The sequence below is a fragment of the Thalia democratica genome, chromosome 8 (genome assembly GCF_965202585.1).
Source record: "Thalia democratica chromosome 8, ktThaDemo2.hap1.1, whole genome shotgun sequence".
Taxonomy (NCBI): domain Eukaryota; kingdom Metazoa; phylum Chordata; class Thaliacea; order Salpida; family Salpidae; genus Thalia; species Thalia democratica.
The window spans coordinates 27,935,266-28,007,354 of record NC_139172.1 but is presented as its reverse complement, the minus strand read 5'-3'; the positions used below and the strand labels follow the sequence as shown (position 1 = coordinate 28,007,354).

The window sequence follows — 72,089 nt, the reverse complement described above, 5'->3', positions numbered from 1 at the left end:
CCCCATAAAAAAACAACCAGTAGAAAGAAATTCCAATTTGAAAACCCCGGGTGAAACTTTCATTATTGAATACATTTAGAATTTATATATAAAAAACAATTAGTGTAAAACTTTCCAAATGAAAAAACTCTGGGTAAAACTCTCCTTAGAAAACCTTTAGAACTTCCCCATAAAAACAACCAGTGTAAAACTTTCCAAATTGAAAACCCCCTTAAAAACCTCCTATTTCCTTAGAACCTTTATAATTTCCCCATAACGAACAAACAGTGTTAAACTTTCCAAACTGAAATCTCAGGGTAAAACTTTCATAGAATGGAAAAATATTGCAGGTTTTATATTTTGTTAAAACATTTGAAGGTATTGACAGTTTTATGTTATTTAAAGTAGAAACTACGTTGTTTTGAAGTGTTTTTATTAGTAGGTACAGTTATTTCATGATTAAACATTAAATACGTAAGGTACTTGGTTACTTTTTGAGCTGTGTGATAGTTGTATTATATTGCATGGTATACAAATCTATACAACAAAAGAGATAAGCATTTAATTTATGTTAACTAAAACCTTATCAATATTAGTTAAAATTAACAACACAGGTACTAAAGTATCTTAAAGTTATCTTGCCATAGATAATTGCAAAAAAAAAACGTTTTTTTTAAGTATGTTTTAAAATTACTAATACAATAATTACTTTTTTGTTTTACACCATCATCTAAATAAATGATTATGTAGCATAACTAAAAAAAAATATTTAGTTATTAACAGCTATTTTAAATTTGAGTTGATATTTAGAAAAAAACATAAGTACATTTTGTAATTATTTTTGCTCAGAAAAGTTTGACTAACAATAAATTTTGTAACAATCTACTTTACATAGCTTTAATGATTTTGAGTTATCAAATTAGTGCAACTTTAAATAAGCATGTGGTAATGTGTTTTCAAAGTTTAGTCTTTTATCGGTGTCAAAAGTTTTTCGACTTTAATAACTTTTCTAACAAAAAAGTTACTATTAAGTTTTAAGATAATAAAAGACCGTATTTAAAGCATTATTTACCTGACTTTTAATAAATATGATAATAGAAACCGTTTTATTAAACTTGAATATTTTAAAGGAGATGAGATCGCCCATAGCTGTTATTTTTTAAATCATGCCGGTTTAAATAAACGATATAAAATGACGTGATTATCAAAATTAGACATTAAAAAAGTCCCACTTTTTATTTAGTGTATGCATTATTGAAAAGTAATATCATTACCTATTTTTTACGTTGCTTAAATTAAAACAACAACAAAATTATTAAGCAGCAAAAGAAACTTTCTGTTAAAAACATGAAACAAAAATCAAATTTTGCTTTACGACTTTTTTTACAACTTATAGTTTTTGTGGTTTTGTAGTAATTTGTTCACAGCTTATAATTATTACTTCCATTTGAAGTTTATTTCTCTTTTGTTTATGAATTGTGCTTAATTTTGCGATTAGTTTATTACTAATAAATATGTAGCGAAACTTGTTATTTTCTTCTTAAAGTAAATTTCTATAGATTTTTTTTTTAATTGATTAGAATTAAAAAACTAATATTTGTCATTTTTAGTATATACTTTTATTTAAACTAGCTAGTAAAACCAGGAAATACATGAACAAACATTTCAAAAACTAATTATACTAAAACTTATTGAAAAACAGTTGTGCATATATACAAGTACAAATATTCAATCTGTTAAAAGTAATTTATTGAAGAATGAAATTATTTCACTTTTCAAATCAAAACGCATCAAAAATTACAACGCCTTTTAAAAAGTTGCATGCAGTATTATTTTGGTTATTTGAGAGAGAATGAAAAAAATTAAACTTTTTATAGTTTATCAATATAACTTTGTAATTGTATTATACAAGTTCAAATGTTTTTGGCGAACCAAACAAAAACGTCTTCAGTCAGATTTTAAAGGCAACTAGTATTACAAAGCTTGTTGATTTGTTTTTATACAGTTATTTTTTTATTGATAGTTGTATTATATTGTACGGTATTGTCGAACAATTAAGTGTTTAAAATGATTAAATTTGAAAACTTAAAGTTTCTAATGATCAAGTTTAAAATTATTGAGTTTGAATATATCGCAGTTAAAACAATCGAGTTTAAACTGATCACGAATTGAAACGATTGGCTTCCAATTTTTACAACTACTTCACAAAAATTCTAAAGCTCTAATCAGAATTTCCTAAATTTATTTTCATAATCACTTATTACGCAGAAAAAAAAACCGTCCCTGATATTAAATTATGTCGCTTTACTAGTTTATACACCCGTTTATACTTTTAGAGTACCTGTCAAATTTGCACGAGGGGAAAAAATTGCACGAAGGCACAAAACTACACAAAGATAATTATGCACGAGCAGACAATTTTGACGTAGACATTTTTTCACGGGTTTAATTTTTATTTTGTTTTTCATTTGAAATTTTTATTTTATTTTAGTTTTTCTTATTTATATGTTTATTGTTTTTAATTTTCAAAATTTTAATTTTTTTAAATATTATTTTAATAACTTTTTTTATTTTTTTTTTACTATCACTGCTACCTCTAACCCTTACCCTCAATCAGTAACTACTTTTTTAACCAATTATTGATTTTTTTTGTTTTTTTACTATTGCTGTTACCCTTAACCTTTACCCTCGATCGGTAGCTTTTTTTTTTTATTAATTTAATATTCTTATATTTTTATTTTTTTCAATAATTTTTATTAGTTATTTCTTTATTTCTATTTTTACTATCACTGTTACCCCTGACCCTTACCTTCGGTCAGTAACCTTTTTTTCTTTCTGTTCTTTTATTAATTTATATTTTACATTTTTGTATCTATTTATATTTCTGTTTTTTAATCTCGTGCAAAATTGTAACTTGTACAAAGTTGACCCTTGGTTCAAAATTGTCTTCGTGCCATCTTTCCCCCTCGTGCAATTTTGTCTTCGTGCTATTTAGTCCCCTCGCGCAATTTTGACCCGTTCCCATACTTTCACTAGCTACTTGTTATTGAAAGCCTAAATAGCTTCAAATTGTCAAAAGGGGCGATATCACCCACTTTAAGAAGCCCTGGCTTAGTTGATTACTGATTTGAAAAAAAAGTTAACCAAAAGCTTCTAGTTGTAAACTTAGTTTAAAATTTAACTACTATAGTTGTTGTTTTTACTTATTATGATACAGTTTACTTCAACACTGTTTTGACAGCAATAATTTTTAAGCATACACTTACAATGAGCCAAAACGCCCGAGCCGAAGCGAAAACCATCATCAGCTACAGATCTCGGGTCGACGAGTTCTTTTACGACAAAGAGGCCTTCGAGTCCATAATACGAGAGAACGGAGCGCAAGATTTACCCGCGGTCGTCATCTCGGTGTGCGGTCCTTTCCGCCTGGGCAAGTCCTTTCTGCTCAGTTGCTTCGTCAGGTGGCTCAGCGGCCAGTGCTCCGAAGACTGGCTGGGAGAGGAGGGCGACGATTTCAACTTGGAAGGGTTCCGCTGGAGGGGCGGGTGCAACAAGGAGACCTCCGGGGTGCTCGTGTGGAACAAGGTGTTCAGGATCAAGGTGTCGAAGGAGAAAGAAGTCGCCGTCCTGCTGATGGACTGCCAGGGGGTGTTCGACTCGGAATCGACGAACAAGGAGAGCATCACCTTCTTTTCCCTCTGCACGCTTCTCAGCAGCATGCAGATCTACAACCTGAGCAAGCAGATACAAAAAAACGACCTGGAACACCTGGACATGTTCACCTCTTTCGCCATGCTCCACTTGGAAGCGTTCGAGGATAAGCCGTTTCAGGACATCACGTACTTGGTGCGCGACTGGCCGTGGCCGGAAGCTTACAAGCACGGGTACGACGGAGGAAACAAGTACTTAAACGACAAATTGCTCGGAGAAACGAGCAGAACGAATGATAGCGAGCTAAGAGAGCTGAGAGAGACGCTGAAGTCTTGCTTTGAAAAACTCAGCTGTTTTCTGCTACTTCACCCCGGAAGCTCTCTTAGCAGGAGCACCGACTATCGTGGATCATTGGGGAACATAGATGCTTCTTTCAGGGAGAAGCTTAAAGAGCTGATTTCGTCCATGCTCACTCCGGCAAACATCAAAATCAAATCTGCGGGTGGCGCTGAAATAAACTGTGAAAGTTTTGTCAGTTTAGTTGGTTTGTACGTTAATGCATACAATGATAAAGATATCCCAGACTCGAAAAGGCCCGCTCAGGCCTTTGCTGAGTTTTATTACCGTAATAATGTTGACAAGAGCTTTGAAATTTACAAAAATATGTTGAGCAGCCAGTGTAAAAAATTTATAGATTCTACAGACAAGCTGCTAAAAGTTCATAATGACGCTAAAAAACTTGCATGTGACGAATTTAAGAAGACAAAAAACCTGAACGAAAAATACAAAATAAGAATAAAAAAAACTTTAAACAGTTTGATAGATAAAAAAATTAAATCGTTGCAAGAAAAGTTAAAGGCGGAGAAAATTGATCAAGATATTAAGAAATATGAAGCTGAAAAAAAGTATTATGCTCAAGAAAAAACGATTATGTCTGAGTACAAAAATGATTTAGAAGAAAAGTGTAAACTTTACGTAGATAACATAACTTTATTAACAGATTTTCAACTGGTTCTCAAAGCAAAGGCATTAGCCACGCTGAACAGCTTTTTACAAGAAATACTGCTTGATGAAAGCGTCTATACATTCAAAGTCAGGGATGGCTATATTGATGAAACGAAAAGAAATTGCATTAACAAGCTAACAACAAAAATAGTAGACAATGAAAAACATTTTCTGTATACGTTCATAGTAGAAGAAGCTCAGAGGGAAGTTATCAAAACAAAAGCAGAAAAACGATGTAGAGAAAGAGCGGAGCTGTTTTTATCTAAGTACAAGTCGAAAATCTATGAAATAGTGGATGATAAAGCAGAAAACGATAAACAAATTGACGACAAAGTACTAAACGAGTTCAAAAAACAGATTGTATCTGAGTTTCAAGAGGAAACAAAAAATGATTTGATTGAAGTTCCAAACTTTGTATTTAAAGTTTCAAAGATAAACATAAAAAGTACAATAGCAAAAGTAGAGATAAAACTAAACAGTGACATCGATCAACACTGTGCTTATTTTAAAAACAAGACAAACAAAAATAAGCAAAAGTACAGACAAATATTCCAAGTACAGTCAGCGTATGACAACAATGTCGAAATGTCAGTCAAAGAGTACCAGCAAAAAATGACCGGACGGTTTAAATCTATAAGCACTAAAGAAGAGCTCGAAGAAGCTAGTAAGTTTGAAAAAGGTGAAGTTCTTGAATACTTTGCAAAGCTGAACCAAAAGTTTTATTCGAATTTGAAAGTTTTTGGTGATTGTTCAGAGAATTTAATAGAGGAATACAAAAAGTACGAAACAGAGCGAAAATCTCGATTGTTTGTAATAATTGAAAATAAACATTTAGCTTATGAAATACAAATAAACCTTGAGTTGGTTGAATGCGAAAAAGTTGAATGCGAAATCAGACTGTTCTACTCAGATCAGTTAGGTGGTTTACACACACATTACGAAAGTGCAATGAACAAAAAAATTAAAAGTTTTGAACACAAAAAGGTTAAACGATTTTTCTCTTTAGGCTGGTCCAGCGAAAGAGAAAATCAAAGAGCTAGTATGACTAAATACCACAACGACCAAATGAAGGAAGCCATAGGCAAGTTGCTTTCAAAAAGTTATGGAATTTCAGAAAAAACAAAGCATTTTCGGTTTGGTGTCCGATCGTCCATCATAAGCTTCGAGAATGAAGTCAGGAAAAAAGAAAGTTCGAACCTCGAGGAAAGAATTACAAATACTTGGGAAACAGAGCTGTACAAAAAGTGGGAACATGAAAACAATATTTTTTGAAACTTATTTCAAAAATCGTTAGCATATCTGAAAGCTTAGAGCTTAAAAGCTAAATTTTTTTTATTAAATGTTACTAAACAATGTTTTCAAAATAAAAAGTATAAATTTTTTTGTTGTTTTTTTAAAGAACATTTTCAATTTGAAACATATTGTTATTTTATCTACAACCTATCTAAAAACAAAAAAAAAACATAAATGTGTATAGTATTAAACTGCTTTAATTTATTTGATAATTTTTAAAGCTTAAATCCAATAAATGAAACTAAACGTAAACGCTTTATTATTATTATTATTACAGTACTTAATAGTATCTTGCCTTTCGTGTTGATTTCTGGTTTATATAATGCTTTAACTATACAAACAAATGTACAATAATTATAAAAATGTTAAGCTATCTATCACAGCTATGATTGTAAGTACATTGAATATATTTGACTTATAGCATTTATTCCAAATAATGACTTAAAATTTCGTTAGAATTTTATGTCATAGCTTATTATTTAATTTAACTTAATGTGCAATTAAAAACATAAAGTTTTTGATGAGATTTTGTATCGTTATTTTAATATAGAATAATAATTTAAATAGCTTTGAAGTTTAGTATTATTGTTTCATCGTAAAAAAACCTGAAATAAAATATTTTAATTTGTATTAAATGTTTTTATATAAGAGCTAAATATCTTGACGTAAATACTAGATATTTTTTTGAAAGATTAGTAACCAGTAAATATTTAAAATTAGTACTTTCTTGATTTCATGTAAGTAGTTTATATTATGATTTGTTATTTTATTTTGAATTTTTACTTTAATTTATTTAATAATTACAAGTATTGTATAGTTTTATAACAGTCGGATTTAACATAACGTATTTTATCTGTTATTAACAATTACTCTATTAAAACCTACAGCAATTAGTTTATTTTTAATGGACACATGTATATATCTACTTTATTGAGCTTCTATTCTTTCCTTACAATATTTATTTCTTTACAGAGCTCCGTTGAAGTGTGTTAATCCGTTAACACACAGAAACATGTTTTCTTGTAATAAAGAAAGGATACTGTATAATTTGTTATTATTATATATTCCAATGAACTTGTTTCGATAGGATCTTTTGTTAACAAACGCTTAAATTTATATTTTTGAATATTTTTTTTAATTTGTCTATAGTTTTTGGTAAATAAAATTTCTGTAAAAACACACCATTTTTACGAAAATTTTTCTATTTTTTAATTTTAATAATTTTTGTTAAAACTGTCTAAATATATGTATTCATCTGACTTACTTTAAGTTTATCTTCAAAAACACAGTAAAAATTTAACTATAAAAAGAAACATAGTAGATTCATATATATTTTTTTCAGTTATAGTTTAAAATGGTAATAAAACGTGCTACAAAAAAAGAAAATTAATAACATTTATAAAAAGTAAAAGCTAATTTTAAGTATAGCAACATAAAAGCAAAAAAATAATAATTAAAAGTCTACTTATAACTAAATTAACTTATTTTAAAGTTATACTAACAGTTAATAAAAGAACAGTTTAAACAAGACAATTCGCAAAAACTTTTCAATAGTTTAACGTATTTTGATCATAACTCATTTAAATATTACGTTACGAAATATATATATATGTATATATAAACCCTAGTATTTCTAGCAATAGGCTGCTAGAAGCACTAGCATTAGCTAAAAACTGTCGCGCTATTAGTAAGGACGAAGTCGAAACACTGTAGTTAACTGCTGTGAATCAGTATTTATTTACAACAAGCGTGGTGGAAGAAGGATATGGGTGATGGTTTTGATATACCGCAGGGAAGTTTTCATGCTGCAGAAGTATACTAATTAGTAAGGTTGCTTATACTTTATGATTTTGAGAACGAAAATATCTTTGAGCAGAACAAGTTCGTAATTTATAGAGACGATGGCTAAGCGATCGTAGAAAGTAAGTCAGGCCCAATAATTAAGCAATTTGAAAGTTAATCAGTAAGGTGTTCAAAAGATTCGACTTAAAAGTAAATACAGATTTCAATCGTGTAAGAATCGGTTTTTTGGGTGTAGAGCTAGACATTTGCAATGACACTTATGCACCATACAGAAAACTAAAGTTCCAAGCGACATATGTAAATGTCCAATCAAACCACCTTTGATATGTTGTCAACCAAGTACCTACATCCATCAACAAAAGGTTGACAACTAAATCTAAGAATGAAAGCCCTTTAATAGAGCGAAACAGTACTACCAGGAAGCGTTAGTTAAAGGAGGTCAAGAGCACGATTTGATATATAACGCTGGTATCGATAAAATGACCAAAAGGAAAATATCCTGTATTTCACGCAACTATTTTCTTTGTCGGTAGAGAAAAAAATCGGTAAACGGTTCCTGGAAATTGTTAGCCGAAACCAACGCACCCGTACCATAAAATTTTCTGTTAAAAATTTTGTACTCTTGCATGTTAAACATGAAGAGCCAGATAATGTCTTATAATCGCAAAATTTTATAAAATAAGGCAGAGGAACGAAAGCAATGCAACTGCAGAGATAAATGCAAAGTTGATGGCAATTTATAATTAACAAATGTTATCTATAGAGCGACAATAATAACATCAGAGAAAATAAGCAGTATGTTGGCTCATCAGGTTTATCGTTTAAAAATAGGTACACACGACATAAATGTTCTTTTAACAACAGTAAATACAGACTAAAAACTACGCTTTCGAAATATATTTTTGAGGTTTGAAAAATAACAATTTTAGCATTAACTGGGAAATTTTAGCACGAACAAAAAACAAATTCAATTTAAAATATGGCTGCACTCTTTGCAGTATGGAAAAACACGATATCTCAAAATTAAACTCAAATCTAGCTTTAAATAAACGAAATGAACTTTTTAAGAACTGTAAACATTTTTCAAGCTTTTATTTTACAAACTTAGTTAGTCTTATATATTTTAATGAATTACTTAGTGACATAACGACCCTTTTAGTTTTTTGCCTAATTTCTAGTACACTTTGTTTTATGTTTCAAAATATTAGTTAAATAAACAAACTGAAAAGCTTTTCTGTCTTACAGTACAGTGAAACAATTGTATTTGTAAAACGTAGTGTTTTATTATATTTATATATATATATAGAATAAAAATTAATAAGTATCACATCTACAAGTAGACAGCTATATTTGCTTTCATTTTAAAGCATGAACTTTGAAAAATAATAAACTTACTCTACTACATTATTTCTAGCTTAAAACCGCTTGTTAACTTCGCTAGCTTTGACTTTTCAAACACTAACACTGATCAAAACTCCATTAATCATTACAAAAGTACTAAATTGTGTCTAAAACTTGTAGCTACTATTTTAAACATATAAAAACATCACAATTATTTGTTGATTTTGAGTATTTTACTACGTTAATTAAAAAACATATATGCTTTATCTTTTAAACTCTTAATCTTTTGTAAACGAGTTAAAATATCTTATTAATAGAGATTTCTCCATTATAAAACCTTTTATGTAAATATTTTTTTTTTTTATACACTTCTAAAAACTGGTTAAAATAAAAGACAATAAATTTATAATAACAAAGAGAAAAATAACAAAGACCATTTCTTTCGTACAATAGTTGTTCTAAAAGACTAAAGTAGACACTCTTATAATAGTAAAACAAATACAAATAAAAAAACAAAAAATGAAAAAAGGAGTTTTTAAGTCTTTTATCAAACATCTTTAATAAGTAGAAGGTACTTGAATTTTTGTTATAAAATATTTTTTAAATAACTAATACTTTTATGGTTTTTATACTTTTATAGTTGTCTTAACTAATATTTGTTATACTATCTCATCAAAGGGAAAATTGCCTCTTATGAATTTCAACAAAGGGTAATTCCCTCACATGAATTTGAACAAGGGAAGTTCCCTCACATGAATATAGCACCAGGATATGTTGGATCGTCGGAGAAGTGAAAGCACTACGTGCTGAGCGTAGAAAAATACTTTCCTGAAAAAAAAACTTAAACTTAGCTGTTAAACTAACAAAATTAACTATTTCAATTATTTAAACGGGTATCTTTTTTTCAACACATTTAAGTGCTAGATTAATTCTATAACTAAAATTGATATAAAAGCAGCAACTTATATATATTTAACTTTTTCAGCAACTATCAGACAAAGTTAGAGCTTGATTAAAAACTTGTGAAAAAAAGTTTATAGCAACTAAGTCAAAACAAAATTTAAGAATTTAATGACTAATAAAAAATAATATTTCGCTTATGATTAAAGTTAAGAAACGTTTGATGTTATATATTAGAAATTATTACTTATTACTATAACTTAACAAACATTCTATAATGAAAATTCAGATAAAATTAAAAATAAAACAAAAAACGAAGTTTTTATGCACCTCAAAAAAGCTTGATTAATTAAAAAAAATCTGTTTATTCTATATTTAAAACAACGGCGACACCAAGTTATCTCAAACATTGTACACTATTAAATACCTACTACATCAAAGCTTTTTTCAGATTTTTGTTTGCTTAATAGAACTCAAATTAATGCTGGAATATCGAAAGAAAAACGCTAAAAATTTTTTACCTAGCATATATACACAAAAACTTTGTATAATTAACCTGTTTTTAAAGATTAAACAACTATAAGTTTAAAATTTTCTTCAGAATATTTTTCGTTCTAAACAGATTTAAATTTAACGCTGGAATACCGAAACATCAAAGTTAAGTAAATGTGTGCAAGTTTATTCCGAAAACAATTAATAAACAAACTTGTTTCTGAAATTTTTTCAATTTTGCTCATTGTTGTTGTTTGGAGGCTATTGAGAGTACTGTTGCTAATCGTTTGTATTCAATAATTAAATTATCATTAGCAAAAATAAGTGAAAACCAACATGGAGTTTTCTAAACTTTAATAAACAGCAATCTTAAAACAATAAAAATCAACTTACTAGTTGTACAAGCACTTAAAAAGTTATTACAAAACAAACTATCAAACCAACATTTGAGCAGGTATTTGACGGGAACTATCTCCATGGCAACCGGAACCTGGGTGATTTCAAAAAAGAGCTTTTACAACACCTTTGAAAAATTGAAGATGGACCTTCCCTCTCACTTTTGATACATATCTACGTGATTATTGATAACTTGTTTAAAATATTTGTCGGTTAGAATATTTATTTATAGATTTTTGATCAGTTGGTACCTTTTTGAATTTTTTTATGAAACTATAAATTAAAATGTTTATCTTATAATAGTTTAGTTTGATAGACTGACATCATAATTTGAAAGTGACCCTTCGTGCTAAAGTGAGCCACTGTGCTAAAGTTATAGATGGATATTTTTAATTTAGTTTGAAGCACTAAATGTGCTAGAACCTTGGCTTTTCTACTCACAGACTTTCTTAGAAAATTTTTTATTTTTTTTTTTGCTATTTCCTTTTGCTGGCCTATTGTGGGATATAATTTAAAAACATTTAAATTTATAACAGCAAAAAATACTCTAGGTAACTTATTTTGTTATCTTTTTTAGGTGCTTTTTAGTACAAATTGCATAATTAGTAAGGCAAAACATACGTATGACGTGTATGACATACAATATACATCAATTTAAATATACAACATTATTTAATCAAATTTTATTTGTAAAACTAAGTTTCACCCTTTAAAGGATCTTCAGCTACAATTTAAATCTGAAAAATAAAAGTTAAACAAAACATGGAAGAATTTATTAAAGGAAATTAAACGCCACAAAATTGTTTTAATATAGGCATATTTTTGGTAAGTTTATTTTTTCTACAAAATTTAAGTAATGTTAAGTTTACTATGACGTAGTAAAAATTTTCAAGAAATGGGTATATAAACTCTGTTCAAACTTAAACCTTAATTTTTATTGAAGCAAAAAGCCGCTTCAAAATTTATCGAAGCCGTTATAGTTGTTGAAGCAAAACAATGAGTTGGTCCGAGGTGGTATCGAGGAAGAAAAGAAATCGGCAACGTAAGAAATCGGCAAGGAAAAGTCCGCTTAAGCAACCAAGAAAAAGTTCCAACAAGCGCACAGGGAGAAAGAGCCCCAGAAAAAGTAATCCGATCAGGCACGAGTTGAAAAAGTTCGCTCCGCTCAGGACCACCAACGTGCAACCAGCAAGAATGGAAAAATGGTTGAGAGTTGCAAACGAGGGAAAGTTCGAGGTTGAAAGGAGGTTTGAGGGAGGGCCGGGCAGCATTTATGCTCCTTACTACAAATCCAACCCGCACAGGCACCACGTTTGGACGGACCACCTCGTGGTCAGAAGAGGCACTCAGTTGGACAACACGAACCGTGACGCGAACAACTGTATCACCTTGAAAGAGTTGAAGAAGTACAATCTGAGCTGTCTCGACGATCCTGAAAATCATTTTTATTTGCAGCCACTCGGCGAAAAAATGGGTTACGGACTGTTTGCCAGGCATGCAATACCAGCTAGTTAGTTTGAATGTTTTAATTATTTTTTCCAATTTACAACCTTTTTTATGTTATAGTTCAAATTTTGTTTTTTAAATTTACAGTGACTAAAAAAACCGGTTATTTTCAGACACAGTAATCGGAGAGTACACTGGAGAGCTCATCACGGAAGAAGAGTGCGACGAACGGTCGATACAAATGAAAAAGAAAGGACTCCTCAACTACAACTTTTGCACCTACTCGACCATGAAGATAGACGCGGGCGCGATGGGCAACCACACCAGGTTCATCAACCACGATTGCGGGGATAAACTGAACTGCAGGACCCTGTACGTGGAGGTGGGAATATGCCCGCGGAACTTTGTCGTCAGCAAGCAAGCCATTAAAACGGACGAGCAGCTCTTCATATGGTACGGAAAAGGGTATTTCACAAACATGGACTGTCTGTGCAATTCGAAAAAGATAAAATGTATCACGAAAAATCGGTAGAGGAAAGTCAGAAAGAAAAAGTAAAGCGTGTAGCTGAAAAAATAAAAACAACACCGCGTTTATATTTGTGTATTTTTTTACAAATAGTTTATCAAATAAATATACTTTTACTTGTTTAAATTGCTTAAACAAGTTATTTTCTGAAAAAAAATTAAAATATAGTAATTTTTACTAGCTTACTGTATGCTCGGATGTCTTTTAAGTAATCAAGTAAGTTACAAGTTTGATACAAGAACTAAGAGCTAAAGCAGGGGTCGGCAGCCTTATGTGACTCGCGGGCCATTTTTCTTAGAAAAATTTGCTCGCGGGCCGCACTATTTAGAAAAAAAACCTTTGAGGGCCGCATTTATCTTAAAAAATTCTAGTAATCAGTAGAGAATATTATTTAAGATCAAAAATATAACAAACTAAGTAATATTAGACCATTAATAATGAGTATTTGTTGAATTAAGAGCCTAAATGTAAGTTTTTATCACAAAAATATTGTTTTTTTTTTGTTTTTAAAATGTATATTTTTTGCTGAAAAGGAGCTCGCGGGCCGCAGGTTTTGGCTTAAAGGGCCGCATTTGGCCCGCGGGCCGCAGTTTGCCGACCCCTGAGCTAAAGAGTTTAGAATTGAAATAACCAAAAGAACGTTAAATTTGCATACTTATAGTTTTGAAGTCATCGTTATGATTATACAATCTTTTTTAAAACTCAACTTGTTAACTCAAATATTCTTATTAGTCGTTTGCCGAGCTAATTGTTACTTTACATTTGACGTTTTAGACCTAGCATTTGTTATTGAGGTGGCATTTGTTTATTCGACAGTCACAAAGTATTTTGCTTTCTCTATCGCTTTTGATATTAAAACATTTACAGCTGTGTCCTTAAAATAGTTTTTTCAATAAATTTCATTCACTTTTCTTATTCTTAGAAAACGTTTTCTTTTACCCTTGTGTTTAACTTTCGATCCTGTGTAGATAAGCGTTTATGAGTTCTTAAATACCTTATACCGATATTGGTATTAACTGACTGGCAGCAAGGTGGACTAAAACAAGCTATTATTCTTAATCGTTTTTGTTGCTTTTTTACCTTAATTGTCTTGGTCATTTGGACTGTTAAGTTTGAGTTAAAAATTATAGTTGTTTAATGCTGGTTGTACTTTGCTGCTGAGCCTTTAAGGCTTTCTTTAATATTTGATGGTGTATTATATATTTTAAGGGAACCGCTCAGTTCCAACCCGCGCACAATTCCCACTCCATCAATTCCGAAAACCGCTAACCGACCAAGGGTAAAGGTTGGAGTGTAACACTGATAGTAAAAAATTAAATAAAAAATAAATGAACCAAAAAATTAAAATAAATAAAAATGAATAAGTAAAAAGATAAATAATTACTTTGGGTGGGAATTGTACGCAGGTGGAAATTTTTAGTATACCCTTTTTGGGCCGTTCGAGTAATTATTAATGTGTTTAATGCATGAATTTATTTTGTTGATAGAAAAAAAACAATAAAGAACTAAAGTAATAAAGTAATAAACGGAAATTTTAAATTAAACAAAAATTGATACAGGCGCGAAAAAAACTCAATTCTTTATAATTGTAACAACATCAGTTAATATGTTAATTTACCAATGTATTGTACTACTTATTTACAGTACTACTTATTTACTTATTATAGTTAAAGTTGGACATCAAGCATGACTATTAATGATTTAAACATGTAAAAAATATAGGGATTATTTAAAACTATATGAAGTATAGTGCTCTGAGTAACTCAGGACAGCTCGTACAGTTAAATGTCATTCGACAACAAGTCACGAATTTGAGAGTGTCTCATTTAATGAGAGTACATCAGAATTTATAAGTGACAATAGAAAAATAACAATAACAGATAAATAACATTTTAAGAATAAGCACTTTTAAAATTATTAAGTAGTGAAACTTATGTTTACTCGGTGCGGAACATTCTTGAGATCTTTTTTTTTCGAATTAGAAACTTAGCTTTCACAAACGTTGTTAACACAAAAATTTTTTTTGTTTCACTAAGCATAAAATGCATTTTTTAAGCGCCTAAATAACCAAAATTAACTAAATTTAAATTTTCTCGGTAAAACAGTTTCTAAATTTTTTCATAGACTAGTGGTATACTGGTATAAAAGTAGTAGTAATGCAGCTAAAATTGGTTATAAGTATTGTGAAATTCCAAATCAAAGTTTTAAACGGCAAAAACACAATATAGGCTGAATATATTCTGGTAAAACTTTTTATAAAACAGAACTAGTTACAGCTTTAAGCACCAAAAAGCGTACGATCAATTGTTGTACTTAAATAGTACAAATAAAACATATAATCACAAAAAATAATAATTTAAGTTTTTTTTTATAACTACTGTCTAATTTAATTAACTTAACATTTAAAAACAAAGCGTTGTTTTAAAAACAAAGATTGAAATTAAGGTCTATAGTGTTTGCTCACTATAATCATCTAATCCTTTGTGTTGAATTTAATACAAAACTTTAGCTGCCATGTTTGGGCTTTAAAAAAAATTTTTTTTAATGAAGATAAAACTTATCTAAAATATATGTACGCTAAAAAACTGTCAGATTGCATCTGATCGAACTAAATTGGATTTGTACTTAAATTAAACGGGCGAGTAATAGTTTAGATGAAAGTTAATTTAAACTATGGTTTATCAGCTTAAGAACCGCTTAGATCGCTCCACTTTTGGGAGCCATTACAGAAATTTAGAGGGTCATGAGCAGTAAAGAAGCCACAGGGTGGGCACGAGGTCATAAATTGAAACGTACTTTAGTTATTCTGGAGTTGATGATGAAAAGCAAAAAAAAGGTTATAGGAGTTTTTAATGGTGGTTTTGAAACTTTCCTTGACAAGACGATAAAAGGTATCCGTAGTGTACGACTTGATAATTGAAAGCTTCTTTGTGCTTCAGGTCTTAAAACCAAGTATTTTGACCGTTTTTTTTTCGTTTAATAAACTATTGTTTTAATAGATATTCAAAATGTTTTAGGAAGTTTAGGGGGCCAAAAGCCGTAAAAGTGGAAGTCAAAAGGCCACAATTTGAAACTTAAACTAGATATTCTGGAGTTGATGAGAAAAAGCAAAAAATTTCTTAGGCAGTTTTGGTTACATGACAGTTCAAATTTTTACAACTCAAATTTTTAAAAATATTTAAAAGACTCATCTAAATAAGTATTGTAATTTTGATCTTATTAACATCTACTAACTACTTTTTTCTTTTTACGCAAAATCTTAAATATTTCAAAGACATTTAAAAATTACTAAAAATAATCATGTTTTTTACTTTATTTAAGCCATATTTCAAAAAATATTTAAAGTTCTGCAATAAGAAAAAAATTGCTTTTAGATACTTACATGACCTACACATGTATTTTTTATATTTGACAAATATACTTTACTTTTTTAGTTTTGGCCCTTTCAGTTTTTTTAAGAATTTGAATTGTCGTGCACCCGGCAGTTTTAATGGCAGATTTTTGAGAAATCTTGTTGTAGGGAGCCTTTTGAAAAAAATTTTGGGAAACCCTGGCTTAGATGATAACTTATTTGGTTGTGATTAATAGTATACTAGTTTAAAAATATACCAAGTTTTAATTTGTATAGAGCAGTGGCTTTAAACTATCAAAACCTGTGCACCCTAAATAAAAAATATTTTTAATTTATATGCTCTTTTCTGGTAGTGAACAAATTGTGCTGCCTAGTTAAGTTATATTTTATTTCATACTTGTTGTTACATGCAAATTTATTTAATAAAGTAAAACTTCCAAAAATTTTATGGCCCTTAAAGAAATTTTTCCTGTTAATATGGCCAGCCGAAAAAAAACACAGTTACTTAAATTCACTTTTTTTCATTTAAAACCAATCATATTGTTAAAGCATACTATAAACTTTTCATGTATATGGAATTTAGTTAATATAACAGCAGTGATTTAGTATCTAATATATAAAATAGAACATGAAAATAGGACAATAAAACTAAGCAAGTAAGAATAAGTAATTGAAAATTTGTTTATTAAAACAAAGTTTTATTTACAGCTATTTTTTAATTCTAAAAAAGTTGTTTCAAAAACTTCATAGTCTTCAGAGTATCATAAACAATCTTCTAAAAATCTATTCATCTTTTTTGTTTGGTTCATGTGCTTTTGTTCCTGGAAAATTATTGCTTGTTTAAATATTTGTGATAAGTTATTTTTTACATTATTAAGAGAAACACTTAGTCTCATTTTTAATCTGTAGTATACTGAATACTTTCAAGTTAAACTTATTATTAAAATTCATGTTTATAACTTCATGTTCTCACCCTTTTTAGCTTATTTTCTAAGTTCATTTGAAACTTATATATAGTAACTTAATAATGTGATTAGTTTACAAATCTATACTCAAACTCTTATACCTTGCATCGACAATAATGCTTTTAAAAGAATTATTTAACATTAGAAAAAAAAGTCAATGCTTTTTATAAAAGTATCTTAATAAAGTTTACAAGTTAGTATACTAAACAATGGCAAGCCTTAATTTTCTTTTTGTTGACTATAAAATTAAATTGAAAGGCATACATTTTCAATATAACATGGTCTCCTCCTTTTAAAACTTATTATTCTTCTTTCTGCTTAGGTTTTTTTAAAGAGTGTGTAATGTTTTATGCTGCTAGCTTTTGTTAAATTTATGCAAAAATATAACATTTACTTTACAACAAAACTAAAAGTTGCCACAACTATACCTAATGTACTTTTTTTTTTAACATTTTTTATTTATTATGTTATAGTTCTCATTCGAAATAGTATTAATTATTCAAAAGTTTTAAACTATTGGTATCATTTTTGTTCTAAAATGTGCTTTTTTTTAACTCATTAGTGTTAAAAGGCATAAAAACCGAAAATGAAGGTCATATAAATCAAGAAACTTTAAGGAGATTTAACTTAATTTTTCTCTTTTGATGGGGTATATATAATGGAAAAGCTACAAAAAAAATTTTTAGAAGTTTTGAGTTTTAGGCTTTAAGCTTTTATTGTAACTCAATTTTTTAATGGATCTTATGTTTTTTAGAAGGTGTCTGAAATTAAAAAATAATTTTTTTTTATAAAGTCTTCATGCTTTTTATAAACACTATGTCATTACAAAGAAAAATTGAAAAAAAAAAGCAAGTTGTAAGAAATTTAGTTTCTTTTTGTAGTGCTTGCAAGTAATTTTATGAAAATACTTAAGAAATTTTTTAGTTCATATTGAGCTAAAAATTGAAATGCTGACGGTTTTTAACCTTAAATAACTTTTAACTTACTTAAAAAAATATTTTTATAAACAACTTATCTCAGCTTTACACAGCTTTGTATAAATGTGACTCAAAATTCTACTTTTATTTTTATTATTATCTGATAAATAAAATATTTAGTTACGACTTAACCCCCATCGTGTAGTATTGACTAAGTTTGCACAAACTTTTTATAATAAAACTCGGTTACAAATAACGTTTCTAATGAACTTTAAAACTTAAACTACGTTCTTAAACAAATATTTTGTAATTTTCAACTTAAGTTTAAAATGAAAAGCCAAAGGGGGGGGTAGAAGCCATTTTTTGACCAAAAATAACATATAGACTTATATTATAGTAAATTTCATAATCTTTTAGATGCTTTTTTTAGATTTTAAAAATATTAAGTAACTTTTTTTTTATGACCGGCTATATAAAGGGTTGTCTTTATAAAGGGTATATAAGGGGTAACTTTAAAGCCGTTTTTTTCGAGTTTTAAAAAACGGGCTTTAAAATCTATCTTCTCCTTCATTTTACAAGCAATCTTCTTCAAATTTTTAGGAAATGTTCCTTACATTATGAGAAAAAAACGCTATTTGTGAATTTTAATAATTTCAAAAAATAAAAATTTTATGACAAAAAAAAAAAAAAAAAGTGATTTTTTATCAAAATTTTTTTTTTTTTCAAAAAAAAGGTATTTTTACTTGAAATTTTTTAAAGTCACAAATAATGTTTTTTTTTTTATTGTATAAAAAATAGACTGTAAAAGTTTGAAGAAGATTGCTTAAAAAATGAAGGAGGAGATAGATTTTGAATGCATTAGTCTTTTTTCGCCGTTTTAGTTTTTCCTTCCCCATAAGGAACCTGTTATGCGGCCCGACTTTGGCCGGTCATATCTCAAAAACTAATTCGAATTTTTAAAAACGGTAAAAAGCAACTTGAAGCTTAGTAAAAACTCTATAAAATAAGATCAACTTGTAAAAAACATGGCCTACCCCCCCTATGGCCTTGCTATTTATTTAAATTATAAAACATTTTTTTTTAATTTCACTTACAAAGGTATTATTCACTCATAAAACTATTTAATAAATAATGTTTACTTATTATGTTTCATATAGTAACATTTGTCATCTTGTTTCTAAATGATACTATAAAAAAGCATCGCCTAAAAGCTATTGTAATTCAGTACACAAATAATGAACAAAACAATCTGAACCTTTTGTTTTTTTCACCATCTTTTCTACCAGATTCCAAACCTTGCAAAAGATGTACAGATGTAAAAGGGTCCAAAAGATAATCATGATTAAGTCCCACCAAACTCTGTCTTCATCTTTAAACAACCCTATAAAAATATTATTGTAAAATAGTTGCCCAAACATTAAAATGTTATGCAATACTTTTTAATTATTTCAACATTAAACAAAACATATAAAGTTAATAAACATTAAGAAATTGAAGTTTTTAAAACTTCTTGCTCTTTTGTTTTGATTTCAATTTAGCATAACTCAAATAAAGGTATTTGAATCAAGGTTTTGTATTCAAGAAGGTAAACAAAATCCTTAAAATTCAAACAACAAAAAATAAGATGTAGATCAGGGTTTTCCAAAATGGGCTAATTGTCCCTTGTAAGGGCCCTTAAAGAAATTTAAAGGGCTATAAGCTGCAACGGGGCCAAAGGGTGCAATGAGGTCATAGTTTAAAATTTAAGACGTAGATATTCTGTAGTTGATGAGGAAGAGCAAAATTAAAATTAATAAAAAGTCTTTAAGCATTTTTAACCGTAGTTTTTTGAGAAACTTTGTTGGAGGAGGTCATAATTTTTTTTGTTTAAAAGCGGACATTTGAAAAAAAAAAGTTTAAGAAAAACCTGATCTACATGTCGATGTTATATTTTTATTATAGCAGTTTAAAATCAAAGTTAAGGTCAGATTTTTTTAGCTTATAATTTTTTTATATAAATAATATAAAATAAAGCTGTTATATGCAACACCCTATGGTGAAAACAAAACAATTAACCTTTGAAAAGTTTTTAGTTCAAAAGGCGTTACAAGTTAAAAACATGAAAAAGAGCGCTTCAAAACTTTACATGTTACTTATTTTAAACACTGATCATTTCTATGTTTTGACATGATCTTATATTTTTCATCTATTTACAAAAATATATTTTTATAAAATTACTAAGTGAAAAAGTACAAGTATTTTTTCAATATTTAAAAAGTTATTTGTGTTATTTATGATTTATGTTTATTATTTTTATGATTTTATATTATTATGATTAAAAATTAGTAAAAGCATTATAGCTTAATTATTTTTTCAAATTATTTTATACATCTTCTTATTTTATAACCAACCACGGAAATGTGAACTTAGATAACCTAGTTATTTTTGTGAAGTGTCATGCATTTAAAAACCATAAAATTTATGAGCTATAAAACTACTTTGAATTTAAAAATTAATGAAATAAAGCTCAGAAAATATATTTACCAATAAATAATAGTTATTTTTATATTAAGAGCTAAACTAAAATATGCATTAACTTAGTACGATATTTTACTCACAATACATATGATAAACTAAAAAATTTTTAAACTACCATGAATTAAGTTACATGGATAACCAATCTTTGTTACACACATCTTTTCAAAGCTTACTAACATAAATACCCAGACTGGACTGAATAATTCAAAGTATTCGGTATTCAAAATGAAACATGTCTTAAAATAAAACCACAGTTTTATCCTCTAAATAACTTGAGGGTTACTTTGGCTCGATTAGCATTATCTGCACTGCAGTTTTGAAAAAATTTCAAAAACTACTTTAGATCCAATTATTTTCCTTGTCTTTATAGCTAAATTAGATTTTTTTAGAGAACGCTCTTTTGCCTTTAATTTAAAAAATCCATTGGATTGAAATTTGAATTTAGTAGTGGGGCCCCTTTAAAAATTTAACGTTTTTTTTTGTCTATTTTAGTTTTTCTTAAAAATTAAAATACGATTTTTTTAAAATTACTTTTTAAACTAACTTTATAATGATGGAATTTTTTTTTTCCTTTAAAGTTTTCTTTGAATATCCCCAAATAAAATTTTCCAAAGTATTCAAATTTATCATGGTTTTACTGCAACAATATAACATATTTCAAATTATTTTGATTACCAATATTCTTATTTAACTGAGTTTTATGTTAGCTCCGACTTTTATGTTTTTATGAGTTAGCTCCGACTTATCAAATGTTTGAAGGTCGAATAAAGTTGTAAAAAAACAATTAAAAAAAAAAAAAATGAAATAAGTAGAAAACTGAAGTGGTTCATAAATTTTCCTTATCCTTCTTTTTGACTAGGTGGAACAGCAGCTCTAGCATTCCAACCACTTGGAGAGCTGTAGTTCCACTTCGCCCGTAAATCTCCGGATTGCAGTCTGTTTATGCAGTTGGTTTCGCGCGCTTTTATTCGTCAAAAAACCTGCTGCCTTGTAATATCACATCTTGATTGAATTATTTAAATTTGTTGCAAACTGATAATTAAACCTAAGTTTGTTCTTCAAGATATTGAAGGAAATTATGCTTAAATTTTTATTCGCTAAGCACTTAAGTGTTCTGAAAGGTAAACTAAGAGTACATTTCAAGGTTCTTGTTTTAAAAAGCTTAACAAGCTTAAATGATAGCTTGTAAACGCATATTCTAAAACTACCTCAAATAAAATATTAATTGGTGAGGCAAAATATGGTTTTGATTCTTTTTAAATAAGTTTCTAAAATATAAAATAAGTATATTCTTAATTGTAATTTATTTTTAAATCCAGATTATTATAATTTACAGAACTTAAATGTGTACCTATTTTTTTGCTAGTACAGTAATAGATTTATCTAAAACAAAAATTACTAAAATATAATTTAAAAAAACTGATTTGAATTTAATTAACTTATTAAAAGCGTCTACAAAAAAATTATATCCCACAAAACAAGAAAAAAAAAGGAAAGTATGCTTAAAAATTGTTTGAATTTAAATATTACAGTTATTAGTATAAATAAATAAGTTTTCTTAAATTAAAACTTTGTATTTGAACTTGTGTTTACTAAAAATATTTTTTTTTACATTTCAATTTTTCTACAGCTTTAAGATAACTAAAAAAATCTTAAGTACAAACTATTTATGTGAAAAAATAGAAATAAATTTATCTATTTACAATTCTTAAACTTTAAGCTTTTTAAGTTGAACATTAAAACATTTTTCCAACTAACAAAAGTTGAAATAAAACCATAAAAATCAAGCATAATTTTGTTTGAAATAAGCAAGTGCTTTAGAATGATCTTAATTTAGTGTAACTATACTTAATAGCTTCTAAAACTAATAATAGACAAAATGAAGCTTAAACAACTTAATGTCAAGTCAACTACTTTTAACTTTTAGTGTAAAAATTGTTTTAAATATAAAAGTTAAAGCATATTACACCAAGCTCTTGCGGAAAGACTGCTTTTTAGTAGAAAATATCAAAATTATATGAACACTGCGCGGAGAAAAGAATTAAAAAAAAAAACAAGTTTTTGCTATTATTGCACTTTAGTACATCGCACAACAATTTTCAAAAAAGTCGTCAACAGAAATTATAAAAAAAAAATCAAAGAGAGTGATTCGGGCAGCAGCATCACACGATTTTCAACAAAGGGTAATTCCCTCACATGAATTTGAACAAGAGAAGTTTCCTCACGTGAATTTCAACAAAGGGAAAAATCTCTTACATGAATTTTAACAAAGGGAAGTTCCCTCACATGAATATAGCACCAGGATATGTTGGATCGGGGGAGAATTGAAAGCACTACGTGCTGAGCGTAGAAAAATACTTTCCTGAAAAAAAAAACTTAAAATTAGATGTGAAACTAACAAAATAAAATTTTTCAGGTTTTAAAAAAGTAAATTTAAATCTTAACTAAATATATAAATTACTTTTACAATGTTTAAAACAACTTCGACAGCAAGATTTCTCAAACATTTCACACTATTTTACACCCATCACATTAAAAATTTCTTCACATTTTGATTCTCTAAACAGAAATCAAACTAATGCTGGAACACCGAAACAGAAACATAAAAAAAATAATTAGCACTGCATACACGGAAACTTTGTATAAACAAACGCATGTGAACAAAGTTATCTAAAAACAATTAAGACAAACGGAAAAATTGTATCTATCATCATAAACAAAAACACTTTGTATTAAGAAATGAATGTGTGCAAATAAATTTAAAAAAAAACCTGTTTTGAAGGATTTCTTGACGACGGTGGCCTTGTACCCCGGGCAGTTCACCCGGAACCCCACCCCGCTCACCACTTCGTTCGGCGACGCGAAAATGGCGGCAATCTGATTTCCGCTAGATGGCGACTGGCACGCCTCGCAAGTCACCACTTCGCCCTCCGTAACCACGCTTCTGCCGCTCGGTGGCGCGAAAGAGCCGCCACTCTTCCAGCAGAGACGCTTTTCAAACGGTTTCCTGTGAAAGTGTGAATAATGAAAAGTAAAGTATGAATAACAAAGTGGTTTGGAAGGTAAATAAATGTATTTATTATTTTGTTTTGTATAGGAAAATAAAAATTCTTTGTATGTGTCTTTGCTTAATATTGAAGCCAATCAACTTAAGACAGTACTTACAGCAGGGCTTGCCATTATTTGAGTTAAAAAAAAATTATAGGTAAAAAATACTTATCCATTACTCTTTTTTATAAAGGATAATAAATAATTGATACCCCACTGTTTTCAATCATCGTCCGTTATTTATTGTAACGTTTATACTTTAAAACAAAATAGTGTACAAGAATCCTTCCCAATAAACATTGATCAAGTTTTTAAAGATCTAAAACAAAAATAACTCCATACAAACCACGTAGCTGGAAGCGGTGAAGTTTCAACTTTGGTGATTTCCTTGTCAACGGGCAAAATGAATTCCAAGCTCGACATCAAGCTCATCTCTTTGTTGTAACTGTTAATTAGTTTCATGCTGATTCATTTTATTGTTTTCATATTAAAATACCCCAAGTAATTTAAACCATGTATATATGAATAATCACATTTAACTTAACTTATAATACATAACTAACAAATGTTTTTTTATGTTTTTGCAATTTATCAACACAGTAAAAAAACATAATTCATATATCCATAATAATGGTTTTTTTTTTAAGTTAACCTATTTTAAACTTTCAAAAAATAAATTTTAAGCTATTACCAAAGTACTTAAAAAGCAATTAATTTTGTAGTTTTCTTAAGCTAATATATTTAGTTCATTACAAGTATATTCAAATATTTCTTAACTTTTCAAATTAAAAATAAAACGCTCAATAACCTGTATTCTAATTTTACATGATTTGAGTTGCTGCCATTATTACTCCACTTGCAACTGAAATCCACAGGAAGTATGTCTTTGCACTTACTCGGCTCTGGATTGTACTGAAAAAAATTGCTTGTTTTTTTTTAATCATTTTCGTAAAACAAAACCCCAGAGCTTTTGATTAAATTGAAAAATATTTCTATGCAATTGAATTAACTGCAACTTTTAATTTGAAGGTTTGAGATTCAAAAAAGAACAAACAACATAAAATATTTTATTTCCTTGAGAACTCCAGCTTTGATCAGATAGCAGTTGACTGTTATTAGTTATATTACTTACCTTTGTATTTTGAAAAAAAAAGTAATAATTTTCAGAATAAATTATCTCTTCAAACTTTTATTTTTATACAGTTTTTTAATTTTAATACGTATTTTGCTACTAACTTTTGATTGAACTTCGAATATTTAACGTTTTTTGTTGTTTTATCAGTTGTTATTTAAGTTGCTCAATTATCATACAGTAGTAAAGTTTTTAAATTTCCTAAAATGAGTTTAAGACTAAAAAATAAGCCTATTTAAAGTGATTCAGACTTAACCGGTCTTGCAGAGAGTGGAGTACCAGTTCCTGCGGACTTAAGAAATTTAAAGTGTTATAGGTTTAAAAAACACTCCAACAAATCGACTTTTAAGTTTCAAAATAGCAGAAAAAAAGTGATTCAAGATTTAACGGTATTTTCGCAATTAAATGTATTTTTTAATCCACAGACTGAAACGTTTCCTGCCAAGAAAAGGCCGAATTTGAACAAAAAATTCAACTGCAAATTCAGATAAAATAAATAAAAACTAATTGTTTATCTTAAATAATCCTGTAAAATGTTTCAATCTATTAGACATGTTCAGTCTTAATCAATATTTAAATAAAATCTACTACCATGTACTTGATGGCAGTGAAGACCACGTACGAGCTTTTCTTGTCTCCTTGAACCTTGTGAAAATATTTCATCAACTCCGCCATGTTGAAACTGAACAATGCCACCCCGTCCTTCAACGACTCCCTGTGACGTCATAATCATCACAATTATTATTTACTAATAATGAGGTATTTTGGTCATCGATACATTTTGTTTAATGTTGCTCAGTGTTGTTACTTGGAGGTTATTGAGATTATTTTTAAAAAACAATTTTATTTGTATCAAATAAAAAATATTAAAAGCAATAGTTTACAAAATTGAACAATAATCAATTATAAAAAAACCAACAACCAGTTTATTAGTTGAACAAGCGCTTTAAAATAATTAACTAATAAATAACTTAACAAACATTTTGAGCAGGTATTTGTTGGGCACTATCTCCATGGCAACCGGGACCTGGGTGATTTCAAAGGAGAGTGCCGACAACGGAGCGCTCTGATTGGCCAATAAAGTTTTTACGACGCCCTTAAAAAATGAAAGGTGGACCTCCCCTCTCACTTTTGCTACATATCTGGTAAATATAGTAAATTTAAAAAAAAACATTTATTGTTTAAGTTTTTGTGATAAAATTTTAGTCAGCTTAGAATTATTTGAATAAAAAAAATACTTTAAGTTATAATTTTTATCTCATAATACTTTATTTAGAATTATTTCAACTCAATAAATGTTTCTAATCAAAAAAAAAACATGACTAACAAAACAATGATTAATAATTATATTATGAAAAAATATATCACCAAATTTATTTCAATATCTTATATATGCAACAAATTCAAACTGAACTTATCAAAGTTGTCAATTCTATTAGTAAAAACTAACACAATTAATGTTTAAGTTCTGTTATGTTTTAAACAATCACCGACATGAGCAATTCAATTATCAGTAACAAACAAACATTCCGTCGTGGGGCTTCATGGTGGCGTCGACGACCTCTTTGAAGTTGACCGCGAACGGAACCTGGTCCCCGTGGCTGTAAACGGTCAGGGGGCTTCCCCCTCTCGAGTGCGACGGACCCCTGGTGGCGGGAAAGTCCGCGGAGGGCGTGTTGCAGCTGCGAACGGACGAAATCGAGTCCCACGACTCTGACGACGCCAGCGGCGCTTCTGTTTTTCGTAAAAGGGGATTTTTTGCTTGCAAATTAATTTATGCTTGCTAATTGCAAATAAAATCATTTACTGTCAAATTTCTTGTTTTTCTTAAATAAAAGGTTTTTTTTGTTTTAAAAAAAGTTCTCATAAGAAATAAAGGATTGTTCTAAAAAAGTTTTGGGTGTATAAATTTTCAAAAAGTTCATAAATAGTCAATTTTTTTTTAACTATTTTTAGTAGATTTGTTTTTAAATTATTTTCCTTAGATTCTAGATCAGGGCTTCACAGTATTTATTCATAAAATCCCTTTTAAAGAAATTTAAAAAGCTGTGACCCCTCTTACAAGATTCCACAGAAACTACTCTTAAATACGCATAAGACCGTTTTTGCTTTTCATCATCATCAACTCCAGAAAATTTAGTGTAAATTTTAAACTATGTCTTTGTGGCCCCCTAAATTTCTGAACTTTTCCCGTAATATCTAGTATAAGTTTCAAAACTACCCTTGTACACCTAAAACTTTTTTTTTTCATTATAAGTTTCAGAATATTTTGTGTTAATTTCAAATTTTGGCATCATGGCCCCTTTACAGCTTAGGGCCTTTTAAATTTCTGAGATGGCCCACTTTGGGAAACTCTGTTTTAGATGAATAAATGTATTACTTGGATACTAACTTAGTTGAACTATTTATCAACGAAAGTAATGAATCAAACTAATTTGAATATTTAAAACCGATTTTATCAATATATCTAAGATATATCTGTTACAAAAATTTTATTTTTGTTTAAATTGTTGAAAGACAAATTAAAATAAACTTTTTTTTTAGACATTCAATTAAAAGTCCAAATAGGACATTAGTTATATAAAAACGTTGTGAGATGATCAAAAAATAGTTTTCAATCTGAATTCAACTCTTGCTCTTAACTAAATACACTAAACTATAATTAACTTACGTTTACCTAAAGTTTATAGCAACTCAAATAACCAACTAACGTTTACTGTTAACTTCATCCGACGAAGCGTTTTTATCACTTTCTTTAGTCAGCCCGTTCTTATCAGCCGAACCTCTCAGAGACGACCTGTTCCTTGGACGGCCTGTAAATTCAATTTCATTTCAAATAATCTAACTATCGGGTAAAATATAATTTTACTTAAGCTTGCCATGTAAGGCTAAAAAAATATATTTTAAAAGTTATCAATGGCCAAAGATGTATCTGCTAAATCAAATTCTATTAAACTTATTTTAAATGTGACACATTAATAGACTAAAACTTTTTTTCTTGCCATTGTCTTTTAACTCTCGTAAATACATTCAAACAATATTGCACGAACCGGTGGTGCCGGGAACCGTGGGAAGCGAAGGGAAGAAGTTGATCGACGAGATCGAAGCCTTCCTGTCGTTCATGCCGGACATCATGTTGCTCGAAGTGGGAGGGGCCGACTTCATGGACGCCCGCAACAAATCGCCTGATAATGAGTAAAACAGTTTTGTTACTTTGTTAAATGTTTGCAGCAAAGAAAAAGAAAAGTTAGCTTTTTGATGACTAGAATGTTTTTCCGCCAGCTTAAACCAATTACAAGGGTTAAGACTTTTGTCATTGGTTCAATTTTCAATTTTTTTGGTCATTAATTATTAGTTGTACGCATGAACTATTTTATAAACTTTTTTAATAATTTTTTTAAACATTTTTATGTACCTACGTTTAAAGTTTTTTTTTTGCAAAAAAAAAAAGAGACCATGTTGACGGGTGCACGACTGTTCAAATTCGGACAATTTAAATTACGACAATACAAATTCTTAAAAAAAAAATGAAAGGGCCTCAACTAAAAAAGTAGTGTATATTTGTCAAATATAAAAAATACATATGTAGTTCCTATTGATATATATTTGCCATTTTTTTCTTTGTGCAAAATATTAAATATTTTTTGAGATATGGCTTAAATAAAGTAAAAAACATAGTTATTTTTAGTAATTTTAAAATAGCTTATAAATATTTAAGATTTTTCAAAAAAGAAAAAGTGGCTTGTAGATTTTAATAAGATCTACATATATATTTTTTATCATTTTTTAGTTTATATTACTTTTTGAGAAATAGTCTTTTAAATTTTTATTTAAGAATTTGAATTGTCGGAATTTGAGTTTTCCGAATTTGAATTGTCATGTAACCCATGTTGACAGTTTGATGCAAGGCTTTTTTGTTAAGTTTTAACGACAAACTTTAATGATGTTTTTTTGAAAGCTACATTTCTGTATTATTTATATTTTAAAACTGTCTTCAACAAAATGTTAGTGGTACAAAGTCTTGTTTTAAGAAATAAAATCAAAAAAGATTTATAAATTTAGTTTTTTTTTCAGAATACCCAATAGCAAGAGTCTAAAAACTTGAGTAATCAAAACAGTTTTTCCTAATACCTTATGTATTGGGGGCAAGTTTGGTTACCAGGAGGCAATAAATAGCAAGAAAATAAACATTTATACAGGAAACTATTTAGTGAAAAGTTGATATCTAATAAACTAGGGCGATTATTTTAAAGTTTTTCGCAATTATATGATTATGAACATTAGTAAACAAAATTCTGATTTAAAGTGTGGCTTGAGAAGCTTTTGAAAAACTTTCACAGATACAAGTGCATAAAATAAGCCACTCTCAACTTAAACCGTAAAGTAAGTACCATGTGCTGAAAGAGACAAATGATTTTTATACAAGCAAATTACAAAACTTGACAAATTTAGCAGCTGGGCCAACCTGCGGGCTTTATTGGGGGCGGGGCAGCGGCAAACAGGTCCTCCTGATGAGGGAAGTCCCCTTTCGGTTGGTTGCTAGGCGACGGGGTTGCCGTGGAGGAGTTGCTGAAAAAATCTGTCACGTGCTGCGGAGTTGATCTGAATGAAAACATTTTGTTGCTGAAAAAAAAAATGTTGAATATGTTGCTCAAAATGTGTTTTTCTTAAACTAAATTGATTATTTCTATGCTTACTAGAAATTTATTAATAAAAATATTGGTAATAAAAAGAAACAGATTAAAATGAATTTTAAATTCTGATAACTAATATGCAGTTACATCGTAGATGAAAAATTAGTTAATTATATTTAATCACCTGTGTTGGTATTCCAACTTATTTATAAACTATTAGACTACTATGTATTTTTAATATTCATGATAAAAGAAGAGAAATATATAGAGAGCTTAAACTAGTTCAATTATTTTACTTATATTTTATTTTCATATGTAAAGTGTTATACAAAAATTTATTTACAATTTATTCTCCCTAAAAGGCGTCTAAATTTTATATAAAATTTGTTAAAACTAGTGATGTACCGGACTCACTATCCGGGTCCGGGTCCGGCCGGATATTGCCATTTTTGTCTGATATCCGGATCCGGCCGGATTCTAATTTTAAAAAAAAGTCCGGATCCGGTTCCGGCCGGACTCTAATTTGAAAAAAAAGTCCGGGTCCGGTTCCGGCCGGATTCTAATTTGAAAAAAAAGTCCGGATCCGGGTCCGGCCGGATCCTAACAGAGATCCGGCCGAACCCGGATCTAGTTAGTAAAAAAGAACATACTGAAAAGTATTTTTTCAAAAACAAACCCTGTGTAAATTGATAAGAGTCATTTTCGTCAGTTAAAATTAAACACCTACTGTGATCGGCTCATTTTAAACACGTGACTAATTTACATTTGTTTACATTTAAACTATGAAAAAAACATTTCATGAAATAAAACTCTTTACATATGTTGTAAAATTGAAAACTTTGGAATGAATACTTGCATTATTTATTGTTTAAAGTTGAGCTCAGAGAATATTTAGAATTAAAACGGTTGAATGTACGAGCCAATGAGAATCATATGACAAAATGTTTCAAACTAAATACTGATGCAACAAAACATCAAAACATGGCAGGCAGTTTATATGTAAGCAGTTAGTTAATTTGGTGTGTAGCTTGAAGCAACAAAATATCTTGAACGTTTTTGTGAATGCTTATTGTAAGTAGTGTTTTGTTTAAAAAAGAATATTTCAACAGGTGTTTAATTGTTTAAAAATTTAATCCAGGTTTATAGTTTAATAGTTTATAAAAATTTTACAGTTTGTTGTTTACTAAAAGTTTTATTTAATTTTTAGTTTTTTGTTTTAAGTCTTTTGATATAGATTTAAATAGCTTCCAGTTTTTAAAGTGTTACCAAAGTAATTAATAATTTTGTATATGCTAGTATTTCTTGGTGTGTTTTATATAAAAGATTCATCACTCAAAACTGTCGTGTCTGATTATAGAAAATCGTCTTAGTTAGAATTTAGTATTTGTTAGATATTAATTAAATAAGGTAGGATTTAATTATGATGGGTAGTACTAATAAGTTAAGTGTACAACAACTTTACTACCAAATTGTCAACCTTTGCTAGCTGTTCTACTGATTATTAGATTAAAGTAATTTTTTCAGTTTTTAAAAACCTCATTCTGACTCAGGCTTGTTTATACTTACTCTAGCTAGTTTTATTGACTTAAACAGTGGAAACCCTGCTAGTTTGAAAATTTTTGGGAATTTTAGAAAATTTTGGACTGCCTCAGGCTAGTTTAATTTATATATAAACTCAGACAGTTTTCTTTTAAATTTTGAAGGAGTTTGAGCTGATCCAGTGTTCAATATTTTGTAATTTTCTAAAGTATTTTGTTCAAGAACTTGATTTCAGATTTTTAATTGTAAATAACACCTAAATTTGTAAACCTTGTGGCTAGCTTTTCTACTTATTATTAGATTAAAGTTCTTTTTTTTCAGTTTTTAAAAACCTCATTCTGACTCAGGCTAGTTTATTCTAGTGATGTACCGGATTCACTATCCGGGTCCGGCCGGATATTGCCATTTTTGTCTGATATCCGGATCCGGCCGGATTCTAATTTGAAAAAAAAAGTCCGGATCCGGTTCCGGCCGGACTCTAATTTGAAAAAAAAGTCCGGGTCCGGTTTCGGCCGGATTCTAATTTGAAAAAAAAGTCCGGATCCGGTTCCGGCCGGATTCTAATTTTAAAAAAAAGTCTGGATCCGGGTCCGGCCGGACCCGAAATTGTGGGTCCGGTACATCACTAGTTAAAACTAACAATCGCTGTTACAACAAAAATGACTAAAATCAAAGAATTTAAAATGAAAAGCTTTTTCTTTAAAATAAATTTAAAAAACAAAACACATTTGTAAACAAGTACAAATTAAAAATGTTATACAAATATGTCAACCCTGATGTATTTAACTGTTTATAATAAAAAACAGTACCTCATGAGTAAATCATTAATTAAATAACTACTTACAACACTTACAAAACTTATAAAGCAACTAAAAAAACACTTATGCAAACCAGAAAGTTTTAAAAATACCAAACATGACCAGCTGAAACAAGCATTTAAACACTAAAACTTTTTGTATGTGTTAAATTACAAAAAAAATATTCACTCACTCTGCTGATTGGTTTTTGGAGGAAAGCTGCCTGATCGCCCCACTGGAAGCTGTACGAAATAAAAAGCAAACAATTATTTTTTGTAACAAAAATCAACGTGTTTAGCTTGCTAATTTAAAAATAACAATCCGTACTTATCTTATTCAAATTGAAAAAATAACACAGTTTATTTTTTTGATATTTAAAAATTTTGTAGTTAATTAAATTGTTAAGAGCTAACTGCTAAAATTTAAAAAACACTTTAATATACATTTTGAAATTTTAAAGAAAATACTACGAACAAAATAATATGATAATAAATAAAGACAGCTAAACCTATGAGAAAAAAGTAGTTTAAAACTTAATCAGTTATAATTTGTTAGAAGTAAACGAAAGAAAAAATATATATAGTGGTTACATTTTTGATAAAAGCATTGAGAATATATACATTTAGCTACACTATAACAACATGCACAAACAAACTTTTTGTTTGTAAAAAAAATTACCAAACTTAATTTTAATTATCAACAAAAGAACCTTGTTCTTCAAACTATGGCAAGTCAACATGACAAGTACTATGCATGTCTTCTGTGCAACTAAAAAGCTAGATGATCATTTTAGCTCGCTTAAGTTTTACTCTCAAGCATAGCATTTCAGTCTCGTTTGTATAAAATTTAAGCCACTAGTATTTTAGTGAACGACTATAGAAAATATTTTATTTGTAGAAAAAAAGTTGTTTACCAAGCAAATATAAAACATTTAAATCTCATAGAAACATACAAAAAAAAAATATTTTTTAAAGATAGCTCAAAGACCCTCAAGCTACTGCATACATCAAAATGCTAAAATAAGAACAATTCAATATACAATATGGAAAGTTATCTATCACTTTCTAGAAAAAAACAACAACATAAATCTTTAGCTTAAGCAAACTAAATATTTTCAAGTACAGTAGGGACTGATAGAAAATAATTTGGTTGTATCCACTTTATTTCTCTTTACAATTCTAGTTTTTAAACAAAAACTTAAAATTATACCAAAACAACTTTTGTTATCTTAGAGGGTGAAATTAAAGTTTAATACTACGTAAATAAATTGAAAAAATGTGAAATTTATTATATCCTTTACATTTAATAACTTTATGAAATCTTGTGTTAGCAGACAACTAAAACCTTCAGTATCTTTGTGCGAAAACTCAAACAGTTCATGGACCAATGTTATTTCAATTTGCAAATGCGAAAAAAACATATTCATTTGTCAGCAAAAAACCACAAAGTTTGTGTTTCTATTATGTATTATAAACATTTTTGGTTGAAATTTAAAATTAAAAAAAAAACAAACACTCTCAACAAGTTATTGAGTCAAACGCAAACTTACGATATTTTGCTGTTACTTAAAAGTACAAAAACTGAAGTGTTGTGAATATAATTCAGTATAAAACTTAAAATTTACAAATGAATGTGAAAATGGACGAATCGAGCAATGAAAACTCCACCACTGGTTTAATATATACAATTCATTATAGAAAATCAGTATACATTTTATATAACGATTAGTAATTAAACTTTTGCTAATTACATCGAGAAGTAACCAATAGTTGTTTAAACATTGGAATTATAAAAATAAAACTTGTATAATATTAGCTGGAAAAGTTACAACCAAACTAAGAAAAAAATATCTATAAAAAAATGTACATATATTTTTTTGATTAACTTGATCAAAGTTTATGTTTTATAATATATGATTTACTTTAAAAACACTTCCTAAGTACTGGTAATTGAGATGACTAAGTTAACACAGTAATGAGTAACTACAACCCAATAAGGCCAACTATACAGAAAAAAATTAAAAAACAATAAGAAAACGCACGGTGATGACATTGATACGTTATGATGGGCCGCTTTATTTAATTTAAATATTTTATTTAATTCAGGAAGAAGTTATAAAACAAAAATGTTTAGGTTACATGCTTCTAAAAACAAAAACACTTTACTAGAAAACATAATGTGCACCAAAAAATTGTTATATTAATACTGAAATAAAAATTTTACCAAACATGGTGAGTTTAAAAAAAAAACTTTATTTTAATATAACGTTTTAGTACAAAAATTTTTATTAATAAACTGATCAATTACATTTGAAAAAACAATTAAAAAACTTTATACCATGCTTTCATACAACTACGTACAGTATAATATAAAACAAAATTCCCATTTAGTCAGTATTGAAAAAAAAAATTATTTAAAACGTGTTATACTGATCAGAAAAAATAAAAGATCTGATTAGAACTACACAGGAGCCTCAAAAACTTATTCAGCTAAAACCTCCTTCCGATGTAAGGCGCTCACAAAAAGCGCCTTAACCGGTCAGAGGTGACAGCTACCGGAAAGAAAAAAAAGTTTTCATCCAATCAAAACTAATCAGGCTGGCAGTTAATCTACACACCACACACTTATCAAGTCACGTGATCATGGTGATTTTTCAGATCAAGTATTTCAGCATTCCTGATATTTTCAACTGACTTCTGGCCCTCGACACCTGCAAAGAACTCGGCCTCCGCTTCAGCGACCTCCTCGGTTTCGCCTCCGGGGCTTTTTGTTCTTCTCGCTGAGGGGATCCCCCGCTTTCAATACTTTCGGGGAGCGACGTCGAGTTGGAGAGCTTTTTGCGCCGCCTCCGGCTTAAGAGGAACGCGTTGCTTCGCCTCAGAGAGCTGCTGCTTCCCTGCCTCGGTTTACCGGCCTGATTATCCGCCTCGGTGACGAACGAGTTGTCGAAACCCGCTTGTTGCTGCTTAGGGGAATTTTCGGGCTCCTTAATCGGAGAAGACCACGGCTCGTCCCAACCGGCGGGACTCGGGGAATTTTTGAGAGTTTCGGGGAATTCTGCTTCGAGCGACGGAAAATCGTAGTGTTTTGGCGAGGAATTAGATATTGTCGGGGAGTTTTTGGCGAAGTTGCTTGCTTTGATTTAACAATAAATTGTAAACAAAATTAAAGATGTACTGAATTAATTAAAATAAACGTGTCTGAAGCTAATTGGTATATGATAAAAAACAAATCACGTGCTTATTCTAGTGCTTAGCTAATTTTAGTTAGGGTTTATTTGAACTTAGGAAATTAAAATAGAAACTAGTGGCAAAACATGAACGATTTTTCTACCTTCTACAGTTATAAGAATTTTTTGTTAATGAAATAGTACATAAGTTTTGCTAAAATATTTATATGTATTTAATGTAATTTAGTAATATAAATTCAAAAATAAATATTATGAATATATATTCTAAGGAATTAGTTTAACGAACTAAAACTTTACACATTATAAAAAAACTTTTAAATAAAACAACGGTAAACTGATTTTTTAACTTTAAGTCGGATCATAAAACTACAACTTAGATATGTGTAAGCTATTGATGATTCTACGCAGTACATTAATATAACCAAATTAGTTTCTTTAGTAAAACTACAAAATAGCAACGAACTTGTGATAAATTAAATTAATGTATAAAACGACAGCTTTTATTTTAACCAAAATGAAATTGAACATGTAGTGCAGGAAGCACGTTGTAATAAAGTATTATATTTTATTAACAATTAAAAAGGTTTACGAAAAGGTAAATAAAAAGATTCTTTTAAAATATAGTTTACTTTTTGTTGTAAAACTTTATATGCAAAAATAAACGCCTTTAACTTATCATTAAAACAACAAACAAGTCTGTACCCAAAAAGGAGTAATACTTTTACTTCTGTTTAAAATAGACATTAACTTTTGGAAAGCACAAATTTATAAAAGCTCTCAGTTGTAACCGGAACAGTTTGAAAACCAGTTTTATTGTCAAAAGTGTAAGCATCGAGACATTTTTAGGGAAAAAAAGTATGCTGTTAGTTATCTTTAACTTATCTTACCGTTTTATAATTTGTGCGTTTTTTAGCACGTCTAGTTTTTGTTAGCATCTACTTCTTGTGTAAGGTACGCTTACAGTTTTACTTTATATGACTTATTACAGTGAGTGTTAATGAACCATCGTGTTGAAAGGCAAAAATCAACATTTATAAGTATTATCATTAAAATAAATGCAGGCAAACAATCAGAATTAACTCGGGCCGCAATAATACCTTCTACACCCTTAAAAGCTTAACTACCACAAATCTCATTTTAATGTTTCTCTTTAAGGAAAGTTTATTCTTAGCGTAGGAACTGCTGTATTTATAAAAAGCATACTTAATTAAGTTACCTGTTGTTTCTCAAGTTCAAAAAACAACGAAGTTCCGATAATGACTTTGCGAATTATTTTGCGTGCAAATTGTCAAACAAACAAAATGAGAAAATTAAGTTTAGCGATCGGGCCGAGTAAAATTTGCTAATTGAACACAAACGTTGAATTTTTATGGTTTGGTGAAAAAGAAAGCATTTGTGCGACTGAGATGCATTGAAATGTTGAATGAATGACATGAATGTTTTACTCTAAATAAATATATAAAAATATGATCTATAACTTGGTGAGCTGTTACTGATCGATAGAAAATGCAATTTTACAGGTGTTTTTTTATTACAATAATAGCATATTGTTTTGCAAACTATGATGTACTTTTGCTACATTTTGTTTATTGTACTTTCCACAAAAAAAAAATTCAGATTTAAAATTAACAAAACGTTTCGGTATAAAAATACATTTAGTGATAATATTTATTTTTTAATATGTATAAATAGCATGAAAATATAGTGTACAAGTTTAATAATATTTTACAATATTAAGATTTAAGAACTTGATAAACTAAGCTAACTTTGCCGAAAAAAATATTTATTAGTTGTATATGTAAAAATGCTTATGTTATAATAAGTTATAAATACATGGTTTACTTTTTCCGACGTTAAGTTTTAACAACGAAGAAAAAAGGCGTCATTAATTTTTCGCAAAGGCTCCCAAAAAAAAAACAAACAAAAAACTGAACAAAAACTCCCTAGTGTGTTTGCACAACACGTAATGAGAAATTGGAAGCTCGCGCACAGAAAGTTGCTGCACTACAAACAACAACATTCCACTGAAGCATTTTATACTCATTTATTATTTCGATGTGTAGGTGAAACCCTGTCTGCAACATTTGGCCGTTGTGACGTAATGATGCAGTTCGCCCGAAAAATAACAGCTTTAACATGTTGTAACATGCAAATAAGCTGCAATATTTTTTTATCAACCCGCAAGAATGCTGAGATCGTATTTGAGTAGTCACTTGTAAACCTTACGTTTACTTTTTATTTGAAAGTTAAACACATGATTTCGCGCCAATTTCAACCTTGCGAGAACAGTGTGTTTTATTTTTATGACTTCACTGGTTGTCGGTATTGTGAGTGGATTTCTGACCGTGATGTACAGTTAAAAATGTTATTGAAAAATTAAATAAATGTCTGTTTTGGGTATTTAAAATTAAACTCATATTGTACTTTACTTTAAAAGCCTCAATATACTTATTTTTATTAATAAATTTTTCTTAAAGTTCTTGAAAAAAATATTGAAATTTAAAAAATAACTTTAACATACTAAAAAACAAAACTCACGTGATTTTTTCGTGTTCTGTGTAAAAAAATTAAGTTTTTAATACGTAAACTTTTAGTAATAAAACAATAGTAAATAAGTTTATGTAAGTCATTTAACACAATCATATGCTGTGCAATTAAAAAGTTTAAATCAAATATGTGTCAATCAATTTTTTAGTTGATCAGCAGTTAAACATTAAAAACTCATGCAACTTGTTTTAAAAACACAAACTGATTAAAAAAAATTTAGTAAAATAGTTTTTAAATTATAAAAACTAAGTCAAAATTTAGTTTGAAAAGTTAACTTTGATTCGGTAAAAAACACAGCTAATATAAAATTACATGTTACCACACAAATACAACACTGATAATAGATAGAATCTCACCGGTAGGCTATACAGAACAACTAGAGTTTTCTAAATTGTCCACATAATTTGAATTGATGCATTAAAAGTAAATATTTTCAAATTATAAAACCTCCGTTCTCAGAAAAAAATGTTTTTAAAACTATGCACAAAATTTAAACTGCTAAAAAGTCATACTAAATAAGGCTTAAGCTAGTGAGGTTCAAAAAATGTGTAGATATAAACTAACTAAAGTGTATGCAGATTATTTGTTAAAAATAAAAGGCACAAAAAGTTACTTTACACTTATATTGAAAATATTAATAAAAAACAGTAAAAAACGATCAAGTAAAACTTTTTAAGCGGTAAAATTAATACAATTGAAAAAATTTCCACCGAATCTAGTTTATTGTCTATTCCATTAATTTTAATATATTTTAAATCTTTTTGATGTATTAAATCAGCTACACATGACACTTGCTTACGCAAAACGACTCATGTGGTTTAAAATAAAAAATAAAGTATTTGTAAACAATAATTTCTGAATGATTCAAATACGAAAACATACTTTTTAAACGCAAAATTTATTAAAAAAAAGTATACTTTAATTCAATTTGATCACGGGTGCTTCAGCTGGTAGCTTTAAAAAATCAAGTTAAAAAAAAGATTGTCGACAATAAAAACATGTTCTTGTTATGTAGATACTTATTATTTGAAACTGCAATAAGGCATACTTTCCATGTTAACTATTAATACTTATAATTAAAATATTTTGATATCAACTTACAGATGGGTTGGGAGCGGGCAATAGAGTCAATTTGTTTTTAATTGAATTCAATGCGTCCAAATTGTTGTCGGTTGGAATTGCCTGAAATGTATAAAAAAATACTTGATTAACTTTAATAAATACTGAATAGAAAGAAAATTAATTTATTCAGCTTGTATTGCCTTTACAAAAAAAAAAAATTTAATTAGAAGTAAAACATGAAAATTAATTTTGTATACTTTTTATAAGTAGTTAGAGTGTATTATCGATAAGTATACATTTTAACTAAGCATCTTTTGAAATTATAGATAGTTAAAAATTTATTGTAAATATAAATCCGATGCACCAAGTGAAAATTTTTTCAATGATGAGATTCCGTCTTAAACACTATGATAACAGTTTTTCTAGGTGTTTTGAAAAATAGAAGAATACTTAAATAGCTATAAAGCAATATATAACTCAAAAAAACATTTATCTAGTCAATAAATTTATACACGCGTCACGGGTTGTAAACCTCTATTCATTCACAGCACAATAAAAAACCACTTACTGTATATGCAGTAGATATATCTCAAAATAATTGTTTAAAAATTTGATATAACTATTCAACTGTTGAGCATTTCGCACCATTGAAGTTCAATAAAAAAAATTGCACTTTAAAAAACGTTCTGTTTAAACTGTTTATTGCGTGTTAGAGAAGCAATTAATTTTCAATTTAAATGGGCAAAAAAAAAGATTTTCTGCAAGGTTAGTAGCCGTTTTACATACACGTAGTTAAAACTATGCACTAGATTAAGTTAAAGTAAGCCTAAACTTTATCTGTTTGTTAAAATAAATTTTTAGATAGTAAGTTTTCTTAAACAAGTAAACTATTTAGTAAAAATAACAAAAATAGTTTAAGATAAAAATACGTTGTATTAGTATATTAACTAGAAAAAAATTCAGTACAGTTTAAATTGCTTATACAAAAAAACTTAAAATTTGTGTTATTTCAATTATAAATACTGCTAGAAAGTTTGTCTCACATTTGTGTGAGAACAAATAGTTTTAGTTAATCTAATAAAAAGAGCTTTAAAGTTTAAAAAAAATTAGCTTTAACTTTAAATGCATACATTATTCTTATAAATAAAATAAAAACTTGATTTAATTAAATTTTTATTTAACTTTGTGTTCAATATTTAACACAATTTACAATACAAAGTTTTGAATTTGAATTTTGCATCTACAACTAAGTTTTTTCACTAAACAATACTAAAAGTTTGAGACTCAAGGCATTAATTTAATATTTTTTTTTAACCTGTCAAAATTCTAAGTACTGCTCTTTAATGATGTTAATTTAAGGGCATAGGGGGGAGGGGGGTAAACACCTTTTTTTTAAATTTAATCTTAGTTTATATGATTTTTACTAAGCTACAAAATGCTTTTTACAGATTTAAAAAGTTAAAAATATTTTTTGAGATATAGGCGGTCAAAGTCAGAGGCAACAATAGGTTCCTTATAGGAAGCGCAAACTAAACGGCAAAAATAGACTATTTCACTAAAAATCTACCTTCTCCTACGTTTTTTGAGATAACTACCTCAAACTTTCAGGAAGTATTTCTTGCAATATTTAGAAAATTCTGTCAGAAAGAATTAAAATTTTATATTAAAAATAAACAAAAAAAAACAGTTCTTTTTGTTTTTTTTTGTTATAAAGTTTTTATTTTTTAATTTTTTTAAATTTTGTTCCGACAGAATTTTCTAAATATTGCAAGAAATACTTCCTGAAAGTTTGAGGTAGTTATCTCAAAAAACGTAGGAGAAGGTAGATTTTTAGTGAAAAAGTCTATTTTTGCCGTTTTAGTTTGCGCTTCCTATAAGGAGCCTATTGTTGCCTCTGACTTTGACCGGCTGTATCTCAAAAAATATTTTGAATTTTTAAAATCTGTAAAAAGCATCTTGTAGCTTAGTAAAACCTATGTAAAATAAGATCAAATCTCAAAAAAAATGTGTTAACCCCCCTATGCCCTTAATTTTCTTCTGTTTTTTAATACCTACCAAACTCAAAAACTATAGCTTTCAATGTTATTTTAGCTTTAAAATCTAAAAATAGCAAACAGCAAAGCCAAAATTTGGACTAATTAACTTTAATTAATTAGACTTATAAAAAATAATAAAACTGGTTTGATAAGTAACATTCAACTATTGCTTACCTAATACAACTAAACTATCAAAACATTGTTTATTTATCTGTTTATTTAAATGTAGTTTTTAAACAATTTCACTTTCTTATTGTTTACCTGTGCACAAACTTTTTATGTAAAGAAGATTGAAGCTATCTAGCATTTTACTCATCGTAAATTCACAAAACTATTTTAGTTAAGTTTTATCTGAACTTTAAACATGAACTATTATAACCTCGTCTTTCGGGCGAATTTTGACGTGTATCTTCCTGCTTATGACGTCATCATCGGAATCCGAAGAGTCGTCGGAGCTTTCGTACTTCCAAGATTTCTCGGAAGCCGCCTTGGCCTGATCGCTCTGTTGTAAGCGCGAATGTTGTGAATCGCGAATTTGTAAATTGTCGAGTTAATAGTTACTGAAACACTTGGGCGGAAAAGGTTAAGTAGGTTAACTGTTAAATGTGCGTGAACAAGTACAAAATATAATTTTTCTACATTTTATTTTTACTTTTTAGTTTAGCTTGTAAATAAACGCCGTAAAATAAATAATAAACGCTTGAAGATACAATATACAAAAACACAATATAACCAAAAACGTAAAATTTCTAAAGTTATGAGTTTTGTAGACAAAAAAATGTTTAAACAAAAAATGTCATAAGTTATTACTGTAAATGTGTCATACTTGTTGTGCAATTAGTCATAATTGTCCAAAAATAAAACGCAACTTGTCTACCGAAATGAAAATCGTGTTGTACAAATAACATATTCAAACTTAACACGCATTCAGTATTGTTAAAGATATTAATGGGTCATTTATATGAGTTAAAAAATCTTAAAATTCAAGAATTACGAAACTTAATTGTAAAAAAAAACTACTTTTAGATCTGGTCTGATAGTGTACCCTTCTTCGTCGACATTCTAGAAAAAATATTTTTATTAATTAAGTAACATTTTTTAAATATAAATGTGAAGATTTGGACTTTAACGCAATGTACAAATACAAGATAGTTTTACAATTTACACAAAAAAATATTTAAATTATTTAACATGTTTGTTAGAAAAATAAAAACCACTAACCAAGCTTTGGGCATCTTTTTCAGGAGAACCACTGTGTAAAAAATTATCAGTATAAAAAAAAACGTACGTAATAGTTAATAAAATAATTAAAGTGTAAAATAAAAAATCGAATATATCTGATTTGTCAACATGATTTTTCACTGATTGTTCATTAATTATTTTTATTCACACCAAACTTATCTAAATTTCTAGTACTACAAATAAGCTTATTATATGAATTCAGTTTTTTCTGTTTGGCTAAGTAAAATTACAACTCAGGTTGTTAAAACATTTTCTCTTTCATGTCTTAAAAACAATTTAACAAAACTATTGAAGCATCTCAGCCTAAACTTTTTACATTAAAAATAAGTTACACTAAGTTATATACTTTTGTTTTTAGAAACCATGAAACTTTTTGTAAACAATTTAAATTGCAAGCTTTTTAGTAGCATATTTGTATAAGTTAGTGTTTATAAATAATAATAAAAGAACTCTCTTTTTAGATACATAAAAAATGGTATCAAAATTATAACTCTTAAAAAATTTTATAGATCATTAGAAAAGCCTACCTCTTTAAATTGAAAAGTAAAAAAAAATGATACAATATTATAGTTTTATCAAATTTAAAATTTAGAAACTCTCAAAGCAGTTAACATATTAAAAAAACTTCTTTAGTCTCTACAGACAAATAAAAGTATCTTAATTAGAAAGATAACTTCTTAATATTAAATTTATAACAATAAATTTATTTAAATACTTGTAAAATTCTCAAGCTGAACATTAAACTTATACTTCAATTTTAAAAATATCTCAAAAGCAGTTGACGAAAAACATTAATTTCTTAACACCACAACTCTCGTCTTGCTAAATTTTCAAAGGTAAAAGTGAAATTTCACTCAAACAATTTTCTCATCCCGAAACGTACATACAACTTAGCCTTCAACAAACTCAAACAAATGTTTAAGAAAATTTCTAAATATTTCTTTTTGATAATGGTTTTTAATTAAAAGAAATATAAACAAAACTTTCAAACTGATATTTTTTTCTCACCCCGAAACGGCTTCCTTGTGGTCGTTCTGCGAAGTTTTGCTGCTGGTGCTTCCCCGTCCCTTGCTCCCCTTCTCCTTCTTCGCCCTGATGAACGGCAGCCTGCTCCCCAACCCCAGCTTGCTGCCGCCACCCTGCGACTGGTGCCCGTTCTGTTGCTGGGCGGCCGAAGGGGCGGTTTCTATGGGAACGAGTATGCTGGTGGCCAGGGTGTTGGCCGGGTTGCTGCCGTTAGGTGTCGCCCTTTTTGGTTTGTAGTCCTCAAAGAGAAGCGGCGCTGAAATGTTTTAATTAAATTATCATAGATAAATATATTGGTATTTACTTTTATTAAAAAAATTGGGTAAAAAAAGGCGCTAGACTTTCGTCGAACGCTTTTGAAAAAAAATGAGCAAAAAAGTCGCATTATTAAGTCATGACAAAAAAACTATTGGTTTAATAATTACAATCATGCTGAAATAAGAGAATTTATTTTTTTTTTTGTCAAGTAATATAATTTTTGTTTATTAAAATAGTATATAAAACTGTTTCTAGTACTTTCTGTTTTTTTTTTGTTTGGTTTAAATAGAAATTTTTTATGTGTTTGATTAACTTGACTTACGTTTATTGGATTTTATTTAAAGATTTTTTTTTTAATCTATAAAAAAATTTATTGTGATAAGTTATTTTTTCTATTAACTTAGTGTTGTTATTTTTATTATGTTTTCTATTATAATAAATTATCTTTTTTTTTAATTCCTGGGTTTTATTTATAAGTCTTACGCTTTTTTTTTTGTTTAAAATATATACATTTAAGCTACTCATTGGTTTGTAGGTTTAATATTTAAAAATTGTAAAAAAAAAGATTATATGGGTGGATAATTTTATATAATCTACATAATTTGTGCTGTACATAAACTCTTTTTTTTATTAAAATCTTAAGTTTTTACGTTTAAGATTTTTAGTTATACAACTAGCTTTAAGTTATTAACTTTTAATATTGCCAGTAGAAAAAGACGTTGTATAAATATTTTGATCATCATATTTTTATAATTACTTTTGATTTAAGCAACAGCTTATTTGACAACAGCTATACTTCCATTAAACTAACATAAATTAACTAGAGTTTATAAAACAAACTACTTTTTTAAACTTTATCGTGATTTATACTATTTTATTATCAAAGTGCATCACTATTTTTTAAAATAGCCTTTCACAAATGAAGTATTTAGACTTTCTACGTTAGCACAACAATTAAAAATAACATAGCTTTGTATTAATGCAAGGATTTTAAAAGCTAACAAAACTTAAGTTTTAAAACATTTTATAGCAAATGAAAGTTATTCATGTCCTTTGTCACATTTGTCAAACATCACCGATGTTTCAAAATGTGCTAACTAAGTTTTTCTTTATTAGCTAAAATTAAAACTACATATCAAACAAAAAATTCACAATTCATTGCTGTAATTAATAACCTATTATCAAATAACTACTACGAGAGTTGTTATTTATTTTCAAAGCATTTTACTCGGTAATCGAGACTTTTTTAATATGATTGAATTAATAACACAAACTTACGAGGTCTCTTTATTCCGGTGGCTTTTGATTTGCAGTACTTGTTGATCAACTCAGCAGTGCTATTCTCCTCAACTTTACTGCGAATTTCTCTGTGAACCTGAGAACACAAATGTTATGATCTTGTACTAAACTAATAAGTTCAAACTAAAGAGTTTTTTAAACTCATAATTTGTTTTGAGCTACTTATGCCGAAAGAATATGTATCATTAGTCTTAAAAAAACTGAAAGCTTTAAAAACCAAAGCTAGTTGATAATATTTCAAAGATCTTTTGTTGTTGTAAACTTTAAAGTACATAACAAAATCAAGACCCAAGAAAGATTTTAATTCAAAGCTTAAAAACAAATTATGTAAAATACTTACAAATCAAAATCTTTAAAATGTTATAATATATAAAAATGTATTTTTCTTAGCACTAACTTTATTACTTTTTGGACGGTAGATAAAAAAGGAATAACTAATTATGGCAACTGATACATTAACCAAAAAAAGACAACAAATTTAGCTGTAAACTAAACCTACTTGGCTTATTAAGATGCTGGCATTTTCAAAGGACAGAACGTACTTGTCTAAAATTTTCTTCATCTTTTCCAAGTGGAACTCTTCGACTTCTTGAAATTTCTGCAATTTTTCGTGGTTATAAACAGCAGACATACACACAAAAAAAAAGAGCTTTACTAAAATTATTGTAAAAATACTAAAGCAACTTTGCAAGCTTGAACGACTGTTGTGAGTCATCATTGACACCAGTTTACAAACTTACAGACATATTCATCACAATAAATGCAAACTTATTAAAACTCATACTAACATCGCAACTGTGGGTCATCTTCGATTCGTAGTTGATTCGGTGTTTCTTGTGCTTCTCTATGTTGGCCCGGTAGTCGTCCTCTAGCTTCTTTATTTTGCTTTCCACCTTGGGAAAAATTTCAATAAAAACTTCATTGATAAATTTGTCGTAAAACTGTTAATAAGAAGTGTAAATACAGTATAATATAATCAAAATTATAAAATTAACATACAAGGTCTGAAAGTTTATGTATTAAATTTGATTTGAATAGTTTGGTTTTGGTACTGGTTTTAATTAAAAAGTTTAAACATAACTGACTCATTTTTCGAAAAAAGTTTATTTATTAATTTCGTTTAGCTCTCTTCAGAATAACATTGCTAAAAACTATGAATATTGTAGAGTAATTTTAGTAATTTTTTCGAAAAATGAGTCAGTTATGTTTAAACTTTTTAATTAAATTTGATTTGTTGTAATAATGCCAAACTTGTTTATATTAACCGATAAATTGGGTTTTCTTGGTTAATATTTCATTAAGCAACTTTATATGTGAACAATTTATTCTTGTAATAATTTTGAAACTAATAAGCACAAAGAATAGGCATAATTTTAATTTTATTATCACTTACATAATAAAAATTAAATCTAACAAATTCTTTTGTTAGTAGTTTTTAACTAGTGATGTACCGGACTCACTATCCGGGTCCGGCCGGATATTGCCATTTTTGTCTGATATCCGGATCCGGCCGGATTCTAATTTGAAAAAAAAGTCCGGATCCGGTTCCGGCCGGAATCTAATTTGAAAACAAAAGTCCGGATCTGGTTCCGGCCGGATTCTATTGAAAAAAAGTCCGGATCAGGGTCAGGCCGGATCTGAAACGCATACTGAAATGTATTTTATTCAAAAACAAATCCTGTGTAAATTAATAAGAGTCATTTTCGTCAGTTAAAATGAAACACCTACCGTGATTTGCTCATTTTTACACGTGACTAATTTACATTTGTTTACATTTAAACTATGAAATAAACATTTCAGAAATGCAACTCTTTACATATGTTGTAAAATTGAAAATTTTGGAGTGAATACTTGCATTATTTATTGTTTAAAGTTGAGCTCAGGGAATATTTAGCATAAATACGGTTGAATGTACTAGCCAATGAGAATCATATGACGAAATGTTTCAAAGTAAATACTGATGCAACAAAACATCAGAAAATGACAAGAAATTTATATGTAAGCAGTTAGCTAGTTTGGTGTGCAGCTTAAAGCAACAAAATATCTTGAACTTTTTTTGTGAATGCTTATTATAAGTAGTGTTTTGTTTTAAAAGTGAATATTTCAACTGGTGTTTAATTGTTTAAATATTTAAGCCAAGTTTATAGTTTATTAAAAATTTTACAGTTTCTTGTTTACTAAAAGTTTTATTTAATTTTTAGTTTATTGTTTTAAGTCTTTTGATATAGATTTAAATAGCTTCCAGTTTTTAAAGTGTTACCAAAGTAATTAATAATTTTGTATATGCTAGTATTTCTTGTTGTGTTTTATATAAAAGATTCATCACTCAAAACTGTCATGTCTGATTATAGAAAGTAGTCTCAGTTAGAATTTAGTATTTGTTAGATATTAATTAAATAAGGTAGGATTTAATTATGATGGGTAGTACTAATAAGTTAAGTGTACCACAATCAGTCCACAACTTTACTTTCAAATTGTCAACCTTTGCTAGCTGTTCTACTGATTATTAGAATAAAATAGTTTTTTCAGTTTTTAAAAACCTCATTCTGACTCAGGCTTGTTTATACTCACTCTAGCTAGTTTTATTGACTTAAACATTGGCAACCCTGCTAGTTTAAAAATTTTTGGGATTTTAGAAAATCGTGGACTGCCTCAGGCTAGTTTAGTTTTTTATAACAACTCAGGCTAGTTTTCTTTTAGATTTTGAATGAGTTTGAGCTGATCCAGTTTTCAATATTTTGTAATTTTCTAGTGTATTATGTTCAAGAACTTGATTTCAGATTTTTAATTTTAAATAACACCTAAATTTGTAAACCTTGTGACTAGCTGTTCTACTTATTATTAGATTAAAGTTCTTTTTATTCAGTTTTTAAAAACCTCATTCTGACTCAGGCTAGTTTATACTTGTGATGTACCGGACTCACTATCCGGGTCCGGCCGGATATTGCTATTTTTGTCTGATATCCGGATCCGGCCAGATTCTAATTTGAAAAAAAAGTCCGGATCCGGTTCCGGCCGAATTCTAATTTGAAAAAAAAGTCCGGATCCGGTTCCGCCGGATTCTTATTTGAAAAAAAAGTCCGGATCCGGTTCTGGCCGGATTCTTATTTGAAAAAAAGTCCGGGTCCGGTACATCACTATTTTTAACCAACTTAAATTATACAAAAAATGAAATTTAACACCAACAAATATTGATAAAGCCTTTATTTTTAATTAACAGCTAACAAATACTTCACTATTAGTAATCTTTGATTATTATTACTTTTTAGTTTTCTAGATATTTTATACTATAAGTATGAAAATCCAGTTATTTACATTATAAAAAAAAACTAAGCATTAAAGAAAAAAATTCTATTTACTGATTTTCATTTTATTAAAAATAATTTCATATATCTTCAAACAAAGCGTTTTCTTTACGCTTTTTGACAACTTTTATATTTTATACAAGTAATAACTTTTTGGTACAAACTTTTTCAATTTCCTTGCTGCTGAATCCCTCGTCCTGCCTCATTTTCTCCACCAGGTGGCGCTGGTTGTGGTACTTCTCCTTACTTTTCATCACGTGATTGGTTGCCTGCTGAACCTGGTGGATGGCCTCCTGCGTAGCCGACGTCGTTTCCTTCATCTGCGATTGTTTGTTTAGAATTTTTTAAATTACTATTTGAAAATAATAAAATTCAGGCTGCTATAACCTTCTGCCAGTGTTTTTTTTATCAAGTATTTGAAGTTCCCTTAAATATTAAATTTGCATTGGAAAATTAGTAAATTTTAGGTACGTATATTTTTTAACTATGTTTATTAACTAATATAACTATTTGTTTTAAATACAAATTGGGTAGCTACAACCTTCTGCCAGTACTTTTATTTATAAAATACTATTTATATAGTTATTTGCCCTAACTAAAAAAGAAAATGCAACATTTTAGTTTTTTGTTTATATCTTTCACGCAATAATAAGTTTTTAAATAACATTATAGATAATTAACATTATTATGTGCAGTTTAATATTTTATTTTTGCTTTAAAAGGTCTCAATTTTCTGCCACCGAAACCGGTCGCGAATAAAATATTTGATTTGCATAACTCTGTTTAAAATACTATTTAAAATTTTCTAGCATGAGTCCGTTTATCAAATAAAAAGGAAAAACAGAGACGTTGAAGAGCATTGATCTAGTTTGTGATTCCTAAAGTTATACACAAGATTTATTATTAAAGGTGTTAAGAAAAAGACATGCTTATAAACTAAAACCTATCTGACTAACAACATCTAATTAATACTTTTACAGTATGTAATTTGAAAGCTACTATGTAAATGTGGTATAGCTAGCACAACAACCAAAATAATAACTATAAAAAAATAATCTATTAATGGTAATACCAAATTTTTAAGATCTAATTTCACCGTTATTGAAGTCGTTTTTTAAACAAAATCACATCTTTATTATTTGCTTAGTGTACCTTAAACAAGAAAACAAACTCTATAAACTTAATTTGCATGGCTTTTGATAATTTTTTTGTCATACTTTAACTTTTATAAAAAAACATTTTATTGACAAATTTTTGTAAAGACAAATAGAAGCAATACAAAGAATCTATTAAACCACAAAAATGATTAAAAGCACATTTCTTACTAAGTTTGACTGTTTTCAAAGAATCAAGTATAGTTAAGAAGTATTCAATAACTTTGCGTAATTTTGTAAACTTTTTTGACTTACACAGATGTTTTAGTTTATTCTGTTATAAGTTTTTAGTTTGAAAATTATTATGTATAGTGAATTAGACGTTATAAATAAAGAACATTTACAGCTAGAATAAAGTTGTCTATTAATATTTACTTTAAAGCTAGAATAGAGTTGTTATAAAAAATTGATAATAGTTTAAAATTAATATTAAGACAAATCAAAGCTAAAGATTAAACTTGTAGATTATATTTCTTATTTATCACTAAATTATTTTTACATTTGTTTGAATAATGAAGATCTTCATAAACTGAAAACTTAAAAATAAATTAAATTTAAAAAATTAAGCACAATTTGAAAAAAAGCATGCTTTAATGTGAATTTCAATTATGACGTCACAGTTTGTCAAAGCTTTCAATGCAAATTTGATTTCTTTTAAAGTGGTACCTTGAAAAAGTTTCGTCAAATTTGTTGTATTGATCAGTGTTGAAATAGAAACGTTCAAGTAAATAATTTTATTTTTTCCGTTTAAGATTATTTTTAGTTTGAAAATTCAACGTTGTTAATTAAAACCTTTGTACCGTATTTTGATTAATCACAGATATTTTAGGAAAAATCAAAATTTACATTTCTAAATAATTTTTTTTTATGTTTTAATTAAATTTACGCATGTAAATTTAAGTTGTACAACGAAGTTATGAAAGAAAAAAAATTATAACTTAAGTACCTTAAAATTAAGAAACTTGGTACACAAGAAGTTGAAAAGCAATTCATTTATGAACTGGGTTTTATTTCTAGTAAGTTTTGAATAAAGCGCATTCGACTGAGTGAACAAAACATTTCATACCTACAGATTAAAAAGCTAAACACCGAAAAATAGCAAGCGAAAAATTTAAATCTAAACAATCGAACATAAAAACTCAAGTCTGCGAAACAGCCAAGGTATATTTCATGACACCACATACACTTGCTAATTTTAAAAAATAACCGAAGCAAAAACCGACCTGCTTGGTTTTCGCCTTGTACTCCTCCTGGTACTTTCCCAGCTCCTTGTTGATTTCGGCCAGTTTGGTCACCGTGTCCATGTGGCACGAGGACAGCTTCTCCGACATCGACCGCAAGATGTCGAACATCGGGCTGAAGCTCCTGCGAAAATACAATGTATTACAATAATTAATATGATTAGAAGTATTGATATTTATTTTTAAACACAATTACAAGTAAGCACTTTTATGCAAGTACAACAACAATAGTTAGAGTTTCTTTTATAACAATTCAGGTTTGAAGAATTTAATTGCAACTGAATATCTCTAATATGCTGAACATTGCTAATAATGGAGTTCTTTGAAGTTAAATGTTTGTAAAACTAAAACCATATAAAAAAAAGTCAGGATTTCTAGCAGGAGAGAGAAAAACTGAATGAATATGTAGTCCGAAGTCAATTCAGTGTTATAAATTTATTATTTTTTTGTTAATGAACAAACTTGAACTCCTATAAAACTTAAAATAAGGATTACTACTTGATTGTTAAGTATTTGAATTAAAATTTATATTAAAACTACCATGCTTGATAGCAAATAAAGATTTAAGAATTTTTAAAACAAGCTATTAGTTTTCAAAATCTGGGACAAAATTAACAAAATAGGCCATAGGCAATGGTAGTATAATGTTTTGAAAACTTTTTAACTAGTATTTAATAGTCATAACTACATGTTAATAACTTGTCTTACTGATTTTAGTTTGTTTATAAATTTTTTATAAAACAATGCTATTTTAATTTATTTTTTGAGTAAATTTTCTTTTTGTTTGACCTTGACAGCTAATACCTTTATTTTTACACTGAACAGAACTTGCATATTTATTTCTAATTATATTATGAATTTCAACAACAGAGTCTAAAAAATGTTTTATGATAAAAAACTTTTGGAATTACAAAGTAGGTTAAACATTAGGCTCTAAATAATGTGTGCTTGAGAAATGCATAATAGATAAAAACTAGCTTTTGAAAAAATGCTGATTTCGAAAACTTTTATAAACTTTAATAACTTCCTTAATTTGATGTCGTATTTTAATTTTGGTCTGTTAATCAGATTGATTCTAAATATATTACATTTATAAAAGTGCAAAAATATTTAGAAAACTTATACAAGACTTTTTTTTGCAACTAGTAACAAAAACTTTAAATGTTTACTTAAATAACTTAATATTTTTTAACACCAGGTTAATAATAGCGTTTTGTCTAAATGATTTTTTTAATCTAAACTAAAAGTTTTTTTAATGAATGTATTTCATTAAATAAATTCAATTAATTGGTAGTGTTTTGCATAAAATACAGCAACAAATATTATTTAGGTTTTGATTAATATGATATTATAAATTAAATAAGAAAACATTAAATAAGATACAAAGCTATTACAAAATTATGACATATGCTTTTTGTATAAGTGAAACGAAAATATACTTGAAAAAAAATATCAACACTAACAAATAAAACGTGAACTAATTTTTTTGCTATTAAACTAAAATGCTGTTCAACTTATGGAAAAACTATCAAAAAAATTTACATTTTTAACAAACATTTTGTAGGAGTACAGTTTATATTTAATAAAAAAAAAATCACTTCTCGAAATGCACAAATTTAAACGAACAATAATTAGACTAAACAGCATAATTAAGAATCATAGCAACAAAAACAAGTTTATTACATATTTCAGGAAAAATTTGATCTGAAAAAGGGTATTGTCAACAAAAACCTTATACAATTTGAGATAATGTTTCTTTTATTTTTAACTTATATAACTTTTGTGCTGATGACTATTAATACTTTTTGTTAAAACTGTATATAAAAGAAATATTTTTAAAGATAAGCATAGACTAACAAAAATTTATTTACTATATTTTATAGTTTACAAAACTAAAACTAATGTTAGCTTATTAGTATCAAACCAAAAATTCTTGTATTAAACTTTTAATGATGGGTATTAAATTTAAAAAAGTTTTAAAAAGATTTTTTTTGTTTAAAAACTCAAAATATAAATTAAATAAAAAAAACATAATCAAAAACTGATTTAGATCTTAATTATATAAAATGGTCAATTTAAAAAATCAAACAGTTACTAAAAATCCTATAAGCTAAACCAGGATAAACACTTAATTCTATAACCTTAACTAACTAAGCACAAAATTTTGAGTATGAAGCATATCATTATAAATAAAATAAAAAATCAAACCCTAGTGTTGGGTTGTGGGTTGGAGTTGAACCTTTTGCCAATTTTGTCAGGCTCTTTGCGAAATCGTTCTCTGTGTTTGCTCTGGAATATTATTTGTTTAAAAATGTGATATATAGAGGCTTTCCAAAAAAACAAGTAGTAAAGATCCGGTTTACATTTTAAATTAAACAAAAAAAATTCTGCAGTATGATTGTTTAACTATTATATGAAACAAAACCAGGTCATAAGTCACCTTAATAATAATCTTAAATGTATCTACGAATGCATACACAATTAATGTTATTTTAAATATTGCAACTAAAAACTATTTAACTTCGAAATACAAAAATTTTAAGTAATGTACTAGATTTTGTCTCACTTTCAAACTATTAATTTAAACCATAATGTAAAAACATATCTTTCAATTGTTTACTTTTATCTTAGTAGTTAATCTGCTAATTTATTTTAAAACTAAGTTTTTAGAAATAAAGTAATTTTTGATAGCATGAAGATTAGATGTTGAGAAAATAAAAAAGCAAAACTCTGTTTAAAAATATTCTAAATGTATTACAAATTTTAAACAAATTTTAAAAATATTTTTTTGAAAACTTTTTTGATTCAAAACTTGTAAAACTGTTTAAGTTTACTATATTAGAGGAATAGGGTGAAAATAAGGTATTTTTTACAAGTTGATATTCTTTTAAAGATCTTCAAGTTTGATAACAGTTTTTTTAATCAGTTCTGGTAATTGAAATTAGTTTTTGAGATATAATGGGAGAGAGTTAAAAAGGTATATATAAGAAAGTCATTTCATTGGTCAAAAGTTATCATCAGGATTATTATGGAAGGAAATAAAAGAAAATGTTGTTAAAAATTCATTTTCTCTCAAGGTGTATAAGCAATCTCTCTCAAAGTTTCTCAGTTTAATCTTAACAATAAACAATCCTATTGTCGGTATTTTTTAAGTTTTGAGTAATTTTTATTCTTAACAAAATAATCTTTTTTTTTCTTTATTTGGTAATAATTTTATTTTAATTGTTAGAACTGATTTTTTTTGTAATCCAATAAACATTTTTTGAAAATTTGAGGTCAACAGCTTGAAAATGAAGGAGAAAACAGCTTTTTAGCTTTTAATTTTAATTAATTAACAGTGAAAAATTGCAGTCCATAAGTTTGTATTGGAAATTTGTTACAAAAATAATTGTATCTCAAAAATTAATTATTTTTTTGTTTTCTGTTAAATTTTAATAACAGTTTGTACTTCAAATAATATAAAAGCTAATGTTAATTTTTGTAAAAAATAATCCTTAGCACCCTATGCCCTTAACAAACCTATTTTCGTAATTTCAGGATCTACTACTTTGAATAAACTTGTGCAAATTATTTCTATAAGACTCAAGTTAATTTAGAACATTATTAACTAATTTAAATAATTATATAACTATAAATAAATGACAATATTTTAAGTTAAATAACTTATAAAAAACAAAAAATAAATAAAATAGTTTTCAATAAAAATGTAGTCATACAACTACAACTAAAACTTTTTCTTAATCAGGATAAAACTTACTTGAAAATGTATGCAAAAGTAAAAAATGAGACAATTTTTTAAAATTGTAATAAATAATTATACATTCAATTCAGTTTATATTCCTTTGTATTTATTATATCAATCTAACTTTATAGTTACAGTATGTACTAAAAATCAAAACTTAAGTTTCTCAAACTAAACCAAAAAATTAGCACTAAATTTAAAAAAAAAAAAGTGAATAGTTACAGCACAATTTCTCTAATTTATTGCTTTTAAAGTTTTTTGTTTAAATAGTGAAAACTATTTAATAGAATTTTATCCCTTAAACCAATTCTTTTAATGTTCATATCATATACCTTATATTTTTATTATAACTTTTTTTTAATTGCAAGCAAGGCAAAAACATCTTTAGGCAGATAACAAAAGTGTTAATATTCTGAACCAACCTGTCTTTGATGCATTCTTGAAGAACTTTTATTGAATTTTGGCTGTGTTTAAGGTTATTGGACAAAACACTGAATCCTTGCCCTTTTTCACCCTATAAAATTATTAACTACAATAAATGTAATTTTTCTACACTATTTTTCAGGAGTTTATTTTTTAAGGTCATAATATAACTGATTAAAAATGGTCAGTTTTAGTCTTAAATAATGTTATCTTATGTCTGATTAAAAGTTTACAGGGCAAAAATTAAGAAAGTATATTTATAGTGAAAAATGTTTATTAAAGAATTTCATAATTTCTTCAATACATTTCTTCATTATAATTTATTCATTACAAAATTATAAAATATATGTCATTAAAAAAAAACTTGTTGTGTTTGCTCCAGAGTAGCAAGCACAATATGTAATAAACTAAGTTTTTTATTTTATTTAAACACTAAGCCTCATGAATAACTCACCCAAAAGTTATTAGAAAATGTTTCAACTTGTTTAGGAGTGCTATTAGTGTTAGTCAGATCCTCGAATCCCAGTAAATCCACCATGACTTGGAAACAAATTAAATTATTCACTGCAAAACAGCTTTCGTAGGAAGGCTTGTTAAAATATTGCAAATTGCTAAATTGTTACAGTATATCAAAAAGGAAAATTTTATTAGTGGTTGTTTATATAAGTAGTTGCACTTGCTGCACATATAAAAGAGTGTTAACGCTTGTTTAATACTAGGAAGTTTTTAAGTTTATTTGACTTTAAAAAACTGGAAACTTTTCTTAATTGATTGTTTTACAACAATCATAATCTTTTTATATTTTATGAAAATCTATAAAAAAGAATTAAATAATCATATTTCAAAATATATAAACAAAAATATTAACAATATTGAAACTTATCAATATAATCATGATAAATACATTCATTATAAAGTTGAATACATTAGTCTTAAATTTGCATCATTAACTAACCTGGTAGAAAATGTTTATATAGAGTTAAACATATATTAGTAAATATAAGTTTTTTTATGACTTGGAGAAAACATTTTAAGTACTTGCTAATAAAAAAAAATTGTCAATTATGACATTATGCAATTATATGAGTAAGCAGTGTTGGATTACATCAATGCATAAAGATTATTACAAATAAAATACTTTGATACTTTTTTTTCTAAAATAAGGTATAAAAAGAGCATATATGACAATTTTATGTAAGTTTTTCTACAAAAAGCTTTTATAAACAAAGCTTGGCAATTTTAGTAGCAAAAAAACAATAAAATTAACTTTAAGCTTTTTAATTTATTGCTTGTACATTTAGTATTCTTGAATTATTTATTTATAAAATCATCAGCCTAATAGCTAAGAAACATTATACTAACTATACTTTTACCATGTAAACTTCGAGAAGAAAATTAGAACATAACTTAGCCAGTCAAAATTATACTAAAAATTATACTAAAAAAGCAAAAAATGTATTTAGTACTTGAAAAAGACAGGGTAATAAAATTCCTAACAAAATTAGTCATTTGAGTAAAAAAATAAAATTATCATTTTATGACTTGCTAACTAAAACTGAAATGGTGTTAAATTTTAATTGTGAGTAATGATTGTGTATATGAAAATGGTGCTGTATGTGTTAATTTTTTTTAATTTATTTGTAATAAATTTAAGGCCATAAGGGGAGTCAGACATTTTTTTTTACAAAAAATAACTTTGGCTTTTATATGAAAGCTTTAAATACAAACTACAAGCCTTTTTTATAGATATCAAAAATGTCATTTAACTTTTGAGATATTTTATTTTTTGTAAAAAGTTTCCAATACAAACGTATAGACCACAAATTTTTTGGGGTTAATTTTCTTGGAAACTTAAAAATTCACTAAAAATCTATCTCCTTCTTCATTTTTCAAGCAATCTTCTTCAAATTTTCAGGAAATGGTCCTTACATTAAAATGAAAAAACGTTACTCTAGAATTTTAATAATGTAAAAAAAATAAAAATTTTATCACAAAAATTAAAAAAAAAGTGTTTTTTTTTTCAAAAAAATAATATTTTGACAATTTTTTTTTTAATTCAAAAGTAACGTTTTTTTGTTATTGTATAAAGTTTAGACTGTGAAAGTTTGAAGAAGATTGCTTGAAAAATGTAGGAAGAGATAGATTTTAAATAAAATAGTCTTTTTTTGCTGTTTTAGTTTTCCCTTTCCATAGGGAACCTATTATGCGGCCCAACTTTGACTAGTCATATCTCAAAAAATTATTTGAATTTTTAAAACAATAAAAAGAATCTTGAAGCTTAGAAAAAACCCTTTAAAATAAGATCAACTTGTAAAGAACATGGCTACCCCCCTATGGCCTTAATTTTTTAGGTATTTATTTTTATTAGGTTTTGAATTTTTTTAAAGTTCTAAATAATCTTCTAAATTATAATTAAATATATAAACTAGAAAGAAAAAGTGCTAAAAGATTTGTAATTTAGCAAAGATTTTTTATAACAGTTTTTTTTTTCTTTTTTTTGTAAATCATACTAGCAAACAAATTTAAATTTATACATAATGAATGATAAACTGTCAGACTTCTTTTTATAATTTTTTGATTAAGAAGTTGCTTTCTATCATTTAAACAGTTACAAAATAACTGAAAAAAATAGCAACTGAAGGCAAATCCTTTCATATTTTTCTTGTATCTAATTTTTTTAAAGCTTTAAAACATCTGTTAGAAGAACTTTTTTAATATTAATAAAACCTGTTTGATTTATTAATAAAAAGAAAGAAAAAAGGTGAACGCTGACAACTATGGTCAATGGATTTGTGTAGAGAAAGACCTTTAAGTCATCAAGCCTCACACTAAACATTTGAGCAGTTTTAATTAAAACAATAAAAAAGAAACTTAAGATCATTAAAAAATTAATTTTATTGTTAACTGTTGTTTTTTTTTAAGTATTATAATTTAATTCAACTCAAAACTTAAAAAAATTTAAAAAAAATTGGTGTGCACTCTATTTTATACCCATTTCTACCAATATTCACTATAGAAACCATAGTTACCATGGGCACCACACCTTCTCCTCCCTTAGATCCGTCTTAATATTGTAGCTATGGGTTCTTATTTTACAGCGTGAAAAATTCTTACTAATTTAAAATACTGCAAAAAAAAGTGACTAAAATTTGAATTTTCCAGCTCAAAAAACAAAAAAAAAGATAGATTTTTTGTGAATTAAGATATTTAGAAGAAGACTAACAATAATGTTTTTTGATTTTGAGGTTTGTATTGAAAACATTTTACAAATTTGACTATACATGGTTGCCAATCTACAAGGCAAAAATAAAAAAGTCTGAGTTACATCAAGCTATCCTGAGATTACCAGAGTATATGAGAAAATTTAAAATTACAAATAATATGAGCCTAAAGCTGAAAAATACTTTTTATAAAGCTTAAAAATCAAAAAATTAAATATAAGAGAAGAAATTAATAGATTCACGGGTTTTAAAGGAAAAAATAAATGAAATAAAACTACTTTAAGATTTATGAAAAATATCCAAACTAGCCAGAGTTTTGCAAAAAATAAAGCAAACCTGAATCAACTTGAGTTTTATTTTAAAGCTCAAACTACCTTGAGCAGCCAAAGTGTATGGCAACACTGACTAAAGTATATTAACTGATTTTTGGACAACACATTAAACTGTACCCAAGTGGTGTACAACTTAATAACTGAAAGGTTTTTTGTAAACAAGGTAATATGACCAAACTTTTTGATCGCTTTTTTTCTATTTAATAAACAAATTTGGTCGTTACTTTGAGCATTCATTTAAGAGGTGAGTTTAATTTTCTGAAATAACATTAGGCCCCTCTGGTCTAAATTTATTATGGATAGAAATAAAAATGTGAACACTAACAACTATGACACATGTATTGATGTGGAGTTATTGAGTTACACATTATTTGCTTATAAACACTCTTTTGAGCTATTTCAATTTTGTTAGTAAACTAATGTAAAAGAAAGAAAAATGTTAGCTCTCCTAACTATGGTCAATGGATTGGTGTGGAGAAAGACCTTATAGTCATCAAGTAATAGACTTTAATTAATATGAAACCAGAGGGTGAGGTGACCCAACGTCGAAAGGTCCATTTACCCTAGAACGCCTACGCTCGGGGCTTAACTTAAGTGTGACTTTACTATTCGGATTTGACATAACTATTACTTTACCCTAAACTTAGTATTACAAGATATCAATACTATTATAAATAACTAGGCACAACAACTAAGCAGGTTTCTCTATTAAACAAACTTCAATGAATACAAAAACAATTGTAAAAATCAAAAGAACTATAAAAATGTGTATTATAATATTGTATATTAACCGCTATAAAAAACTCAATAATATTTTAACAAATATTTAATATTAAATGCAAAACCAAGTGTTGAAAACTACAAGAACTATAAAAGTATGTAACTTATGTGAAAAATGCTTTATATTAAACTACTGTGAAAATGCTATTTAAATTCACTTGTTGAAAATCAAAAGAGCTTTAAAATGTGCAGTAAGAAAATTATAAAACTTGCATTTTATAACAATCTTAAAATCTAACAAATACAATTATAATTATATATACTAAAACTTTATAAAACAACTCGATACCAAAATTCAAATGTCTTTCTTGTAAACAGTCTCTGCAACTCCTGGCGGTTTTGTCAACACAAGTCAGTCTTCTATCAGCTTGTGACCAAAACACTAATAAAAATATTTTGTCAGTCAGTTTTGATAATTAGCCATAAAAGAAAAGTGCGCTTTCATTCTCTTTATTCTCTTTCTCACTTTTTGTTTCATCAGACTTGCCCTGGCAAGAATTCTAATTGCATCAAACTCTTAATTTTCTCTTAAAAACAAAACAGTTTTCAAGTGAAACTTGGAATAGCATTGCAATTTAACTAGTTTGAAACAACAAAGAAGGTAAGCATTCTTTTAAAACCCAAAGTTGATCCTAAACTTCAGTATTGGATCCTATTTAAAACTTAAAAAAAATTAATAATTTTGTACATAAAAATTTATAAACATAAGTAATATTGATTTGAAGTTTGATAGGCAGGTTTATTATAAACAATAAAAAACTTATTTCTTGTTTGCATAGTATGAACTTATTTCAATAGTTGTGGTTTCAAAACTATAATAAGCTGTTTTATATGCTAAATAGTAATTTTAATCAGAAGTCTAGATAGTGTTATATTATTAACTAATATTTTATTACTAATATCAATTTATTTGTTAAAAAGTAAATATTCCATATCTAATAGAATATTATTAGAAGTATTAAATTAAAGATAAAAAAAATTTCTGTGTTTTTCTTCTGTAACAATAAACACTTAGCAAGTTATAACACAGCGTTTCTGAAGAATTTACTTTTATTTTATATCTTTGTAACAAAAATTTATGCTGCTGCAATACACAAATAGAATAGCATTCTAATATAATTTAACATTAATAAACATATACGACTTAAAATGTGTTATTTCTACTTTGTTGATAAGCAACTGCAAATGTAAATAAAATTAAAGCTTGTTTGAGGACTACTACAGGAAATTGTTATTAAAGAATTTTTTTCAATGTAACTGTATTATTGTATTAGTGATAACACCCCAATGTGGTCACTGAACCATGAAATACTAAACAGAGTAAAACAGGCTTATCAGCTATTTTCATTTTTCACATTTACTACTTGTTTGTAAAAAAGTAAAGCAAAACTTTACGAAAAAAAAAACTAAACTAAAACTACAAAAGATAATATAAATAAACACTTGTTCTACTGGTAAACAAATTTTATAGAAAAAACTTCAAGAAAAATATTGCTTTAATAGATTTTTGTATGCGTGTGAATAAATCAAATTAGAATTATTAAGAACAACGTGTGATGATACGTTTTCTAAAATACTTCAAAGGTATTTAAAAATATAATTTAATTTCTCAGAAAACACTTTTTACTAATATTTAGAATTACTCAATAACCGAAATGTTTTTTCGTACACCAAGTCCTTAAACCAAACTTTTTGAGTTTTATTATCGTGCAATAAATATTTTTTGAAAAAAGAGACTTTTGGTACATCTTCAAAGTTAGGTTATATCAAAAGTCGTCATTATATACCCAATTATAAAAAAATATTACCAAAAAATTATATAAATGACATTTAAATTAGCAGTTTGTAAAAATAACAAGCAGTGAAATTTACTTAACTCTAACAACCCTTTAAACTACCCTTTCAAACCTTAGAAATTATTAAAAAATTATGCAGCTTTCCACAGCTGCTAAACGAAGTAGTTTTTATTTGTGTTTAAAAAAAAAGTAAAATACCAATAGCAATTTTAAAACATCAAAAAGACAACGTAAAATAAGTCTCATCATTTTTTAAAAAGTTGTATTGAAGTTAAAGTAGACAAAATTAGTTCATTTTGTTACGAGACTGAATTACAAAAGTTACATATAAAAATAAGCCGGTAAAGATAAACGACATTGATAAGCTTAGTCAAATTTCAGTTCAAAATATTATGCGGTAAAAAATATAAATGACTGAATGCAATCTGGTTAACACCAATTACAGACCAAGATTTTTTAATTTAAACCACCGATATGTAACTTTTTTTTTCGTGTTTAAACGGTGAACTCACAATTAACTTTATAAACTCCTTTGTTTGACTAGCTTTTAAACATTAAGTAAGAACTTAAAAGTGCAAAGAAAAATTCCTAATTTTATACCTACCTATAATTCGTAACAATTTGATAAGCACAAGCAAAAATTTAATTCTTAATGTGTTTTGTCAATTAATGTACATATTAGAAACTAGATTATTATTGATCGAAGATTTTTATAGTATATAATTTATTTGTTCCTGTGTTGAAATTATGTATTAGCTTTTAGCTAATTAGTTTTTATAAACGGTACAAAACTGGAAGTTTAAGGTTGACAAACAGATCTAAAAAAGTTCAAATGTTTTACTTATACTTATAGTATTTTCAAATTTTCTATTATTTCGGCCACATAAAAAAGGTTCTAAAAGTACAAAAACTATCACTATAAAAATATTAAAATACATGGCTGAAACACATTAAACGCAGCAATAAGTTTCTTGAAGTCGATCCTTGACTTATTTTTCCGTTTTAATTAGTATTACTTTAATCGTTTTATATGTCTAAAAACTATTTCTATTTTAATAAATTGTAACTTGTAAATATAACTATAAATAGACTTATATTCTTTTAATAATCTCTTAAAACTAGAATTAAAATTTTTATTAGTTATTCATACGATAAAATCAAAACAGTAAGATCAACTTTGATAAATTAAATTTACTAGAATGAGTTGTTCGGTTTTAAATTTTTACAGTAAATTAAAATTTAACACTGTATGTAAACTTAGTAAAACTTGTTAACTGTTTCAATAACTATTTTATTTTTACCTTTATAGTACTGTATAAAACTGTATACTATTGTTCATATTATAGTTTTGTTTTAACACTCACAGTTTCAAATTTTTTTCTACAACTATTAAAATAACCCTTAACCTTTTTGAGAACAATGACAGCATGTTTGCGTTGATAGTTTTCAATGGTTATTTAACGGTCAATATTTTATTGGAAAAGTGAATGATTCACAAATTGTAGTTAAGTATTTCAATGATGAACTGTTATTCATTAAAATACTTTTTAATTTAGGATTTTAAATAACTCTTTGAAATTCGACTTACACTTAAAAATAGTCGATTAATACTGAGATTTACTGTTATATCTGCTATAAAATATTAAAACCTATATTTTATCAGATACTAAGTAAAATTAAGTACATACTGCATTACTTTTAAACGAAAAAAAAAATTGAAGTGTACGTGATTTATTGATGCAACATGTTTCAATTGCACGAACAAGCAGCTACAAAAACATCAAAAAACAGAATTTATGCTTGTCTAACAGATTATTTACAAATTTAATAGGAATAAACGGCAAAAAAAACTAAGCATTGTATAAAATGAACATAATAATTTGCGGTTTTAAATCAACAACTTAGCACAGTAACATCTGGAACACATAATAATTAACGATTAATATTTCATGTTAACACAAGTTAGCCAGACCAAATTAATTAAAGCGAGAACAAACTTCAAGGCATTTTTTTCATCACGATATTCCCAAATCAACATAATAGCAAAATAAGGTGATGCTGCTTTCATGGCTGGAAACAGTTCGTAGCCTTGATTATAGTTCACAATCGTGTCTGAAGCAAACCGGAAAGCCATAACCAAAAATTCCTTGAATTTTTCATCATTTGAAATCTTTAACACATTCGGCCTTCGGGCTCTACGAAATTCGTGGTAACTCAACATCCAAAGTAAGTTAACAGCCACGATTATTTTAAAAGGCAAGATTTCTCTTCCGCTGGGCTGCGCTGTACACGACGATATGAAGCTGAATATGAAGCTGGCTGCACAGACGTCCCACTTGCCGTCTGAGCTTGTCATCGTTCCGGTAAAGAAGCTGGTTAGGAATTGAACGCTGAAGTTCTTCAGTTCATTGCTATAAGTTGCCATAACACTGTGCTAGATTTTGTATTAAACTAACAAGCCTGTTAAAAAGCAGTGAGGTTACTTTCATTTAATTTTTAGTCAAATGCTAAGTACTTAAATCAACTTATTAAAGTTATTTTTAATTCAAATCAGGGTTTTTCTGAGTTTAGTAATTTCTTTATATTACTGGAGTATGAATAAAAAATTTTTTAATCTATGAAAATCTTTGAAAAATGTAAATAATTAACTTTAACTATTTGTTATATGAAATGTTAAGTTTAGTTTTAATTTTTAATTATAAAATTGATTTATTTTAAAGTTTTTTCAAAAGTTTTTACTATTTTATAGTAAAATATCTACTAAATCTTACATAGTATGTTACTTATATATATCACACAATAATTGATCATAAAAAAATATGTATTGGTAGTCAATATACAGAATGAATCAGTAAGACAAGTTCAATCAACAAAACTAGCCGAACATATCTATATCAGAACTTCAAATTTGTCACAATTAAGCAACGAAAAAATAACAATAATTAAGTGATAACAAATTTATGCTTAAAAAACCATTACATTAAAAATAACTTAATACGACAGTAAAAATAAAAATATCTAGTATATAGTCTCAAAAAGACATAAATTCAAAATATTACTATCAAATTACTGGACAATTAAGCATTGAATCATTGCTCAAAGTACAGAATGTGTTTTAAAAACAAACAAAACTTGTGATGATTAAGTATTTTAAAAGATACAGTGAACTTTTCTCGTTATAAAAACTAAAGTTACTTGAAATTATAATGATGTAATGAAAGACAAATTAAAATTTTTTTGTTGAAACATTAGATTAAAAAAAACTATTTACAATTCTACAAAAACTACATAAGCTTGACACAATTATGATTATTAAGTTTTGTTTAACAGCAAAAAAAAACTAGATTTGTAAAATTACTAATTTTAATTTAGAATATATACGATTACTTTACATTTATTTTCATTCAAATTTATAAATACAATTAGTTAAGTTACGTATAAAAATTTGCAAAAAACTCAAGAAGCATTATTGACCAAGTATTTTCAGAGTATATAAATAAAATGATTTAGTTTAAAACTAAGGTATTTTCAGAACGTATTTTTTAACTCTCTAACAAGGTATTTGTAAACAATAGTAAAATGTCTTAGATTTGTTTGTTAAATTAAGTTAATAAAAAAAAATCAATAATCATAAAACTTAAATGTTTTTATTGCTTTCCATACCTTTTTCTCTTTTACTAGATAAGGTTAAATATATATTATGCTCTAATTTACAATAAAAAAAATAAAACATTTCTGTATTAGATGTAAAATCATCTTAGCATTTCTCTAAACAGTTTTATTTTTAAACAGAGTCGTTTAGAATGAAGTTTTATTTCTACACGCTTGTAAAAGAAATTTTACATTATTGACACTTTTTACACTAAACTAGTCTATACACTTAACGATCTAAATTCGAAGTATATAGAAAATGCAACAGCTACGTTTACGCTATACTCACTTTTTTAAATTGTAATGTTAATTTAACTATAGAAAGCAATCAGTAGGTAGTAAGTAACTATGCTGGTTGTTTAGTTAGCCGGTTTGTTTATTTTAGTTTCAGATGTTTTAGTTAAGTTATTTGAATATTTTGTACTAAAAAAAAACAGCATATAGCTATTAAGTTAAATTTTAATTTCATTATTTAAAAAAAAATTTTTACTTTTATTAATTAAAGTGGGAAAATTAGAATTTTTTGAGTGCTGAACTTTAATATGATAAATTTTACTTGTATTATTAGAATTAATAAATAAAATATCCACAAAGTTTACACCTACAAGTTTTGAAATTTAGTAATTTAAAATAAACGTTTCTGAAGAATTGAAGTAAGATATGTTTTAGATAAATTTCATAAGTTTTTTTTTAATTATGTTAAATAGACATATTAAATTAAAGACATTAAACGTAATATTTTTAACTTAAGGTTTTTATATAATTCAAAACTTCGATATTTTGTATATAAAAACCAAAAAAAATTTAATGAAAAGACTAACTTCTATGCTTAAGACAACTAACAATGCCTAAATTAAACTGTTATCAATAGTTGAGAAGTAGTAAAATTGTAGAACACTCTAAATTTAAGCAAAGCTGATAGTTCAAAATTACTTTTTAGGCTATGTAGTTATTTTGTTTTAAAATAATATACTTTAAGTTTTAAAAGCATGATTCAAGCTAAAAAAACAACAACATTCATTAAATTTTTTGTTTTTTTTCGTTCGTAAAAATTAAGTATATAAAGTTTCAACTATTTGTTCGATTCAAGTTTAAGCTGGTTTAACTGTTTAACTTTGTGCAACTAAACACAGCAATTAAGAATGATTGATTTTTGTGTATATGACATAATTAACAAACAGCAGTATCTAAAAAATTTATAAATGACAAAATTTTAATGAACGGAGCACAAAACTTTTATAAAAGTTAACTGAAAAATATCTAAATATAAATTTTGAATAACTAATCAAACGGCCTATACTTTTCAATTAAAAAATAAATATATGAGTTTCTAGTTCAAATTTACTTCTTATATTCAATATTGTCAAAAATAACATTTGATAAGCTAGTTTAGCTGCTTAAAACTTTGGTTTGGTTTTAACAACGTGTCTCATTTTGAATGTTGAATATTCTTTGACTCATCGAGTCTCGCCCAGTTTTATGAATTTATGTTTGAAAGCTTTCCAAAGATGTGTTTCACAAAAACAAGTTTTCCGTGCAATTTATTCCGTGGTAAGTTATAGTTTTGTGTATTTTTTGTAAGTAAAAGTTAACTATTAAAGATAGTAAAACCTTTGGCACAGCTATAATTATAAAATCACTTTTGTAAGTTAGTAAATTGATTTTTTTTTCTTAGCACCAATATTGTTTATGCATTTTAAAAAGTCAAAGGGGTTGTACACCTAGTAAGTTTTATGGTTTTTAACTGCATCAAACATATAAAATTATCTTTTTATCTAATACCAAAATCTGTAGTTATTAAAAGGTTTTAAAAAAACAGATTAAAGTTTTACTACGTGTACTGAGTATTTTAGGAGAAATATAAGTTAGTTTTAAGTAGATATTTGAGATTAAATAAATTACTTTTAAATTTGGGTTTTCAAACATTCAGAGTACCCATAAAATTCTTTGAAATTCTAGAAAATTTCATGATGACTCAGTATAACTCAGAATATTTTGACTTTCTTTAACCTCAGTCAGAATGACTCAGGAAAGTATTTATTTCTTTTTAAATCTCAGGATAGTTAGATTTTTTTTTAACTCACGAAAGATTTCTTTCTGGATCTAAAATGAGATTTAGTTTATCCATTTTCAAAACTTTGTATTTTGTATAACAAATTTTGTTTTAGAACATGGTTTTTATTGACTATAAAATAATTAAAAAGAAAAAAAATATCCTTCCAGCTAGTTCTTCATTATTCTTAGAAAAAACTTTGTAGTTTTTTTTATAAATAATTTATGTTAAACTGTTTAATCAGGGTTGCCGCTTTACCTAGGAAAACCTGGAATTTCAAACAATTTTTATATATTAAAATAAATAATTTTGATTTTACTCAAAAAATCTACCATATAAATATAAATTTTTTGTCATCATCAAAAACTTTTTTATTAAAAAACATATTTTAAGTAGCTTTACTGTATCTCATATAGTATATGTTTGAATTGTTTTCGTTTATAAGAATGGTTTAATTTAAAGTTAAAAAACATTATTCTTGTTTATAAAAAAATATTTTAGGACAACATGAGGATGGATTTTCGTGGGACTATTTCATGATGATCTTCTACATATGTAGCTACATCTATATTTGTCTTGCAGTTCATGCGCTGGTAAAAATGATCTTGAACAAAACTAAAGGTATGAATTATTTTGTTTACTCTTTGTGTACTAAATTCCATTAAAAGTAAATTTTTTTTAATAAACTTAAAAATAAAAAGACAAAAGTAACAGTAACCTAAAGTTAAGAAAATACCATTTATTTCAATATATTTATAAATTATACATGTGTAGTTGAAGTTTTCGGAAAATACATTTTAAAGCTTTTAAAGAATAGTTAAGTCTTAGTTTTTGTATGTACAATATTGTGTGTTTTTATTTAAACGAGCTAAGAAAGTATTCTTAGTGATATGCTTTGTAATCGTCTACTTGGTAAATGTTATAACAAAATAATAAGCAAGGAATAGTAAGCTACAACTTGTGCACCCTTACCAGTTAGTGTGCACTTGTATTATTTTTTGATGCACAAAATTTTTAGAAGCATAGAGATATACACCAATTTTAATGCTGTCGAAAAAAAGTAGAACTGTTTAAAAATATAATTTGTCAGTTTCAAACAATGTAATTGAAATTAAATTAAAAATTAACCCTGGTAGTTTATTTTGCTATATCTTTTCTTTGACCTATTTATATAATTTCTTCAGTTTGTTAATTTAACTGAAAATTTATACAGGAGAAAATTGGCATTGGTTATTTCAGTATTTTAGTACGTCTCTGTTTTTCAATATAAACTACTTAGGCTAGCTCAGTCTAGTTAAATTATTTTTGAGATAGTAAAAACAAAAAAGATAGTTTTTATGACTTAAAAACCTACATTCTGTCTTAGAAATGCTGTTTTAGTTTTTTATATTAAGTTTGTTTGTTTCAACTGTAATACTTTAGGTATCAAAATCTGACTAAGAGTATTTTTTAATTTTTCTCTCTTAAAGTTTTTTTATAAAATATTTTTAAGCATAACCTTAAAACGTTTTAAATGTAAGTTTTCAAATTATTTATTTACAAAGGAATTTTTGTTACTCATACTAGTTTTATTTAACAGAATTAAAGTATTTAACTTCATTCCAATTAGATTACCTAAGCTTAGTTTAAAGACTAACTAGATAAAATAAACTTGTTATTGTTATTAAAAGATGTTAATTTTACTGTAATTTATTAATCTAAGTGTGCTTAATTATATTTTAATAAAACTCTGAAGATAATCCCTAGCTTAAAATCTGGCCACTTTATTTTATGTAAGGTGTAAGTCTAAGATTTCTTGTTAAAACAATCTTTAATGGATATAAAAATGACTAAAAGTGATAAATTATTCCTAACAGCTTACTAAATCAGAATTGGGACGTGCAAAATTTTTTTTTTAGCATTTTAATGCGCACAGATTTTTATTAGCTTGAAAACTAGTGGTTTAGGAAATTTTAACTTAGTAAATATCATTTACATTATATAAACTGTTTATTTAAATAACTATGGACACTTACTAAAACTCTTAATATATTAAAATTTAGTGTGTAAATTATCGGTTACTAACTGTGAAATGTTTTATCATAATTGAAAATGAGTGTTGGCAAGTTACTGACCCAATATAGACATGTATCATTTAATATAAAAATGTTTTTTATACCAAAAAAGGTCTTTTTTATAAGATATTTTAATTTTTTTTTAATATGCTGTGAATATTTATTAATACACATAAGTGCTTGTTAAGTAATTATTTTATTGGAAGTTGCTAAGAATTTTTATAAATATAAATAATGTATAATAGTTTTCAAACTTTAAAGTTTTTTTTAAATCTGTTTAAAGCAAAAACATTTTTATATGCTTGTGATAGATCCTTTCTTTTAAATTTAAGCTATCTGAAAAGATGTCGTCCATTCCTACTCTAAAAAAAAATTACGTAAAGCAGAGAAAGTTTTCAAGTCAGCGGACAACCTTTATCACAAATAAATCTTTCGCGGACCGGACTTGTAAAAAAAAGTGTTAGAGGGCCGCAGGATTAAAATTAAAAATCTGTTTAATAAAACTGAAACTAATTCTACAAAACTAAAATTGCAATTGAGTAATTGACTTTAATGCAAATAATGAGTCTAAAATTTAAATAAAGGGTACATTTACAAAAATATTGTTTTCCATTTGCTCAATATCTGTTTAAGCTCAAAAGTGTGTCGCAGGCCAGAGAATTCTGTAAGTTGTCCGGATTCGGCTCGATGGTTAAACAATACCTATCCCTTAAATCTTAAAATGCAATGAATACTGCTAGTACGCACTGCTAATTTGACTGTTTTAGAATCAATGTCAGTAAAAGTATTTTGAAACAGATACTATTAAACTGATAAAGATTCTAAAATATATTTATTAAATAATTAAACTATATTTTATCCGGTAAATATTTTATCTTTTAAATTTCATAACTCCACAAAGTAATTAGGTTATGAGTTGATTTTTACTAAATATATTAGACAACATTATCTTGTGCTTAAAATGATAAATGCCAGGGTTGCCAATCTTTAAGTCAAAAAATCTTCTCTAAGTGACCAGAAATTTACCTGAGTAACATTAAACTTTCCTGAGTTTCCCTGAGTTATTTTAAAATCCTTAAAATCTTTTTGTTCCTTAAATAATTACAATGTTAGTTCATAGAATGTTGAAGAACTAGCCGCAAGGCTAAAAAGCTACTAAATAAGCACTTTAAAAAAAATTAAAAAAGTATTAAAACTTTATTAACTAGATCTCATTCTAGATCTAGAAAAAAATTCCCCTGAGATTAAAAAATAATCTTATAACATCCCTGAATTTTTTTTTAAACCAAAACAGCCCTGAATTAAAAAAAAAGAATCAAAATTCCTTTAGTTTCCCTGAGATTTTCTATAATTTGAAAACTCCCTGAGTTTCCCTGAATTCCCTGAATGTGTTGCAACCCTGATATGCTTATAAATTAAATTGAGATTTACTCCTACATAAATTGTGAATTAATTTTCATACTAATTAATCTATTCTTTTAGTCTTGGTGTACTTTAGAAACTTCTATTGACTTTGTAGGATTTCAAAGTAAGCAGTTATCACAATATTTAAGTTGGATCTTATAATATTTCACGTGACTATAATAATTTTAACATAAGCAAATTTAAAAAAGTAAACCCTTACAACTGTAATATTCAGATACAAAAACCTTTATATTACGGTCTAAAAACTACATTGTAAGTCTGTTGTATTATTGCTGACTAATGTATTAATGTCTTATAGTAGGTTAGTTTTAAGTTTCATTTTAATAACTTATACAAAATGTTATACAATTTGCATAGACCTATTAAGATAATGGAATTCAAACAAACACTAGAAGAAATTAAATACTTCTGTTATATTAAGTAAAAAAGCATGATTAAGTTATATCATATAATTAAGTGCATAAGTATGTTACGTCGATTGACCGTCTTGATTTCACATCATTAATAAATTCATACTTAGTCCTAGAGCAAAAAAAAGTCACTAATGATTAAACAGACATGTGTTTTTTATAAAAAGTCCGAGGTTAATCAAATCTCGCCCAGGTAATAATCGCCAAGGTGATTAGGTCAGAAGTGATCGGGTTAGAAATGATCGGGTTAGAAATGATAGTAAACCGTTTTAATGACATAAATTTTTAGATACTGAAACAACAAATTTATAAAAACACACCTTTGTAACTACAAATTTGTTTGTCCTGCAAAGTTCTACTGAAATACGTCGCAATAGACAAACTAGCTTAAAATCGATTAACAAATAGCAATAATATTAACAAGAGGATTAACGGACTCTTGAAGCTTTTCATATTAAACTTAACTTATATAATATAGTACATTTGTTTTAAACGTAAGTTTAAGTTTTAAAATTCATTAAAACGTTATTTGTAACCGAGTTTTATTATAAAAAGTTTGTGCAAACGTGGTCAATACTACACGATGGGGGTTAAGTGGTAACTAAATATTTTATTTATCAGATAATAATAAAAAAAAGTAGAATTTTATCACTTTGAACACATTCATACAAAGCTGAGTTTGGTTCTTTACAATTTTTGTTTTCATTTCAGGTACTTCAAAAGATTTATTTAATGTTAAAAACAGTCAGTTTTTTTCATTTTTAGCTCAAAGATTAATCAGAATTTTCTAAAAATGTTTTTATATAATTACTTGCAAGCGCTGCAAAAAATGAATTTCTCACATCTTGCTATCTTTTTTGTAAATTTTTGGTTATGGTATAGTGTTCATGTTTATTTAAACTTTTTTATTTAAACATCTAAAAAATTAAGATCCATTAAGATATTACTTACAAAAAACTCAGTAAAATTAAAAGCCTAAATTTCAAAACTTCTTACTTTTTTTTGTAGCTTTTCTATTATACGTGCTTCATCAAAGGAAAAAAGTTTAGTAAAGTCTACTTACAGTTTCTTGAGTTATTTGACGTTCAGTATTTAGTATAACTGCCTAAAAACACCTCTAATTTTGTCATAAGCACATTTAAAAACAAGAAAAAATACAAATTTTTAATGAGAACTATAATATAACAGATAAAAATTGTTAAATAAAAAAAAAACAAAATTACTATATCAGGTATAGTTGTGGCAATCTTCAATTTTGTTGTTAAGAAAATTTTTTGTGTTATATTTTTGCAGAAAACTAACAAAAAATTGCATCATACAAAATTACATACATTTTTAAGATACTTAAAGCAGGAAGGAGCAAAATGAATTTTAATAAGAGCAAACCATTTTGTATTTAACAATGCATGACTTTAAATTTTATTTTTTAGTAACATAAAAGAAACAGCGTACCATTTGTAGTATACTACTATGTAAGCATATAACGTTTTTTTTTTAAACGCAGCGTTTTTTTTTTCGCTCATTTTTTATAAATATTTTCAAAGTCCATGCGGAGTATATTAGTTTAAATATAGTTTTGTAAACTATTTATAATTTTAAATTAAAAAAAATTAAAAAAAATTCCAGGAACGAAATCACCACAATCAATCAAGAAAGATGCATAGTTTTTAGAAGATCGTTGTTGGTGTTCTGAAGACTACAAAGTAACCAAAACAGATTTTTGGGATTAAAAATTTTATTTTAAATTAACTGCGCTATAATAAAAAATTTTTAAAGAACTAATTGTTACCTTTCTTGTTTTATAATTTGAATTAAATTTTTTTTAATACTATTCAGTACTTACTAGATCATTGCTGTCATATTAAAATAATCTCTCATTATCGATAAAAGAGTGAATAAAGAGAGATAAGAAAAATTAAAGAAACAAGAAAAAAAAATCGGTACGCTTCATTTAAAGCATCTATTCCCAGAACATAGTTTGAAAAGTTAAAAAAAATTACAATAACTTACTAGTTTTAATAAGACTTAAAACTTAGCTTACTTGGATGGAGTTTAATAAGTTTGAAATCAATTAGGTTAGGAATGAGTTAGAATCATTAACAATAAATA

The 72,089-nt window shown here is 27.2% G+C and overlaps 1 protein-coding gene across 2 annotated transcripts; it reads right to left on the bottom strand.

The window, feature by feature from the left end:
- Nucleotides 1–22,088: 22,088 nt before the first annotated feature.
- Nucleotides 22,089–54,843, bottom strand: LOC145842005 (F-BAR domain only protein 2-like). 2 transcript variants are annotated; one of them, XM_082949345.1, is made up of 26 exons: nt 54,713–54,843; nt 54,258–54,349; nt 52,302–52,382; nt 50,076–50,217; nt 47,863–48,018; nt 45,182–45,286; nt 44,893–44,991; nt 44,373–44,469; nt 42,819–43,092; nt 41,790–41,820; nt 41,589–41,630; nt 40,948–41,070; nt 38,572–38,652; nt 37,462–37,477; nt 34,428–34,868; nt 31,927–31,975; nt 29,229–29,365; nt 27,814–27,948; nt 27,475–27,576; nt 26,290–26,497; nt 25,744–25,905; nt 25,355–25,478; nt 24,440–24,543; nt 23,978–24,076; nt 23,355–23,590; nt 22,089–22,945 (listed from the first exon to the last, which is right to left on the bottom strand). In XM_082949345.1, the coding sequence occupies exons 1-26, from the start codon at nt 54,794–54,796 to the stop codon at nt 22,917–22,919; spliced, it is 3,249 nt and encodes a 1,082-aa protein (XP_082805471.1). In that variant the 5' UTR covers nt 54,797–54,843; the 3' UTR covers nt 22,089–22,916. The 2 variants fall into 2 exon arrangements, with proteins under 2 accessions (XP_082805471.1, XP_082805472.1); XM_082949346.1 differs by lacking the exon at nt 34,428–34,868.
- Nucleotides 54,844–72,089: the final 17,246 nt, after the last annotated feature.

Coding starts and splice junctions, on each gene's coding strand:
- LOC145842005 (XM_082949345.1), bottom strand. CDS start 54,796: ATGGTGGATTTACTGGGATTCGAGGATCTGACTAACACTAATAGCACT. Junction 52,383..54,257: donor CAAGAATGCATCAAAGACAG/GTTGGTTCAGAA, acceptor ATAATATTCCAG/AGCAAACACAGAGAACGATT. Junction 41,821..42,818: donor CACAAGGAAGCCGTTTCGGG/GTGAGAAAAAAA, acceptor TTTTTTACACAG/TGGTTCTCCTGAAAAAGATG.